Source organism: Hordeum vulgare, chromosome 6H, assembly GCF_904849725.1.
Source record: "Hordeum vulgare subsp. vulgare chromosome 6H, MorexV3_pseudomolecules_assembly, whole genome shotgun sequence".
Classification (NCBI taxonomy): Eukaryota; Viridiplantae; Streptophyta; class Magnoliopsida; order Poales; family Poaceae; genus Hordeum; species Hordeum vulgare.
Genome location: NC_058523.1, coordinates 468,871,854 through 468,943,942, shown reverse-complemented (window position 1 = coordinate 468,943,942; position 72,089 = coordinate 468,871,854). Strand labels below are relative to the sequence as shown.

Genomic DNA, 72,089 nt, shown 5'->3' with positions numbered 1-72,089 from the left:
GGGTAGAATCATCCAGGAATCCAATGGTGGGTTCAGATTCCACTTTGGAACACTTCCTGGGAATGTCATGTTTCTGTTTTGTTCAATGTTTGGAGCTTGGTTCCATGTGATGTGATGAGCCCAAGAGGTTGAATCCTTGTTGTGGAAGTAGAGGGTGAACCCCTCTAGAGCATGTTGGTTTTGTTTCATGATTAGGAGTTCATATGTGCAAGTTGTGCCTAGTCAAAGTAGGCATGTGGCTGAAAATTCCAGTTTAGTGAAAATCTGTGATTTTCACTAAGTCTGAGAAAGTGCTGTTTTTTTCTTCCCTTGTAGTTGTGCTTGTAGAAGTTTATGTGTTGGGAATCAGCCCGTGCAATCAACTGAGAAGTTGTAGCTTTTGTGTTTGTCTAGCTCTCTATCAATTTTCATTCCATTTGGTTTCCTGTAGATATTGTTTTGGGTGCTGTCAAAATGCTTCAGAGCATAAATAGCTAGTGAGAATCTAAGATTTTCACTAATATTTTTGTCCAAGTTAGCAGTTCTAGAACTTCCTGTGTGAAACTCCTTTGTATAATCTTTTTTCTCATGCTTGTAGAGATTTTGAATAGCTTGTGCCACATATCCTATTTGGCACATTTGGGTGGCTGTAGGTGCTTTGCATGTAGCTCCCAAACTTCTATGATGCTGTTTAGGACAGAATGTATAGTTTTGATGTTTTGATGCTTGTGAGTGCATAGTTGATGGTGTGGTGATATTCCTTGCACCACCCTATCCATACTTGTTTGTTTTGTGATATGGCAACCTGGGAATACTAGAAGTATGCCATTGGAGTGTGTTGGATTTGATCCGTAGGACTCCATTTCTTGTTTCGTTGTTTCCGATTGATCCGTAGCTCCGTTCGTAACGTTCTTTATATGTTTTTGCATCGTTTTCACGTGATGCATCTGTTCATATCATCCTCATGCATGTAAAGGTAGCTTAGAGTGCAGTTCTGTCCAGGATCTTGTATTTTCTTCTCAGGCATGTGCAAGTGACTAGAATAGAGATGCATGTTCATTTTCATCTCATGCATCATGTGCTTGTTGCATCTTGTCGTGTTGTTGTTCATTGGATGCTATTTTTATGTTGGGTAGCACCGGGATCAGAGAGCGAGTACGTGGATCCAGGAGAGTACGTGCAGGACGAACAAGAGCAGTTCCAAGCTGAGGACATCACAGGCAAGATGATATGACCTTGATTCCATCTCTAGACTTGTTATGCTAAATTCACGTTTCCTTCGTCGTATGCTCGCTGCCTACCACTGAAATAATTGCCTCCTGACATTGCCATGAAACCCAAACACTTTTCCCCTCCTAGCAAATATTGAATGGCTAAGTAGGCTTTGCTCAGCTTCTAATGTTAGCGTTGCTAGTTGCAGGTGCAATTGTCTCATGTCATAACATGAGTTTGATATCATTATAGTAATTCTGTTATTTAATTAATGCACCTATATACTTGGTAAATAATGGAAGGCCTATCCTTTTGCTGGGTGTTTTGTTCCGTTATTGCCGCCATAATTTCCGGCTACCGGTGTTTGATTCCGTAACTGATCGCTCCTAACACGTTCGGGGTTGTTATGGGGCCCCCCTTGATAAATCGTGTAGTGTTAAGACTTGTCCGGCAGTACCCAACATTGGTGTTAATTTTCTAATCACTTAATAATAATCTGCATAGGGAATAGCTACCCCAAGGAATTAATCAACAACCCGGGCCAGTGCTCCTCATGAGTGTTGGTCGAAACATGAGCACTGTTCGGGGCCAACTCGCGGCAACTTGAGTGATTTCTATCACGCCATCGTGCGCGTAGCTCATCCATCGTGTCCTGAGACTGAGATACGCGGCTCTTATCGGGGTCGTCTACACGACGGGAGGTCCTGCTAGTCTTGTCTTACCTTAGCGATATATCTTGCGTATAGGAATCCCGGTGAAGCTTTGGTTCTCCCCAGGGTTGAGGTTTTCCTCTAAGGAATCCGACGAGATCACGAGATTCGTGATAGAGGATTACTTTGCGGCCTGTGACCGTTTGTGATGGACTAGTTGGAGCACCCCTACAGGGTTTAATCTTTCAGAAAGCCGTGCCCGCGGTTATGTGGCAACTTGGAATATTTGCTAACATCTGGTTATAGATAAATTTAACATAATCTAATAAAATTGCCAACTGTGTGCGTAACCGTGACTTTCCCCTTCAAAGACTTCTTTTCGATCGGGAACACGGTGGGGTTATGATTGACGTAAGTAGGTGATCAGGATCACTTATTGATCAGCTAGTATTCGCCTGCTAGTATAGACCACCTTCAGTAACTTGTTCTACGTAAGTTAGACACCATAAATGCTTAGGATGCTCCAACCTAAACAGTGAACCTTCCTTACCTAATAACTAGACTAGTTCTGGCACCGAGGTCATAGATTGATGAGTCCCCATGGCTCACAGTTTACTTCAACACACCAACAGGTACAGGTACGCCCGACACAGGTGATCCCGATGGCAGGCAGTTGGCGTGGCAGTACGATGAGGAGAACGACCGCTTGTACGTGAACTATCCAGAATACTGAGGCGTGGTCGTGATCGTGGGCAAGCATGCAGGGTAGCATAGACTTTTCTCATGTTATGTAGTCCGTAGCGGAACTACCTTGCCTGAATAAATGTGTGATGTAAACTCTGATATTATTTATGAGATGGCAGATGAATCCCTATTTGTCATTCAATTATTATGTATGTGCTATGTTATCGTGCTTGCGAAACACTTAGATGCGCTTCTTTCCATTTTGGGGCCGCGTTCCCTAAATCGGAAAGGACCGCATCTTAGTCGTTACACAAATGAAACCATTCTATATATCAATCTTCGTTTCCGGACCATTCCAGAAACCCTCGTGATGTTCGTGATCTCATCCGGGACTCCGAACAATATTTGGTAACCACACATATAACTCAACTATAGTAAAACATTGCCGGACCTTAAGTGTGCAGACCCTGCGTGTTCGAGAACTATGCAGACATGACCCGAGGCACTCCTCGGTCAATATCCAATAGCGGGACATGGATGCCCATATTGGATCCTACATATTCTCCGAAGATCTTATCGGTTGAACCTCAGTGTCAAGGATTCATATAATCCCGTATATCATTCCCTTTGTCCTTCAGTATGTTACTTGCCCGAGATTCAATCGTCGGTATCCGCATACCTATTTCAATCTCGTTACCGGCAAGTCTATTTACTCGTTCCATAATACAAGATCCCGTGACTTACGCTTAGTCACATTGCTTGCAAGGCTTGTGTGTGATGTTGTATTACTGAGTGGGCCCCGAGATACCTCTCCGTCACATGGAGTGACAAATCCCAGTCTTGATCCATACTAACTCAACGGACACCTTCGGAGATACCTGTAGAACACCTTTATAGTCAACCAGTTACGTTGCGATGTTTAATGCACACAAGGTATTCCTTCGGTGCTAGTGAGTTATATGATCTCATGGTCATAGGAATAAATACTTGACACGCGGAAAACAATAGCAATAAAACAACACGATCAATATGCTACGTTCATAGTTTGGGTCTAGTCCATCACATGATTCTTCTAATGATGTGATCCAGTTATCAAGCGACAACAGTTGCACATAGTCAGAAAACCTTGACTATCCTTGATCAACTGGCTAGCCAACTAGAGGCTTGCTAGGGACATTGTTTTGTCTATGTATCCACACATGTATCTAAGTTTTCATTCAATACAATTATAGCATGGATAATAAACGATTATCTTTGTAACAGGAAATATAATAATAACTATTTATCATTGCCTCTAGGGCATATTTCCAACACTTAATGCCCAATCATGTCAGAGAAATTGGCCTGTAGTCCCCAACCTTTACCAGAGAAGATTTTTTAGGAACCAATGTAATGAAAGATCTATTAATACTCTCCAGGTTTGCCTTCCCCTCAAAAAATGATTGGGAAGGTTATAGAATTCCTGACATACTATGTGCCAACACTTCTTGAAAAAAACCCATTAAAACCATCTCGGCCTGGGGCTTTATCAATAGGTACGCACTTGACCACCTGATCCATTTCCTCCTGAGTGAAGGGATCAGTCAAACCATCCAACCCCTGAACTGGTGTAATCAGATTGGATAAAACAAAGCCCATAACAATTCCTTTAGCAGTACCCATGCGCCCCTTGAAAGAAGACTATAAAATTCTTTCCATTTGGCTATGTTCAGAAATCATAGTGCCATCATCCAATCCCAAGTTGGCAATATAATTCCTTCTATACCTCTTAGAGGCCATTGCATTAAAGAACTTAGTATTCTCTTCCCCCACCTTAATGTATCTAATGGTACATCTTTTTTCAATATAAATATCGCAGGTGCAACAAGTGTTCCAAATGGGATTTTACAATCTTTCTGAAATTGATTTCCTGTCTGAACAGAGCCCTAAGTTCCCCCACCCTATCAATCCATTCAACCACCTCATTGCATTTATCAATAGCAATTTTCATCTTGGATATTCAAAATTTCCATCTCTTCAGATCGTATCTTAGATTTTTAAGTTTATGGGCCAGAAATGCTGCAGGATTGGACTTGTGAGAAGATTTCTCCCAAGAGTTAGATAAACATTCTAGAAAACCCTCCATTTTAGTCCAAAAGTTTTCAAAACTAAAAATGTAAGATGTAGGAATTGAAGTTGTGATCACTACCACACAAGGGACATGATCAAAAGCAGTCCTAGCCACGGGAAAACTTTTGTAATGGGGTAGCAGGTGACCAAGTTGGTTGATGTAAAAAACCAATCCAGCTGTTCCAACAAAGGATTGTCTTGCATATTAGACCAGGTGTAGGTCCTACCTTTAATTGGAAATTCAACTAAACCCAGATGTCCAATAATCTCATTAAATATGAACATATCATTCACATCTCCACCTCGCAGATTTCTTTTGTCTGGGGATCTTATAAAGTTGAAGCCTCCCAACATAAGCCTAATCTCTTCAAAAGGAATTTGCAGATTGTAAAGCCAATCAACAAAATTGTCTCTCAATTCTGCCTCGCATGGTACATATACATTTACCAACGTCCAAACATCTACACTCATTTTGGAAGTGAATTTGACTACGATACCGAATGATTGCACCTCAATTAAATCACCATGGAGTACATAAGAGTTCCACACTACCAAAAGTCCCCCAGAGGCTCCTACAAAAGGAGCAAAAGAAAAGTTATCATATTGCTTAGGAAAACATGATCTTATCTCCTTGAGTGAATAATTTTAACATTTGGTTTCTGGAAAGCAAGCAACAACACATTGTCTCTCCTCCAATTTTTGTTTGACTGCTCTCTTCCTTGCCGACAAATTCAGACCTCGAACATTCCAGCAAAGAACATTCAATTTTCTATGAGAAATACTAATCATTTAAAACCAAATTAATTAGCATCATATAGCAAGATACGTAGTAACTAGCCAAACATAAAATCATCACGAGATACGATGTAGCAGTACAACCCTGATACGTCTCCAACGTATCTATAACTTTTGATTGTTCCATGCTAATATATTATCATTCTACGATACTATTTCGGCGTTTGTATACCAATTTATAATATTTTTGAGCACTAACCTATTGACCCACTGCCCAGTGCCAGTTCCTATTTTATGCGTGTTTTTTTCTTTGCACGTTTACCCTACCAAACGAAGTTCAAATGCCATGAAACTTTAATATGATTCTTTCTAGACTATATGAAGACCTACAAGCATCGGAAGTGGACGAGAGGCCGCATGAGGGAGGCACAAGCCAACACGGCCCGGCCGAGGGCTTGGCCGCACCCTGATGGCTTGTGCCCCCCTGGATGCCTCCCGACGTCCCTCTCTTGCCTATAAATTCACAAACATTCCGAAAACCCTAGGAGCGCTCCCGAAACACTTTTTCCGTCGCCGCAAGTCTGTGTTCCGACGGGAGGCCATCTAAACCTCTGTTCTGGCGATCTGTCGGAGGGGAGATCAATCACAGAGGGCCTCTACATCAACCTTGCTGCCCTCACCATGATGTGTGAGTAGTTCACCACAAACCTACGGGTTCGTAGGCAGTACCTAGATGGCAATCTCTCTCTTATGATCTTCAATACCATGTTCTTCGCATCTTCGCTTTGATCTATCCGATGTAATCACTATGCATGGTGTGTTTGTTGGGATACGTTGAATTGTGGATTTATGTTTAGATTATTCATGAAAAGTATTTGAGTCACCTCTGATTTTTATGATTCTTAATTGCATGATCATCATAGCTTCCTGATGCTCTGTGATCTATTGAGATAGTTTGGCCAACTAGATTAATATTTCTTCAGTGGGAGTGGTGCATTGTAGCACGTTCAACCTGGCGAATTTCTATATCCCAGTGACATAAGGGGACAAAATGCATCTTTGTGTTGCTGCTGCTAAGGATAAATTGATGGGGTTTATTCATAATAATTGAGTTTACTTTGTCTACACCATGTCATTGTTCTCCAAGCATTAGTCTGTTTTTACTTAATACGTAGAGAGGCAAGTATAGAAGCTCTCTTGAAGTGGAGTAATAGTAATAGGTGCAGGCAGGAGTCGGCCTATTTGCTTATGGACGTGATACCTATATACATATCAATATTGCCGTGAAAATCGCATAATTATTTGTTGTTCTATAAATTGCCCAATAATAATTTGTTTACCCACCATATGCCTTTGCGATGAGAGATGCCACTAGGGAACACTACGGCCCCCTGGTCTATTCACTTATATATTTACAAACGCTACTACTACCTTGCTGCCATTATTTGTGTTTTATTTTATTTTGCAATCAACAATTATCTACACACCTCATTTTCTTGCAAATAACGAGATCAAGGGGATTAACAACCCTCTTGCCCGCGTTGGGTGCAAGTTGTTTCTTTCTTTGTGTGTAGTCGCAGAAGAGGGTTGAGGATTGGTATTCCTATTGGTTTGATAAACCTTGGTTTCATAACTGAGGAAAATACTTACCCGCATTGTGTTGCGATAACCCGTTCTTCTTCACGGAAAACCCAATGCAGATCACAGTCATCAAACCCCGACAGACGTGCTGACAAATCACCAAAATAAAACAGTAGTTCGCACACATTAAGATAAACAGAAAGGTAAAAGAAAACTTATTGGCACGCTAGACCCACTGGTTGACGAAGAGGCTAATCATCAGAGATGTCATCTGGCTTCTTTATGGGAACAGCCATAAGTTGCTCCACTGTAAGCGTGTCTGCCTCAATGCCAAGATCCTCATCAATCATGTGGATCTCCTTTATGGGTGTCGGAGTAGGAATGCCTTCCCCGTCCATACCTTGCTTGGTCGTGCTGCATTCCAGAAGAGGCTTGCTACGCGGTTTCTTCTTCTTCGGCTCTGAAGTTTACTCAAGAAAAACCGGTTTAAACCCATCCCGCCTAACAGAAACCCGAGTGCATCTACGCACCTCAGATTCTACCAGAGGAGTTGGTGCCTTCGACTTTCACCTTTTAGTGCCACCAATGCTGGGAGGAGTATCGAAGCATATGTTGTGTGAAGAAGAATCATCTGAGGTGCGAATTGAACTATCTCACAAATGAGGCTCCATTTACTTGAAGCAATTAGAAGCAGCAGATTCCAGTTCTGGAAGCAGAGGCCTTGCAGTGGGCCTTATGATGCTACTAGAAGAAACCTCCCTCCATAGAATATGTGAGAGAACCTGGACTTCATCAAAAGCCATGGCCCATGTACTTTTGGAGAGGATGACCGGCGCCAAGGGTTTAACAGGAAGTGGCTTTGCCACTTCATATGTCATGTCTCCATCGAGACGCATCTGAAAAGTCATCTTCCAAGCAAGCTCCGGCGGAAAAGGAGGGCCATACACCAATCTAACCGCTCCAACAAAAATTTGCTGAGCATTGATCACTGGAGGCTGGTATGGGACTATTGCCAATTGATTCTCTTGTTGTTGGACTACTTCTTGAATGACATGGTTAGGCTGGTATTGCTGATGGGAGTCATTTTCAGAAACATATCCAGAAGGTTGGTCAATCACCATGGATTCTTGGTCTTGGACAGGTGGATCCTCTTCATGCTGGTGCTCTGGTGCTTCATCACCCCAATGCCCATGCCCGAGTTGTGAGCATCAACATGATCATCCATGGGTGGTGGAACTGGAGGCAGATCATTCCACCCCAAAGCAGGGTATGGGGGTAGAACAAAGTTGTGATGCTCTCGAAATAGTTGTCCTAGGAAAGGATGAGGATTACCATTGATGTGCATGGGGTCTTCATCCTCCGACATCTGTTCAGCAAAGTTCGCCCCCAAAATGTAACATGGGATAGTCCAAGAAACTCTGGCACCCCCTCGATGCGCATAATCATCGAATACCACATCTCTCGGAACAAGTATGTCCTCAGGAAACAAAGCAAAAAACAATACTCCTCACCAGATAAGGATCATCATTGACCGAATGGTAAAACTTTCTGAACGTGTTCACCGCAACACGAGGTGTTCAGAAGTACGCAGATCTAATGGGACCCCAAGAACATAGATAAATCATCACGAAAATCCCGAGCTCCTCAAAAACCCATGCCCTCATCATGCTTCATAAATTTAACAAATCTATCATTACCCAGCGCCAGAGGTGGGAGTTGAAACAGGGTGAAACGTACACCAGCATCACGCAATCCGAATAAACCAATGCCCGCAATCCAAGGTTGTGCAGACATGACCTGATCTCCTCTTTACCTCGGCAATCATAAACTCCTCGCGACGCCGCTGGATAGTAGATGGCGATTGATGTTTGCTGTGTATCCCTTGCAACGGCGCCATAAATAGTTGTGTCGACGGCACCAGGAATCCTTCAGCTCCGGCTACACCTTAAGGGACTTCCTAGGCAATTATGCAAAGGATTTCCCCCGTGGCCTTGGAGCCTTGCGTTGGTGTTCCCTCGAAGCGAAAAGGGTGATGTAGCACAGCGCGGTAAGTATTTCCCTCAGTTTGAGAACCAAGGTATCAATCCGGCGGAAGAGTATCTCAAGATCCTGCACAAACACAAAAGCTTGCACCCAACGCTATGAAGGGGTTGTCAATCCCTTATAGATTGTTTGCCAAGTGAGAACTAAAAGAAACAAAGTAACCAAGCAAAGTAAAAGCAGAGGTGTAAATGATGGACGTGAATAGACCCGGGGCCGTAGTGTTTACTAGTGGGTTCTCTCATGAAAGCAAGTAGACGGTGGGTGAACAAATTACTGTCGAGCAATTGATAGAACCGCGCAAAGTCGTGATGATATCTATGCAATGATTATATCTATAGGCATCACATCCAAAGCAAGTAGACCGATACTTTCTACATCTACTACTATTACTCCACACGTCGACCGCTATCCAGCATGCATCTAGTGTATTAAGTCCATAAGAACAGAGTAACGCCTTAAGCAAGATGACATGATGTAGAGGGATAATCTCAAACTAATGATAAAACCCCCATCTTTTTACCCTTGATGGCAACTACTTGATGTGTGCCTTGCTGCCCCTACTGTCACAGGGAAAGGTCACCACATGATAGAACCCAAAACCAAGCACTTCTCCCATTGCAAGAATCGTAGATCTAGTTGGCCAAGCAAAACCCAAGACTCGGAGAGACTCACAAGGATATCAAATCATGCATATAAGAAATCAGCAAAGACTCAAATATATATCATAGATAATCTGATCACAAATCCACAATTCATCGGAACTCGACAAACACACCGCCAAAGAAGATTACATCGGATAGATCTCCATGAAGATCATAGAGAACTTTGTATTGAAGATCCAAGAGAGAGAAGAAGCCATCTAGCTACTAACTATGGACTCATAGGACTGAAGTGAACTACTCACGAGTCATTGGAGGGGCGATGATGATGACGAAGAAGCCCTCCAACTCCAAAGTCCCCTCCGGTAGGGCGCCGGGAAGGGTCTCCAGATGAGATCTCGCGGAAACAGAAACTTGCGGCGGCGGAAAAGTATTTTTGAGGCTCCCCTGATTTTTTGCGGAATATTTGGCAATTTATAGGCCAAAGACCTCGGTCAGGGGTCGGCCAGGGAGGCCACAAGCCTGCCCACCGCCGCCTCCCCCCTGGTGGCAGAGTGGGGGGCTTGTGGGCTCCCTGGAGCCCACCTGGCTTGGCCCAAAAGCCCGTGGTCTTCTTCCGTTTGGGAAAAAATCATTTCGGGGTTTTTCTTCCGTTTGGACTCCGTTCCAAAATCAGATCTGAAAAGAGTCAAAAACACGGAAAAAACAGGAACTCGCACTTGGCACTGAATTAATAAGTTAGTCCCAAAAAAGATATAAAAGGTCCATAAAACAACCAAAGAAGACAAGATAACAGTGTGAAACCATAAAAAATTATAGATACGTTTGAGACGTATCAAGCATCCCCAAGCTTAACTCCTGCTCGTCCTCGAGTAGGGAAGTGATAAGAATGAATTTTTGATGCTTTCATGCTACCTAGCATATGTGTCCTTTGTAATTCCTCTTATGTGACGTGAATGTTCAGATCCATTAGATTCAAAACAATAGTTTGCTATTGACGTGGAAACAATAATAATTCAAGCAAACTAGCAAAGTAATCATGAACTTTCAAAATAACAAGGCCAAAAGAAAGGTATCCCTACAAAAGCATATAGTCTGGCTATGCTCTATCATCATTGCACAACGAATTTAAATCATGCACAACCCCGGTATTGGCCAAGTAATTGTTTCACACCTTTACTTTCTCAAACCTTTTCAACTCTCACGCAATACATGAGCGTGAGCCATGGTTATAGCACTATAGATGGTGTGGAATGTGCTGGAGGTTGCAAGACAAAAAGGAGAAGATAGTCACATTAACTAGGCATATCAATGAGTTGTGGAGATTCTCATCAATAGATATCAATGTGAATGAGTAGGGATTGCCATACAAATGATGCACTAGAGCTACAAGTATGTGAAAGCTCTTAAAGAAAACTAGTGGGTGTGCATCCAACTTGCTTGCTCACGAAGACCTAAGGCAATTTTGAGGAAGCCTATCATTGGAATATACAAGCCAAGTTATACAATGAAAATTTCCCACTAGCTATATGATGGTGACAAAATGAGAGACTCTCAATCATGAAGATCATGGTGCTTAATATGCACATGTGTGGAAAAAGTGGTAGCATTGTCCCTTCTCTCTTTTTCTCTCATTTTTTTTATTTGGTGGGCTCTTTAGCCTCTTTTTTGTGGGCTTCTTTGGCCTCTTTTATTTCCTCACATGGGACAATGCTCCATTAATTATGATCATCACACTTTCAACTCAAAACTTAGAGTAACGATGACTCTATATGGAATGCCTTCGGTAGTGTACCGTGGCAATGATCTAGCATGGCATAGACATCAATGGAAACATCATGCTAGCTATCTTACGATCGTGCAAAGGCAAAGTAGACGTGGTGGCACATGTCATGGTGGTAGTTGCATGGCAATATATCTCGGAATGACTTTGAAAAAGCCATAATAGGTAGGTATGGTGGCTGTTTTGAGGGAGGCTAATGGTGGGTTTTGTGCACCCGCGAAAGTTGCACGGCACTAAGAAGATAGTGATGGTGGAAGGTGAAAGTGCATCTAAACCATGGACTCAAATTAGTCATGAAGAACTCATATACTTGTTGCAAAAATTTTATTAGTAATCGAAACAAAGCATTCAACGCATACTCCTAGGGGAAGGGTTGGTAGGTATAAACCATCGCGCAATCCCGACCGCCACGCAAAGGATGACAATCAATATACTAATTATGCTCAGATTTCATCACATAGAGGTTCACCATACGTGCATGCTACGGGAATCACTAACTTCAACACAAGTATTTCTAGATCCACAACACCTTACTAGCATGACTTCAATATTACCATAACCACAACTCAAAACTAATTGAGATGAATCAAACTTCTCTAACTATTCAATGCAAATGAAGGTGGAAGTTTTCGTATCCCTTTGGATAACTACCCCTTTTGAGACTACTTTCAAAGCATACATCAACTACCAAGCCACGCACCGCTGCGCTCTAAAAGATATAAGTGAAGCACAAAGAGCAAACGTATCTAGCTCAAAAGATATAAATGAAGTACATGTGAGCTGAATTGTCTACCAAAAGATATAAGTGAAGCTCGACAAAATCACGGTGTGTGCATGTCTCTCTATCTAGGTGTGCAGAAAGGATGATTGTGACACAACAAAAATAAAAGACTCCTACCATACAAGACGCTCCAAGCAAAAACACATAACATGTGGTGAATGAAAATATAGCCCCAAGTAACGTTACCGATGGATTGAAGACGAGAGAGGGGATGCCTTCCCGGGGCATCCCCAAGCTTGGGCTTTTACGACATCCTTGAATCTCTTGGGGTGCCTTGGGAATCCCCAAGCTTGAGCTCTTGCCACTATTTATCTCTTTGTCCATAAGAACTTCACCCAAAACTTGAAAACTTCACAACACGAAACTTAAACACAAACTCGTGATAACATTAGTACAAGAAAGCAAACCACCACTTCCTTAGGTACTGTAGAAAACTTAAATTATACTTGTGATGATGTTGGGTTACTGTATTTTCAATCTTCCATGGCTAATACCCCCTGATACTATCCATAGTTTCATCAAAATAAGCAACCAACACAACAAAAACAGAATCTGTTAACAGCAGACTAGTCTGTAGCAATCTGTATATTCCATATACCTATGGTACTTCAAAAATTCTGAAACATTGCGACAGTCTGAAGAATTTGCGTAGAAATCAGGAGCAAAAAGAATCAACTCAGAATCTATTACAGAAAAAAAAAATGAAAATTCTTTTCGTGAGCAGAAAGTTTCTGTCTTTTCCAGCATGACCAAACGATCATCCCTTGCAACGGCGCCAGAAATAGTTGTGTCGACGGCACCAGGAATCCTTCAGCTGCGGCTAGGACTTAAGGGACTTCCTAGGCAAGTATGCAAAGTATTTCCCCCGTGGCCTTGGAGCCTTGCGTTGGTGTTCCCTCGAAGCGGAAAGGGTGATGTAGCACAGCGACGATAAGTATTTCCCTCAGTTTGAGAACCAAGGTATCAATCCGTTGGAAGAGTATCTCAAGATCCTGCACAAACACAAAAGCTTGCACCCAACACCATGAAGGGTTTGTCAATCCCTTATAGATTGTTTGCCAAGTGAGAACTGAAAGCAACAAAGTAACCAAGCAAAGTAAAAGCGGAGGTGTAAACGATGGATGTGAATAGACCCGGGGACGTAGTGTTTACTAGTAGCTTCTCTCATGAAAGCAAGTAGACGGTGGGTGAACAAATTACTGTCGAGCAATTGATAGAACCGCGCAAAGTCGTGACGATATCTATGCAATGATTATATCTATAGGCATCACGTCCAAAGCAAGTAGACCGATACTTTCTGCATCTACTACTATTACTCCACACGTCGACCGCTATCCAGCATGCATCTAGTGTATTAAGTCCATAAGAACAGAGTAATGCCTTAAGCAAGATGACATGATGTAGAGGGATAATCTCAAACCAATGATAAAAACCCCATCTTTTTACCCTTGATGGCAACTACTTGATGTGTGCCTTGCTGCCCCTACTTTCACTGGGAAAGGTCACCACATGGTAGAACCCTAAACCAAGCACTTCTCCCATTGCAAGAATCGTAGATCTAGTTGGTCAAGCAAAACCCAAGACTCGGAGAGACTTACAAGGATATCAAATCTTGCATATAATAAATCAGCAAAGGCTCAAATATATATCATAGATAATCTGATCACAAATCCACAATTCATCAGATCTCGACAAACACACCGCCAAAGAAGCTTACATCGGATAGATCTGCATGAAGATCATGGAGAACTTTGTATTGAAGATCCAAGAGAGAGAAGAAGCCATCTAGCTACTAACTACAGACCCGTAGGTCTGAAGTGAACTACTCATGAGTCATTGGAGGGGCGACAATGATGATGAAGAAGCCCTCCAACACCAAAGTCCCCTCAGGCAGGGCGCCGGGAAGGGTCTCCAGATGAGATATCGCGGAAACGGAAGTTTGCGGCGGCGGAAAAGTATTTTTGAGGCTCCCCTTATTTTTTGCAGAATATTTGGGAATTTATAGGCCAAAGACCTAGGTCAGGGGGCGGCCAGGGAGGCCACAAGCCTGCCCACCGCCGCCTCCTCCCCTGGTGGCTGAGTGTGGGCTCGTGGGCTCCCTCGAGCCCACCTGGCTTGGCCCAAAAGCCCGCAGGTCTTCTTCCGTTCGGGAAAAAATCATTTCGGGGTTTTTCTTCCGTTTGGACTCAATTCCAAAATCAGATCTGAAAAGAGTCAAAAACACGGAAAAACAGGAACTGGTACTTGGCACTGAATTAATAAGTTAGTCCCAAAAAAGATATAAAAGGTACATAAAACAACCAAAGAAGAGAAGATAACAGCGTGAAACTATCAAAAATTATAGATACGTTTGAGACGTATCAGCGACGTGACGAAAGTCCGGGGAAGATGATGTTCTCCATCATCAATAATCTGATGTCCCGCTGGAACATAGTGCTCGGGGTTGTTATGGAAGTTGGCCATTGGAACTGGATGTTTCTCAGATGACGGAGGAGGTGGGGTTTCCGGCGGAGAGCCAGAGGGTTTTTTTGGTCGGTCGATGATGGGACTAGACGAAATAGGAGTAGCAGGGGAGCATGAAGCGTCAGCCATAGGCGTGGTTGGAGTAAGCACTTCAATGAGGGAAGTGGGTCCCGCAAAATCCGGCTTGGGTAATTTTCCCTCCAAACTAACCCCAGTTCCCTAGCTAGCGCCGCACAATCCTTCCTATGGTGTCCTTCCTTCGAGCATGCTAAGAAGATCATAACTATAGGCCAATTAGTAGCAATGTGTCCCACCTTTGAACAAACCCGACACATCAAAATATCCGTGACCATATCACAAATCAAATTATTAAATGAATTCTTAGCCTCCTCGATCGATGGGATTTAGCTTATATTATCAGGCCCAAGATGGGCCGATATTGGAGACTCCAAAGAGCGCACATGCCCATCACCAAGACTATCCACCAAATGTGGATTTGAAATTCCCACAATCCCGCCGTGAATATCGGGCATTGCAGGTGCCACAATTTTTGCACCTGCCAACACCGGGGATGAGGGGATCTTGGACCTCACGTTGATTGTCGGAAGATCAACCGCCGCCGAAGAAGAAACCGAGGCAAATGCAATATGTGGTCGTGTGACAGTCCAATTAATATCCGAGAGGGAACAAGATGAAGGATGACTCTTTCATGAGCAGAAAAAGAATAATCCATGTCCTTTGAGATAACATCAATCTCACTCTGAGTCGCAGCATATATAGCATATATGTATCCCGGCAAACAGGATAATTGTGAAAAGTAGCAAAAGATTTCTTCACTGAATCAGCACTCTTAAAATATGATCTAGCACGGGGTTTGTGCATAGCCCGTAATCCCAATGCCGCACAGTGCTTAGAAGGTCTTATCAAAACCCATTCAGCGTCACATTCCTTCCTCCAAATTCGGAATTCTCTAATACAATTAGGACCTCCATTCCCCCAGAGGTGAAAAAACATTTGAAATCCATACAGGAGAAAGACCAAAGCTTGACAATAAGAAATGCAACCTGTTTGGAGGAGACATTAAAGGAAAACAACTTTATCTTTGACATGAAGAACACCAAACTCAATGGTCGATCCTCCAACGGCAGCTTCAAGGGCCGCCGCCACTGAATCCTCGGATAGGCCAAAACAATGCATGTTGAAGGAAACAATCATAGTGAATGAACCCACTCCCTCCATAGGATGAACCGAATGGCTAGTAGATCTAAAAATCCCATCCACAAACGCCAAACCCTTGGATAAATCCAAGCCAAGGGTAGGTGATGTTATCTTTGATGAGAACCACTATCCTTTCTCTCATTTTTGCGAGTCACAACCTTCGTCAAATTCTACTCTACCATAACTTGTTTCATCTAACCAATTTGTAGATGTTGCATATTCTTCTATTTTGTTTCCACATCATGGTGCGGGTACCGGACATGGTGCTCGTCTTCAACTTCTAGATGATGAAGCAGCCTCCCCTTATGCACCTTATGTCGATCACCCGACCACGCATGTCCAGGACGACAATTGCTTCCAAGGAGGGGCGAGCCATGCAGTCGCGGCTCCGACTAAGCCGGGGTGATTCGAGCCGACGCCAACTCCTTCCACTGTAGGTGGCTCAGCAATTAAGTCGTCCCTTGACTCGAATGTGTCACACGCCCTCGAGCCGACCTTGTCCACGACTTGTGATGCGCCCGCAACACTCCCGTTAGCATGCCATGCAAATGCTGACCCAGATGCGATATCACGGTGTTGCAGTCTTCTTGCTCGCTATTGCCCGCTCATATTCCATCTTCGGTTCCGCCACAACCTCTAATTGCTCGTCAACATGTGCACACATGTAGCGAGAGTGGTATTTTTTAACCAAAGCAACAAACATATGGTACCATTGTGTGGCTAGCTGCCTGTATGGCGCACAAATTGTTTTATCCGATGTGTGAGCCGACACATTTTCAGACGAAAATGGGCATGCCTATGTGGAGAGCTGCCATGGAACAAGAATTTTTTGCGCTGCAGCAAAATAAGACCTGGACACTTGTGCCTCCTATCTCAGGAGTAAATGTGATTGACTCTAAATGGGTCTTTACGGTGAAGAAACATGCTGATGGATCGGTTGAACGATATAAGGCTCGTATGGTCGCCAAACGTTTTAAGCAACACTATGGTCTTGATCACGGATACACTTTCAGTCCTGTTATCAAGCCTACCACCATTCTTCTTCTTCTTTTGTTGGTAGTTGTTCGTGGTTACTCTCTTCGCCAGTTGGATGTTCAGAATGCACTTCTTCATGGTGTCCTAGAGGAAGAGGTTTACATGCGGCAACCCCCTGGGTTTATTGATCCTGACAGGCCTCATCATCTTTGTCGGCTAGTCAAGGCAATCTATGGTCTCAAACAGGCTCCCCATGCATGGCATGCTCGTCTTGGCTCTGCTCTTCGGTCACATGGCTTTGTTCCATCTACTGCAGACACATCTTTGTTTCTTCTCCAGCATCCTGAGGTCACTATGTATCTATTTCTTTATGTCAATCATACTATTCTCATCACGTCTTCGTCTATTGTTGTTGACCGACTGATAGTAAAACTTTGACATGACTTTGCTCTGAAGGATCTAGGTCCGCTTCACTATTTTTTGGGTCTGGAGGTTGCACACACTGCTGATGGTCTCTCCCTCACTCAGAAAAAATATTCCCTGGATCTCCTTCGATGTGTTGGGTTGCTGAAGTGACCTATCTCTACACCCATGTCTGCGACTGAAAAGCTTTCTCCTAACGATGGTGTGCTCCTTGTTGTTGATGACGCTACTAAGTATCGCAGTATTTTTGGTGGACTACAATATCTCACCAACAGTCGACAAGATATTTCCTTTGCGGTTAATCATGCCTGCCAGTATCTTCATGCACCTCATGATACCCACTGGTGTGCAGTTAAACGCATATTGTGTTATGTTTGTCTCACTCTATCATTTGGTCTACATCTTCGGCATGGATCTTCTGTGATATTGTCCGCTTTCTTTGATGTAGACTGGGCAGGAAGCCCTGATGATAGGCGAACCATGAGGGGATATATTGTATTTTTTGGTCCAAATTTGATCGCCTGGAATGCTTGTTGCGAGCATTGGGTGTTCCTCAAAACATTCCTCTCGTTCTCTGGTGTGACAATATGGGAGACACTTATCTCTCATCTAATCCAGTCTTTCATGAACGGACAAAGCATATTGAAGTTAATTTTCACTTCATGAGGGAGCGTAATGCAAAGAAGCTATTACAAATCATGTTCAACTCTTCTAAGGATCAACTTGCTGATGTCTTTACCAAGCCACTGTCACTTCCCTTATTTGAAGTGTGTCGGCGCAATCTCAATCTTCTTGATATCGGTTAAGATTGAGGGTGGGTGTTAGATTTCGTATTGTATATTACTAGGATTAGACCTCCCATACATATCATGTAATTGTAACATCTCCTTGATATATATAACAAGACCGGTCACACCTTTATGTCCGTACAATTCATCAATACTCTCGATCCTTAAACTCTTACAGATTTGTGTTGTTCGCAGATGACGCACCACCAGCCCTTGCTCCCGAGGGAGACTCAGACTAGGCCGCGTGCCATGGGAGGTGCACCAAGGTGAGCCGAGGGCACAAAACATCACGCTATTGGTTCGGCAGTGGAAGTGGATGGGTAGGGTCCCTTCGGCGAATGTGTCATAGCAGTCGAGGAGGCACGAGGCAACCTCATCCCACACTTGCCCAAGCACTGCGTCAGCCATGCTGGGTGGGCCTGACCACTAGTAGCGGGAGCAGCGGGCATCTCATAGCCACCAGCGGCGCTGGTGGCCACCAACGCTTCCAACAGTAGCGTCACGGTGCCTTCCCTCATGGCACTGGTGCGTGCCATCATCGCGGCAACGAAGTGGGGGTTGCTAGGATTCCCAGGAGTGGGCCTTGTCGTTCGCACTTCACATGGATGCGCCCGGCTTCAGAAGCACCAGCGCGGCAGGCGGCGGATGTAGGAGAGAGGGGGTCGCCGATGGGTGGAGGCGGTGATGCGGCACGATGGGAGGAGGAGAAAAGGGAATTGGGAGGCGATGAGAGAGAGAGAAAGAGATGGTCTAGCTCTGCTCGTGAATTCTTCCCCTATCGACCATCTGTTTGATAAAATTCTTGAAAGAAAGAAAGAAGGAGGAGGAACAAGAAGACCAAGTAAAAATGTCTATGTGGAAGTTTTTTCCGCCAACTCAGCCCGATAAGCGGCTCCGACCAATTAGTGACGTCATCAAAATCTGTAGAATTTCCTGTTAATGTTTTTCGCCACTGCCAATGATAGAGTTCGGTGTGAAATGTCACATTTTGTAAAGTGGTGGTTTTCCGAGAGCTATGATGCTAAAGTGGTGGTTTTGTGCATTTAACTTCACAAACAATGGTGGTCTCTAAAACACACTGATGTCATTGTGAGACCGGGCATGCCAAAAAAATGTGCCAAATCTAAAGATCATGTGATGCAACTTCTTCAATAATGATGGTGGGCTTCTTAACATGATCCAGATATATTTCCCTTGTAAATATTTTTGGTAATTGTTCCAATTCCAATGCATGAAATCAATATATCAAAGCAAACCTGGCCAGCCTTTTTTTTCTGAGATTGCCAAGAACCTCTCGGTGTATGCCACAGTTGGTTCTCTCAGGTCCAATCAACACGACCACGACAGTTGCAAACCTCACCATGTCATCTCCTCATGTGCTCTCATACATCTATAGGTACTAATCCCACTAATCAACGGACGTGCCATATGAGGGAATCCGGTATTAAGGGGTCCTTGGGTAGTCGGCTTACTAAAAAAAGGTCAGTGTGATGGGATGTGCCTATCATGGGCTGGGCTGCGCGATTGTCTCATATTCAAGAAGGAGAACCCTGAAGACTCGCGTGGCGACCAAGTAAAGTAAACTAGGTCGGTTGCATGTAACCCTAGGCCCTCCCGATGACTATATAAACCGGGGGTCCTCTTCCATGTCGACGGATTATTCCACCTAGGGTTTAGTATACACGATCTCGAGGTAGACTCTGTAATCATCATCCACATCAATATAATCAAGCAGGACGTAGGGTTTTACCTCCTCAAGTGGGCCCGAACCTGGGTAAACATCGTCTCCCCTCTTTCCTGCAACCCATTGATCTAAGCTCTACAGTTCGGGACCCCCTACCAAAGATCTGCCGGTTTTGACGCCGACGTTGGTGTTTTCATTGAGAGTTCCACTGATTGGACCGCTGGAAAGATCGATGGCACGCCTAGTCATTAGCGAAGAGATCATTAACAGGGATGTCTTCGTCCCTGGACAAATCTTCGCCTTCGGAAGCATGGTTCTTGATACGTCTCCGTCATATCTACTTTTCCGAACTCTTTTGCCCTTGTTTTGGACTCTAACTTGCATGATTTGAATGGAACTAACGCGAACTAACGCTGTTTTCAGCACAATTGCCATGATGTTGTTTTTGTGCAGAAATAAAAGTTCTCGGAATGTCCTAAAAATTTACAGAGATTTTTTCAAGAATTAATGAAAAATACCTGCGCAAAGATCCACCGGAGGGGGTGTGCCAGTGGGCCACAAGCCCAGGGGCCGCGGCCACCCCACAGGTCACGCCGTGAGGGCTTCTGGGGCCCATGTGGCGCCACCTCCTCCAAACTCAGCTCTATTTATTCCGTCTCGCCCGGAAAAAAATCAGTGAGAAGGATTCATCGCGTTTTAGATACGGAGGCGCCGCCACCCCCTGTTCTTCATCTGGAGGGCAGATCTGGAGTCCGTTTTGGGCTCCGGAGGGGGCAAATCGTCGCCATCGTCATCATCAACCTTCCTCCATCGACAATTCCATGATACTCTTCACCGTTCATGAGTAATCTCATTGTAGGCTTGCTGGACGGTGATGCATTGGATGAGATCTATCATGTAATCGAGTTAGTTTTGACGGGGATTGATCCCTAGTATCCACTATGTTCAGAGATTGATGTTGCTACTACTTTGCCATGCTTAATGCTTGTCACTAGGGCCCGAGTGCCTTGATTTCAGATCTGAACCTATTATGTTGTCGCCAATATATGTGTGTTTTAGATCCTATCTTGCAAGTTGTAGTCACCTACTATGTGTTATGACCCGGCAACCCCGGAGTGACAATAGCCGGAACCACTCCCGGAGATGACCATAGTATGAGGAGTTCATGTATTCACCAAGTGTTAATGCGTTGGTCGGGTTCTTTATTAAAAGGAGGACCTTAATATCATGTAGTTTCCATTAGGACCCCGCTGCCACGGGAGGGATGGACAATAGATGTCATGCAGTTACATGCCTACATTAGATTGACGAACGGGAGCTAGTTACATATCTCTCCGTGTTATAGTTGTTACATTATGAATCACATCCTTCATACTCATCCATCACCGATCCACTGCCTATGAGTCTTTTACTACTGGTCCTTGCTACGTTACTTTGTCGCTACTACTGTTGCTACTGCTGTTACTTGTTGCTGCTGTCACTACTGCTGTTCCTTGCTGCTGCTGTCACTACTGTTGTTACTTGCTACTTTGCTGTTACCTCTTGCAAGACTTTTCTGGATCCGTTACTGGGGATGAATAGTCCCTCGTCAACGTGCTATTTACTGTCACCATTGATACAACAGTTAGGAATATTCTGCCGTCAACAGATCTTTTTCTGGCACCGTTGCTATCATACCACTTTGCTACTGATACTTTGCTTGCAGACACTAATCTTTCAGGTGTGGTTGAAATTGACAAACTCAGCTGCTAATACTTGCGAATATTCTTTCGCTTCCCCTTGTGTCGAATCAATAAATTTGGGTTGAATACTCTACCCTCGAAAATTGTTGCGATCCCCTACACTTGTGGGTTATCAAGACTATTTTCTGGCGCCGTTGCCGGGGAAGCACAGCTATATTCTCTGAGTCACTTGGGATTGACGTCTGCTGGTCACTATGAAGAATCTGAGAGATCCAAGAACTAAAGTATTGCCCTCAACTAAGAGGAAAGGTAAGAAACTGCCATCTAGCTCTGCACTTGATTCACCTTCAGTTATGAGTAAGTTTGCGACATCACCTCCTGCTAGAAATCTTGATATGTCGCATGTGCTTGATGATGCTACTTCTGCTGCCCATGATGCTTATGACGATGCTATGCTTGATACTATGCCTGATGATGCTATGCTTGATACTATGCCTGATGATGCTATGCCTGATACTACTTTGCCACTAGGTGCATTCCTTGATGCACAAATTGCTAGAGTTGCTGCTAGACGTGATGATACTTCTGAAACTGCTGATACTATTGAAGTAGAACCTGCTACTATGCCTGACTTGCCTGATATGCCTGATACGCGTTATGTTATGGAGGGAGAGATAGTTGAGGATTTTCTTGTGTGAAAGGATAGCTATGATGTTGAGAAATTACTACACAAGTGGAAAGAAAAATCTCTGAACGCTAGGATGAAATACGACCCAAAGTTTGCTACTTCGCCTATCTTTGTGACCGATAAGGATTATGAATTCTCTGTCGACCCTGAGTTAATCACTCTGGTCGAATCTGATCCTTTTCATGGTTATGAGTCTGAAACGGTTGTAGCCCATCTTACCAAACTGCACGATATAGCCACCCTATTCACTAGTGAGGAAAGATCCGCCACTACTATATCCTCAAGATGTTTCCTTTCTCGCTAAAGGATGATGCTAAGACCTGGTTCACTTCTCTTGCTCCTGGTTGTGTGCGTAGCCCCCATGATATGTTCTACTACTTCTCTGAAAAATATTTCCCTGCCCATAAGAAGCAAGCTGCCTTGCAGGAAATATACAACTTTGCTCAAGCTGAAGAAGAGAGTCTCCCACACGCTTGGGGGAGGCTCGTCCAGCTACTGAATGCTTTGCCTGATCACCCTCTTGAGAAGAATGAAATACTTGATATCTTCTATAATGGACTTGCCGATGCTTCCAAAGACCACCTAGATAGTTGTGCTGGTTGTGTTTTTAGGGAACGAACCGTAGAACAAGCTGAGATTCTACTGAATAACATCTTGTGCAATGAGAATGCTTGGACTATTCCCGAACCACCTCCTAAGCCAACTCCGAAGAAAAGAGGTATTTTATTCCTCAGTCCTGAAGATATGCAATAAGCCAAGAAATCTATGCGAGATAAAGGCATTAAATCTGAAGATGTCAAAAATCTACCACCTATCGAAGAGATCCATGGTCTCGATAACCCGATACAGGTAGTAGAAGTAAATTCTCTATGTAGGTTTGATGAGAGTGATATTCCTTTTGATAAACCTGCTAGCTTATGCCTGGATGAATTTGATAACTTTGTTGCCAAACAACAGAGTTTCAATGATTATGTTAGCAGACAATTGGAAAAGAATGCTCGTATGCTTAGTCATTTAAGTGCTTGTGTGGACAGAAATGTCAATGATCTTAAGCTTTTGAGTAAACATGCCTCTATGGTTACTACTCAGGTAGAACAAGTACTTAAAGCTCAGAATGACTTGCTCAATGAGTTGAATGATAATTCTGTTAGAGTCGTCACTAGAGGCGGTAGAATGACCCAGGAACCTTTGTATCCTGAGGGTCATCCGAAAAGAATTGAACAAGATTCTCAAGAGTTAGCACTAATGCACCTACTCATCCTAGAAAGAAGAAGAAAGATGATAGGAACCTGCACGCTAGCAACCCTGTTGCTGCTACCCCTGAGAGTCCAAACGATGTCTCTATCTCTGATGCTGAAACACAATCTGGTGATGAACATGAGCCTAATGATAATATCAATAGTGATGTTCATGAAGATGCTCAACCTAGCAATGATAAGGATGTGGAGATTGAACCTGTTGATCTTGATAACCCACAGCCTAAGACTAAGAGATACGATAAGAATGACTTCTCTGCTAGGAAGCATGGTAAAGAAAGGGAACCATGGGTACAGAAACCCATGCCCTTTCCTCCCAAACCATCCAAGAAAAAGGATGATGAGGATTTTGAGCGATTCGTTGAAATGATCAGACTTGTCTTTCTGCAAATGCGTTTGGCAGATATGCTCAAGATGTCTCTGTATGCTAAGTACATGAAAGATATTGTGACTAATAAGAGGAGGATACCTGAGGTTGGGATTTCCACCATGCTTGCTAATTATACCTTCAAGGGTTGAACTCCTAAGAAACTAGGTGATCCCGGTGTGCCCACTATACCTTGCTCCATTAAAGGTAACTACGTTAGAACTGCTTTATGCGACCTTGGAGCCGGTGTTAGTGTTATGCCTCTCTCTCTCTTTATCGTAGACTTGAACTGGATAAGTTGACACCCACTGAAATCTCTCTGCAAATGGCCGACAAATCAACTGCTTTCCCTATCAGCATTTGCGAGGATGTGCCTGTTGTGGTTGCTAATGTCACTAACTTAACAGACTTTGTTATCTTGGATATTCCCGAGGACAATGCCATGGCGTTCATCCTCGGAAGACCCTTTTTAAACACTGCAGGGGCTGTTATAGATTGCAATAAAGGCAATGTCACTTTCCATGTCAACAGTAATGAGCATACGGTGCACTTTCCGAAGAAACAATATCGAGTATATTGCATCAATGCTATCGAAAAAACTTCATCGATTCTTATTGGGAGCTTTGAATGCCCTATTCCTCGTGTCAAGATGAAGTATGACTTGCTTGTTGGGGAAATAGACATCCCCATTGAGGTGACCTAGTGACTATTCGAAAATTCTCCGTTCTCTTTTGCGATTCCAAAAGGCTTGTCAAAGAGGCTTGATCAACCTCACTCACGGATTTCTTTCGATGACCATGAGATGGATGAATCAAGGAGTCACAAACCTCAGTTCCAAGCTTTCACTTTAGGTTGCTTAGAATAAAAATGATAGATTTAGTTTAGTTTTCCTTGTTTTCTGTTTTAGCGTCCGGTAGAAAAGTACCCCGAAAATAAAAGTTCTTCGAACGTCGTGAAAATCAAGTATGATTTTTCTGCATTTTTTGAAAAATACTGAGACGAAGAGCTTGTCTGGAGGCTGCACCAACGGGCCACAAGCCCTGATGGCGCGGGCACCCCCCTGGCCGCGCCATCCAGGCTTGTGGGGCCCACAGGTACTGATACATCTCCAACGTATCTATAATTTTTTATGGTTCCATGGTATTATCTTGTCAACTTTGGATGTTTTATATGCATGAATATACTATTTTATATCTTTTTGGGGACTAACCTATTAACTCAGTGCCAAGTGCCAGTTTCTGTTTTTTCCATGTTTTTGGCCCATTTTCAGACGGAGTCCAAATGGAATGAAACTTCACTATAATTTTTTTGGACCAAAAGAGACCCCCCGAAGCTTTGGAAGAATGCTAGAAGAGCCACGAGGGAGTCACAAGCCCTGACGCCGCCACCACCCCCCTAGGTGGCGCAGGGCAGGCTTGTGACCTCCTCGTGGGCCCAACCGACGTAATTCCACCGTCATAAATTCCTATAAATTCATAAACCTCCAGAAAGAAACCTAGATCGGGAGTTCCGCCACCGCAAGCCTCTGTAGCCACCAAAAACCAATCTGGAGCCCATTCCGGCACCCTGCCGGAGGGGAAATCCATCTCCAATGGCCATCTTCATCATCCCGGCGATCTCCATGACGAGGAGGGAGTAGTTCTCCCTCGGGGCTGAGGGTATGTACCAGTAGCTATGTGTTTGATCTCTCTCTCTCGTGTTCTTGAGATGTCTTGATCTCGATGTACCATGGGCTTCGCTACTATAGTTGGATCTTATGATGTTCTTCCCCCTCTCCTTATTGTAATGAATTAAGTTTCCCCTTTGGAGTTATCTTATCGGATTGAGTCTTTGAGAACACTTGATGTATGTCTTGCACGTGTCTATCTGTTGTGATCAACTTGCGGGTTTGTGACAATTGGGAACCTATGCATATGGGTTGGCACACGTGGATTCATGTGAGTACTTGATGTATGTTTTGGTGATCACTTGCGGGTTCGTGACATTGGGAACCTATGCACAGGGGTTGGCACACGTTTGACTCTCTGGTAGAAACTTTGGGGCACTCTTTGAAGTTCTATGTGTTGGTTGAATAGATGATTCTGAGATTATGTGATGCATATCGTATAATCATGTCCACGGATACTTGAGGTGACAACGGAGTATCTAGGTGACATTAGGGTCTTGGTTGATATGTATCTTAAGGTGTTATTCTAGTACTAACTCTATGATGGATCGAACGAAAAGAATAGCTTCGTGTTATTTTACTACGGACTCTTGAATAGATCAATCAGAAAGAATAACTTTGTGGTGGTTTTGTAACCGACAATAATCTCTTCGTTTGTTCCCCGCTATTAGCGACTTTGGAGTGACTCTTTGTTGCATGTTGAGGTCTAGTTATATGATCCAATTATGTTATCATTGTTGAGAGAACTTCACTAGTGAAAGTATGAACCATGGGCCTTGTTTCCACGATTTGCAATACCGTTCGTGCTCACTTTTGTTACTTGTTACCTTGCTGTTTTTGTGATTTCAGATTAGAAAAACCTTTATCTACCATCCATATTGCACTTGTTTCACCTTCTCTTCGCCGAACTAGTGCACCTATACAATTTACCATTGTATTGGGTGTGTTGGGGACACAAGAGACTCTTTGTTATTTGGTTGCAGGGTTGCTTGAGAGAGACCATCTTCATCCTACGCCTCCCACGGATTGATAAACCTTAGGTCACCCACTTGAGGGAAAATTGCTACTGTCCTACAAACCTCTGCACTTGGAGGCCCAACAAGCTCTACAAGGAGAAGGTTGCGTAGTAGACATCAAGCTCTTTTCTGGCGCCGTTGCCGGGGAGGTTAGCGATTGAAGGTATATCTTCAGATCTTGCAATCGAATCTTTTTGTTTCTTGTTCTTTCGCTAGAAAACAACAACAAAATGGAATTGAGGATGCCTCATATGCTCCATCTTTTCAATGTATTTCGTGAGCATGATGGGAAGGAAAATTGTGCTCAAGTGCTGAAAGAAGAATTACATAGAATGCTTGGCATGGAATATGTGAATGATGAGCATGATTGCAATGTCCTTAGCTTGAATTCTTTGAATACCCATGATGCTAATGATATGCAAAGCCACAAGCTTGGGGATGCTATATTTGATAAAGATGATCTTTTTAGTTCTTCCCCTTCGAATGATCAAAATCATTTTGATGAAAGCATGCCCCCTATCTATGATGATTATTGTGAGGATACTTACGCTTTAAAGAAGAGAGATGATAAAACTTGTCATGCTCTCAAGAACACTTTTGCTAAACCTTGCTTTTTCATTGTGGACACAATTTGTAGTGCTCAAGTCTTTTACGATACTCCCACTACTATTCTTGAGAATAGATTTCCTTATGTGGAGAGTAGTAAAATTTCTTTGCTTGTAGATCATGAAAAGAATGCCTTAGGTGCTGGTTGTATTGTTGAATTCATTCATGATGCTACTGAAAATTACTATGAGAGAGGATCATATGCTTCTACTTATTGCAATAGTAGCAAGCTTCCTCTCCATATGTTGAAATTTTGAAGCTATGCTTGTTTTGCCTTCCTATGCTAGTTGATTCTTGCTCCAATAAATTGTTTGATCACAAAATCCCTATGCATAGGAAGTGGGTTAGACTTAAACGTGCTAGCCATTTGCTCCATGATGCTCTCGTTGTGTTTCAATCCTTACCTTTTATGTGAGCATCATTGAAATCAATGCCTAGCTAAGGGCATTAAACGATAGCGCTTGTTGGGCGGCAACCCAATGAATAAATTTTTCTTTGATTTTTGCTTCCTGTTTTGTTTTCTCCACACCATCATAATTCTGTTATGATTGTGTCTTTTGTGTTTCTTTTTGTGTTTGTGCCAAGCAAAACCGTTATGATTAATCTTGGTGATGATTGTTTGATCATGCTGGAAAAAGACAGAAACTTTATGCTCACGGAAACAATTTTCATTTCTATTCTGTAAGAGCTTTTGAGTTGATTATTTTTGCTTCTGATTTCTATGCAATATCTTCAGACTGTCGTAATTTTTCTGATTTTTTGAAGTAACAGAAGTATACGAAGTATACAGATTGCTACAGACTGGTCTGCTGTTAACAGATTCTGTTTTTGTTGAGTTGGTTGCTTATTTTGATGAAATTATGGATAGTACCGGAGGGTACTAGCCATGGAAAAGTGAAAATACAGCAACCCAACACCAACATAAGTAGAATTTAAGTTTGCTACAGTACCTAAGGAAGTAGTGAATTGCTTTCTTATACTAATGATATCACGAGTTTCTGTTTAAGTTTCGTGTTGTGAAGTTTTGAAGTTTTGGGTGAAGTTCTTATGGACAAAGAGATAGAGAGTGGCAAGAGCTCAAGCTTGGGGATGCCCAAGGCACCCCAAGTTGATGCAAGGATGCCGTAAAAGCCTAAGCTTGGGGATGCCCCGGGAAGGCATCCCCTCTTTCGTATTTGATCCATCGGTAACGTTACTTGGGGCTATATTTTTATCCACCACATGATATGTGTTTTGCTTGGAGCATCTTGTATCGTAGGAGTCTTTTATTTTTGTTGTGTCACAATCTTCCTTGCTGCACACCTAGAGAGAGAGACATGCACTCACCGTGATTTTGTCGAGCTTTACTTATATCCTTTGAGTTAGGCAATTCAGCTCACATGTGTTTCACTTATATCTTTAGAGCTAGTTGATTTTGCTCTATGTGCTTCACTTATATTTTTTAGAGCACAGTGGTGCGTGGCTTGGTAGTTGGCTTATTCTATGAAAGTAGTCTCAAAAGGGGTAGTTATCCAAAGGGATACGAAAACTTCCACCTTCATGTGCATTGAATAGTTAGAGAAGTTTGATTCATCTCAATTAGTTTTGAGTTGTGGTTTTGGTAATATTGAAGTCATGCTAGTAAGGTGTTGTGGATCTAGAAATACTTGTGTTGAAGTTAGTGATTCCCGTAGCATGCACGTATGGTGAACTGCTATGTGATGAAGTCTGAGCATGATTAGTCTTTTGATTGTCATCCTTTGCGTGGCGGTCGGGATCGCGCGATGGTTTATACCTACCAACCCTTCCCCTATGAGTATGCGTTGAATGCTTTGTTTCGATTACTAATAAAACTTTGGCAACAAGTATATGAGTTCGTCATGACTAATGTTGAGTCCATGGTTTAGATGCACTTTCACCTTCCACCATCATTATCTTCTTAGTGTCGTGCAACTTTCGCCGGTGCACAAAACCCACCATTAGCCTCCCTCAAAACAGCCACCATACCTACCTACTATGACATTTTCAAAGCCATTCCGAGATATATTGCCATGCAACTACCACCCTCACATGTGCCACCAGTTCTACATTGCCATTGCATGATCACAAGATAGCTAGCATGATGTTTCCATTCATGTTTATGCCATGCTAGATCTTTGTCACGGTACACTACCGAAGGCATTCCATATAGAGTCATCATTGCTCTAAGTTTTGAGTTGTAAGTGTGATGATCATCATTGATGGAGCATTCTTCCATGTGAGGAAATAAAAGAGGCCAAAGATGCCCACCAAAAAAAAGAGGCCAAAGAGCCCACCAAAAAAATGAGAGAAAAAGAGAGAAGGGATATTGCTACTATCCTTCCACACTTGTGCTTATTAAGCACCACGATCTTCATGATTGAGAGTCTCTCGTTTTGTCACCACCATATAGCTAGTGGAAAATTTTCATTATATAACTTGGCTTGTATATTCCAATGATAGGCCTCCTCAAAACTGCCTTAGGTCTTCGTGAGCAAGCAAGTTGGATGCACACCCACTAGTTTTATTTAAGAGCTTTCACGTACTCTTAGCTCTAGTGCATCATATGTATGGCAATCCCTACTCATTCACATTGATATCTATTGATGAGCATCTCCACAGCTTATTGATATGCCTAGTTAATGTGATCATCTTCACCTTTTTTGTCTTGCAACCTCCACCACACTCCACACCACTTATAGTGCTAAAACCATGGCTCACGCTCATGGATTGCGTGAGAGTTGAAAAGATTTGAGAAAGTAAAGGTCTGAAACAATTACTTGGCCAATACCGGGGTTGTGCATGATTTAAATTTGTTGTGCAATGATGATAGAGCATAGCCAGACTATATGCTTTTGTAGGGATAACTTTCTTTTGGCCTTGTTATTTTGAAAGTTCACGATTACCTTGCTAGTTTGCTTGAATTATTATTGTTTCCACGTCAATAGCAAACTATTGTTTTGAATCTAATGGATCTGAACATTCACGTCACATAAGAGGAGTTACAAAGGACATCTATGCTAGGTATCATGAAAGCATCAAAAATTCATTCTTTATCACTTCCCTACTCGAGGACGAGCAGGAGTTAAGCTTGGGAATGCTTGATACGTCTCCAACGTATCTATAATTTTTGATGGTTCCATGCTATTATCTTGTCAACTTTGGATGTTTTATATGCATGAATATGCTATTTTATATCTTTTTTCGGACTAACCTATTAACTCAGTGCCAAGTGCCTGTTTCTGTTTTTTCCTTGTTTTTGGCCCATTTTCAGACGGAGTCCAAATGGAATGAAACTTTACGATGATTTTTTTGGACCAAAAGAGACCCCCGAAGCTTTGGCAGAAGCCCAGAAGAGCCACAAGGGAGTCACAAGCCCTAACACCGCCACCACTCCCCTAGGTGGCGCAGGGCAGGCTTGTGACCTCCTCGTGGGCCCAACCGACGTAATTCCACCGCCATAAATTCCTATAAATTCAGAAACCTCCAGAAAGAAACCTAGATCAGGAGTTCCGCCGCCGCAAGCCTCTGTAGCCACCAAAAACAAATCTGGAGCCCGTTCCGGCACCCTGCCGGAGGGGGAATCCATCTTCGATGGCCATCTTCATCATCCCGGCAATCTCCATGACGAGGAGGGAGTAGTTCTCCCTCGGGGCTGAGGGTATGTACCAGTAGCTATGTGTTTGATCTCTCTCTCTCTCTCGTGTTCTTGAGATGTCTTGATCTCGATGTACCATGGGCTTTGCTACTATAGTTGGATCTTATGATGTTCTTCCCGCTCTCCTTCTTGTAATGAATTGAGTTTCCCCTTTGGAGTTATCTTATCGGATTGAGTCTTTGAGAACACTTGATGTATGTCTTGCACGTGTCTATCTGCTGTGATCAACTTGCGGGTTTGTGACAATTGGGAACCTATGCATATGGGTTGGCACACGTGGATTCATGTGAGTACCTGATGTATGTTTTGGTGATCAACTTGCGGGTTCGTGACATTGGGAACCTATGCACAGGGGTTGGCACACGTTTTGACTCTCTGGTAGAAATTTTGGGGCACTCTTTGAAGTTCTATGTGTTGGTTGAATAGATGATTCTGAGATTATGTGATGCATATCGTATAATCATGCCCACGGATACTTGAGGTGACAATGGAGTATCTAGGTGACATTAGGGTCTTGGTTGATATGTATCTTAAGGTGTTCTTCTAGTACGAACTCTATGATGGATCGAACGGAAAGAATAGCTTCGTGTTATTTTACTACGGACTCTTGAATAGATCGATCAGAAAGAATAACTTTGTGGTGGTTTCGTACCCGACAATAATCTCTTCGTTTGTTCCCCGCTATTAGTGACTTTGGAGTGACTCTTTGTTGCATGTTGAGGGCTAGTTATATGATCCAATTATGTTATCATTGTTGAGAGAATTTCACTAGTGAAAGTATAAACCCTAGGCCTTGTTTCCACGCTTTGCAATACCGTTCGTGCTCACTTTTGTTACTTGTTACCTTGCTGTTTTTGTAATTTCAGATTACAAAAACCTATATCTACCATCCATATTGCACTTGTTTCACCTTCTCTTCGCCGAACTAGTGCACCTATACAATTTACCATTGTATTGGGTGTGTTGGGGACACAAGAGACTCTTTGTTATTTGGTTGCAGGGTTGCTTGAGAGAGACCAGCTTCATCCTATGCCTCCCAGGGATTGATAAATCTTAGGTCACCCACTTGAGGGAGAATTGCTACTATCCTACAAACCTCTGCACTTGGAGGCCCAACAACGTCTACAAGGAGAAGGTTGCGTAGTAGACATCAGGTAGCCCCTCCACTAATTCTTGCTCTCATCTGGTTCTCCTACCTCCAGAAAAAATCGTTTCGCAGCTCAAACCCGTGTTCTTGCTCCTCTTGCTGGGATTTTCGACCACTTTGCTCAAATCACCATTCTCCGAACTGTTTTGGGGAAATTACTCCTTGAAAAGGAAGATGTTCTGGAGAAACTTTCATGGTGATTCCTCAAGCAAGAGAGGTCCCCGTCTTGCGATTCGGGAGCCTGGTCATTACCAACCAAGGGACACGCAGGTACAACCATGTGAATGGCCTTGTGATGAATTTATGATTGAGGTAGGTTTCACAGATGAATTTGAAGCACTTGCTCACAACGTCGGACTCGAAGAATTCATCTCCGATAAATGTGAACAGTATGTTGCTCTCACCGCCTCTTTTGTTCATTGATTCAAATTTTCAGCTGGCCGTGAGACATCGGTACTGTTTGATCTCTATGATAAATCGTATACCATGGATTTAGAGGATTTCAATAGAATTTACAAAATACCTATTTGGGGTAGCCTCAATGATCTTCCTAAATCTTCCGTTAGAGATTTTTGCTCTGGTATTACTGTTGGAGAAACTAGAGACATTACGCAAGCTACCATGGGGAGTATTCATTTTCCTGCCTTGCATTACTTTGCCCTATTCATAGGTAGATGCATTAATGGAAAGATTGAGCATTGTCACCTCTGCGCACCCGGCCTTAGTATCCTTAAGAGCGCAGTGATGGGTGAGAAAAGTTTCAACATGGGAGCTATAATAGCAAGGAGGCTGAATAAGAACGCTAATGAAGGGGATTTCTTTGGTGGGATCTATGCCACTCACATAGCAAATTTTCTTGGAGTACCTATCCGCGAAGGAGATCCCCCGCTCCATACAGCTTTCCTTGACCGCGTCGCTTTGACACGCTACCAGTTCCTTGAGAGGGATGACGAATCCCTCCTATACCGTTTGATATTTAACCGGCAGCGTGTTTTCCATATTACCCTTCCCGCTCCTGCCTTCTTTGACTTTCAGGTAAAACGGAGATATTACATAACCAGAGGAGAGGCAGTGGAGTATGACAGGGAGTCAAAGGCTGCTCGTCTCCGTGAGGCAGCTATTCAGGCAGTGGATACAGCGCTCCCGTATAACCCCCATTATGATTTTGGGTTTCGCCAGGACCATCCTTGGGAGTAGACCAACTTAGGCCAAAAGCCTAAGCTTGGGGGAGTACGTGTTCTCACCGACTTTACATTCTTGCTTATGCTTTCACTTTGTTAGCCGATGTTCACACTTTGCCAATGTATCATCCATGCTATTTTATTTTCTTTTTCTCATTTTCGTTTAGTGTGTATGTCTAGTTTGATAAAACCCCAAAAAAAATCTTTTCTTCTTTTGCTTGTTGGGAGCTTTCCCGTGTAAATAGTTTTCTTTTTCTTTGGGTCAAGGTAGAAGATATTGGTTACAATGTTTAGTGGCTCTTGCATGCATACCTGTTTAGCTTTCAAAGAGCCATATTACTTTGTCTTCTCCTTTGTGTTTGCCTGCAGATTCCAGCCTTAGTCCAATGCACGAGCACTCTTATTATTGTTCACATCGTTCGGTCGTGCAAGTGAAACGCAATAATGACGATATATGATGAAGTGAGTGAGCCTGGAAAAGCTGGTATGAACTCGATCTATTTTGTTTTTGTAAATATGACTAGCTCATCATGCCTGATTCAGTTTTGTTGTGAGAGAAACATGTTTGCAATGACAACTTAGAGATCATAGTTGCTTATGCCATGCTTACTTAGCTAGGAGCTTATAATGGTTTGTCTTGGATGCGCACATGAATGTTGAGATGACTGTGTTGTAGTATGATAGGATGGTATCCTCCTTTGAACGATTCAAGTGGCTTGACTTGGTGCATGTTCACGCATGTAGTTGAAACAAAATCAACATAGCCTCTATGATGTTCATGTTCATGGTGATTTATGTCCTACTCATGCTTGCACTCAATGTTAGTTAATCTAAATGCATTTTGATGATTGTTGTCACTCTCTAGTTGGTCGCTTCCCAGTCTTTTGCTAGCCTTCACTTGTACTAAGCGGGAACACTGCTTGTGCATCCACCTCCATAAACCCAAAGTTGTTCCACATGAGTCCACCATACCTACCTATGTGCGGTATCTACCTTCCGTTCCAAGTAAATTTGCATGTGTCACTCTCTGTTTTGCATGCCCGAACCGCTCATGTGGTGACAGGGGGCTATTGGTATCTTCCATGCTAGGCGTGTTATCCTCGATATGTGTTTATTCACTATCATTCATGAGAAAGGGGCTGGTAATTGGAATTCCCAGTTCCATGCTCAAATCGAAAAGATAATTGCAATCAAAACTCCCCCATGATTGATGTTGGTATGGACGGTACCCGAGGATTCGGCTAGCCGTGGAGTGTGATTGATTGGTGGTGGTGGAGTCAAAACTTTACTTTTCTGTTTGGGAACCGCCTATAGCATGTGTAGCGTGGAAGATGTTGAGAACTCTTAGTCATTGCGTTGACAATGAAAGCATGCCACCCAAAATTATTATCTCGGTTTTAAAAAGCTTGAGCTCTGGCACCTCTCCAAATCAATGCTTCCCTCTGCGAAGGGCCGGTCTATTTATGTTCCTGTCGAGTCATCCTCCTCTTACAAAAGCACCAATTAGAGAGCACCTCTGTCATTTTTATGCTTTGCTTTTAACTGTGTTGAGTATGACTGTGAGTGGATCTTCTTTGCCATCAATTACAATGTTTAGTCAGCCCTTGGTCTTTGAAGGTGCTCTGCATTTATGTTTTGCGGTCTCAGAAAGAGCTAGCGAGATACCATCTATTCGTACTGCTTCATGTTGTTTTGATTGAAGTGTTGACATCTGAGGCTTATTATTATTTGCTCGCTAGTTGATTATGCCATTGATATGAGTTTACCGTGAGACCTAGATGTCATTTGCTTTTGTGGTTTGTTTGTGATCTTGCTAAACTTCTGGTTATGAGTTAGACATAGTTGCAACAACAAGATCAAACAGAGTTCGTCAAAGTTTTTCTTTAGTCTTTTTCAGTTTGTCAACTGAATTGCTTGAGGACAAGCAAGGCTTTAAGCTTGGGGGAGTTGATACGTCTATGTCGTATCTACTTTTCCGACCTCTTTTGCCCTTGTTTTGGACTCTAACTTGCATGATTTGAATGGAACTAACCCGGACTAACGCTGTTTTCAGCAGAATTGCCATGGTGTTGTTTTTGTGTAGAAATAAAAGTTCTCGGAATGTCCTGAAAATTTACGGAGAATTTTTCTGGAATTAATGAAAAATACCTACGCAAAGATCCACCAGAGGGGGTGTGCCAGTGGGCCACAAGCCCAGGGGTCGCGGCCACCCCCCAGGTCGCGCCGTGAGGGCTTGTGGGGCCCACGTGGCTCCACCGCTTCCAAACTCAGCTCTATTTATTCCATCTCGCCCGGACAAAAATCAGAGAGAAGGATTCATCGCGTTTTACTACTTTGACAAAAATCAGAGAGAAGGATTCCATGTTCTGAGATTGATGTTGCTACTACTTTGCCATGCTTAGTGCTTGTCACTAGGGCTCGAGTGTCATGATTTCAGATCTAAACCTATTATATTGTCGCCAATATATGTGTGTTTTAGATCCTATCTTGCAAGTTGTAGTCACCTACTATGTGTTATGACCCGGCAACCCCGGAGTGACAATAGCCGGAACCACTCCCGAAGATGACCATAGTATGAGGAGTTCATGTATTCACCAAGTGTTAATGCGTTGATCCGGTTCTTTATTAAAAGTAGAACCTTAATATCCCGTAGTTTCCATTAAGACCCCGCTGCCACGGGAGGGATGGACAATAGATGTCATGCAAGTTCTTTTCCCGAAGCACGTATGACTACATACGGAATACATGCCTACATTAGATTGACGAACGGGAGCTAGTTACATATCTCTCTGTGTTATAGCTGTTACATGATGAATCACATCCTTCATACTCATCCATCTCCGATCCACTACCTACGAGTCTTTTACTACTAGTCCTTGCTACGTTACTTTGTCGCTACTACTGTTGCTACTGCTGTTACTTGTTGTTGCTGTCAGTACTGCTATTCCTTGTTGCTGCTGTCACTGCTGCTGTTACTTGCTACTTTGTTTTTACTTGTTGCAAGACTTTTCTGGAGCCGTTACCGGAGAAGAATAGTCCCTCGTCAACATGCTATTTACTGGCGCCTTTGATACAACAGTTAGGAATAGTCTGCCATCAACAGATCTTTTTCCGGCACTGTTGCTATCATACCACTTTGCTACTGATACTTTGCGTGCAGACACTAATCTTTCAGGTGTGGTTGAAATTGACAAACTCAGCTGCTAATACTTGAGAATATTCTTTCGCTTCCCCTTGTGTTGAATCAATAAATTTGGGTTCAATACTCTACCCTCGAAAACTGTTGCAATCCCCTACACTTGTGGGTTATCAATTCTGCACGGCAATCCGGCCGGCCACCTCGGCCTGGTCGAGAACTTTCCCCGCGGTCAGGAAGTCTGGTTCGGGAACCTAGAGTTAACCACTGACCCCTAGGGAGATCTTGCATTAACAAAACTCTTAGATACTCTCGAGGAACTTGCAGCCCCCGACACTTCAACATCGGAAGCCGCAAACCTCATCACCGGGGCGATCTTCGTCCCTACCTCGGCCTTAGAGCTCGACGCGCTGAACAGGACGAAGCGTGGCTCGACCGAGAACACTCTGGGAGCGACCTCGAGCGCCACCAGGGGACCGGCGACATGGGTTGAACCCGAACAACCAATCGGCGCGAGCCCCACTGAAATCCCCATGCTACAAAAGCTACTTGATCAGATACAGGTCATTAGGATGACGAACGACCAGGTTACAGTCTACGACCAGATCGGGTTTAGACCCGACGATAGGGGAATCCACATCCCACCTGTTACACACGTGACCAAGATCGAGTGCCCGGGTACGGGCTCCCTGCACCAATCACTTGAGTTAAAGACAGTTTATGTACCAATCAACGATCTTCCGAACTCACCCAACAGTTTGGAAAATCTATTTCGTCGTGACAACGCGTCGGGGCTAGCGGTAGGCCCAGCGTGTGACCTAGTTGGGAACACGACCATCGAGATCCCATGCCTGCAAATCAAGGGAATCCAAAATATTTCCCCACCCACCACCCATACCAAGCATAAGATGAAAGAGAACGACTCCTCGGCTGCGTATGAAGTCACGTAGAATCCAGGGGAATCAGTACACCACTTTTGGGCCAGATTTTGCTTTTCAACAGGACTGGAGGCTGCAACGAGCGAGGGCTTATTCATGCTTTTCAGCAGCATTGCCACGATGAGTGTATCCTCAATGCCCTCTCCCATCGCCGGATTCAATCCTTCACAGAGTTGTCGAGCATAGTGCTTAAATAGTGCGCCAGGGAAAGTACTTTGCAAATTCAGCAAATGTGCAACGACCTTAGCCTTGCCACACCAATCCACACAAGATGCACACCATCAGTTACAAGGTCGGTTAGAACCGGAAACTCGACAAAAAGAACTCATACGTGGGCTAAATCGGTCCTTGACATAATACTCGACGAGCCATGTCCCATACATTCCGCCACGCGTGAATGAAGCTGCACCCATAGCCTTTGAGCATGTTGGGTCCTCAGGCACGTCGCAAAAAGCAGAGAAAATATCCTCAATGCAACACCCTTGGAGCGTCATCCAATGGCACCGCCGGATACAAATAAAGAGATCTTAACGATCTACAACATGTTCACCTAAAAAATCAGAGAAAGAGAGCCTTTCGGGAGCTCCATCAAATCCATCATGCAGATGCGGCAAACCCATGGTCGAACACACTTATCACGTTTGACCAGGGCGACAACCCGATGGCCAGTACAGGACGGGTACCTGCCACCCTAGTCTTGAACCCCATAGTCAACGGCTTCAGACTCAACAAGGTACATATGGACGGGGGCACCGGCCTCAACCTCATTTATGAGGACACGCTTGAAAAAATGCAGTTCGGTCGATCTAGAAAAGAGCCGAGCACAACCACCTTCCAGGGTATTATCCCCGGGGGAGAGGCCCGCTACGCAGGACGAGTAGCACTCAACATGGTATTCGGTACACCCGATAATTATCGATCCGAACAACTACTCTTTCATACCGTCCCCTTCCACAGTGGTTACCACGCACTGTTGGGACCAAAGCCTTCATACGATTCCAGGCCATACCGCAGTACGGGTACATGAAACTCAAAAGGCCAAGGCCAAACGGAGTGATCACGGTGAGCAGTGATCCCAAAAGAGCCCTCCGAGCCGAAAACAAAACAACATCCCTCGCCCTGGAAGTGCTGGCACAGACCCTTGCCACAGAAGAACCTTATGGCACTATGTGTCGTGGTAGACAAAAATGACGTCATCCTCAGCAAGCGGCCCAAGTCCACATCCTTCAAACTGGCTGACGAAATTGTCAAATTCCAGGTACACCTGACACATCCCAATAAAACAACATCAATCGGGGCACAACTGGAGCCCGAAATCGACGAAGCACTATGCGCTTTTCTATGTGAAAATTGGGACATATTTTCCTGGCACCCATCACACATGCCAGGAATCCCTCGGGGACTGGCAGAGCACAGCCTGAACATAATCGGTGGTTTCAACCCTGTCAAACAGGCGTTGCGCCAATTTTTCGAACCTAAACGCCAAGCTCCGGGCAAAGATCTCGCCAAGCTACTGGAAGCCGGTTTCATTAGGAACATTAAACACCCCGACTGGTTGGCAAACTTGGTCATGGTACCAAAGAAGGATAAATCATGGCGGCTATGTGTCGATTTTAAAGACCAAAACAAAGCCTGTCCCAAGGATCCCTTTTTGTTGCCCCGAATAGATCAGATTATCGACACGACAGCCGGCCATGATTGCCTATGCTTCCTCGATGCCTACTCCAGATACCATCACATCAAAATGAAGGAATCCGATCAGGCAGCAACCGTATTTATAACACCGTACATGCCATTCTATTTTAACACAATGTCGTTCTGGCTAAAAAACGCGAGAGCCACTTACCAGCGCATGATTCAGACTTGCTTGGGGAAACAAATTGGAAAAACAGTAGAGGCATATGTAGACGATGTGGTCATCAAGACCAGACATGTCAACTAGCTGGTGGACGACCTCACGGGGACCTTTGACAATTTACGGGCATACCATATTCGGCTTAATCCAGATAAATGCGTCTTCGGAGTCCCCGACGGCAAACTCATCGAATTTGTCGTATCTCAAAGAGGAATCAAAGCCAATCCGGCCACATTATGAGCATTGTCACAGCTCACGATACCAATAGAGCTACAACACGTCCAAAAGCTGGCAGGTTGCATGGCGGCCCTAAGCCGATTTATATTGCGTCTAGGTGAGAAGGCCCTGTGATACGTCTCCAACGTATCTATAATTTTTTATGCTTTCATGCTATTATCTTGTCAAACTTTGGATGTTTTGTATGCCTTTTATATATTTTTTGGGACTAACTTATTAACTCAGTGCCAAGTGCCAGTTCTTGTTTTTTCATGTTTTTTGACCCCTTTCAGAGGAGGATTTTAAACGGAGTCCAAACGGAATAAAACTTCCGAAAATATTTTTTCCGAAACAGAAGACGATCGGGAGACTTGAGAACCAAGGCAGAGGGCCACCAAGGACCCCACAAGCCCCCTAGCCGCGGCAAGGGGGCCCGCGCCTCCCGGGCTTGTGGGCTCCCTGGGCCTCCTCTGCCCTAGGTCTTTCGCCTATATATTCCCTAAAATCCCAGAAAAAATCACGAGATCCACGAAAATATTTTTCTGCCGCCGCAAGCTTCTGTCTCCGCAAGATCCCATCTGGGGCACGTTCTGGTGCCCTGCCGGAGAGGGATTCAGATACGGAGGGCTTCTTCATCAACACCATGACCTCTCCGAAGATGCGTGAGTAGTTCACCATAGACCTACGGGTCCATAGCTAGTAGCTAGATGGCTTCTTCTCTCTCTTGGATCTTCAATACAAAGTTCTCCATGATCTTCATGGAGATCTATCTGATGTAATCTTCTTTTGCAGTGTGTTTGTCGAGATCCGATGAATTGTGGATTTATGATCAGATTATCTATGAATCTTATTTGAGTTTCTTCTGATCTCTTATATGCATGATTTCATATCCTTGTAATTCTCTTCTAGTTGTGGGTTTTGTTTGGCCAGCTTGATCTATGATTCTTGCAATGGGAGAAGTGCTTGGTTTTGGGTTCATACCGTGTGGTGACCTCACCCAGTGACAGAAGGGGTAGCGAGGCACGCATCGTGTTGTTGCCATCAAGGGTAAAAAGATGGGGTTTACATCATTGGTTTGAGTTTATCCCTCTACATCATGTCATCTTGCTTAAGGCGTTACTCTGTTCGTCATGAACTCAATCACTAGATGCATGCTGGATAGCGATCGATGTGTGGAGTAATCTCTACTATTAAAGGAGGATCTGCCGTCGTGATGGTTCGACCAGAGCGATGGTTCGACCTCTCATCCCACCCATCGATCGCATGCAGTAAAAAAATTGCAAGATCCCGCCGCAAGAGAGAACGAGTCCACCTTTCCCACCCCTTGTCGCTAGAAAAAAACTGCCACTTTCCCACCCCACCTCTCCCCACCCCTCGTTCCCGATCTCGTCTCTCTCCTTCCAAAAATCATCCCACCAGAGAGAGGAAGAAGCACAGTAAAGGCACCGAGGAGGAGTCCTCCTCCTCCCCCTACCCCCTCCCCGGCTCCCCCCTTCTCCTCCTCCCCTCGCCGCATGGATCCGCAGGGATCCATCGGCGGAGGGGTCTCTAGCGCGGCGGCGGCTCAACTTCGAGGGGATCTGCTTTGAGCGGGGTCAACGGCCGGGGAGTCGCGCCGGACGATGCGTGACGGCGGGCGTTCGCTGCGGCGGGCGTGAGCGAGGCGAGGGACGGCGGTGCCGGTACCAGGGAAGGACGGGGGACGTAACGGCCGGGGAGTCGCACCGGACGACATGTCACGGCGGGCGTTCGCTGCGGCGGGCGTGAGCGAGGCGAGGGACGGCGGTGCCGGTACCAGGGAAGGACGGGGGACGTCGGCGCGTCACGACGGTCGTTCATTGTGGAGGCGCACATGGAGTGGAGGTTTGCGCAACCAGCCAACTCGGAGGTTGCGGTCGCGTCGCCTCTTCCTCCTCCTCGCCCAACACGCAGCGTCGAGACCCCGACTCCTTCGCCCAAGCGTCGTCCTGCGAGGGCTGCGCGACCATCTTCGCCCCTTCGCCCCATCGGGATTCGAAGGATGTGAAGCCATGGCTCCTCCGCGCAAGCCCAAGTACTCCGTCCCCCCTAATTGGCATCGCACCGCGTACAGACTCCACAACCACGTCGTCAGGGATACCAGCTACCGCAAGCCCACGCCCAGTCGCTACGACAACAGGTAATCTATTCTCTCCACACCCACGACGCAATCACTTCCCTACTTATATAATCTCCCTACTGTGTTGCTTGCTTTGGATTGATTTCATTGATCAATGTATGTATTGTATATACTGAACTGAATCTCCCTAATGTGCTGCATGCATGTTGTGATTAATTTGGTCGATGGATAGTACTGAACCAAGCCCATTGTCCGTGATGCTACAGCGTTTCTGTGAAGTTTGGTCACATTGAATTTGCTACTATGCTCACCACATGAGCCAAGCATCAGAGATCACACCCCGTGCCCTTGTCGTTAGCTTTGTTGAACAGACCAGCAGTAGCATTTAGAAGATACATTTTCAGAAATCACTACAACAGAATACAATGGCCCTGAAAAACAGAATAGAATGTCGATATATGAGTGACATACTCCTTAGCATGATGGCCAAAAGGGCGAAGTGTGAACATATTACAGCAATAGACCATGCACCTAAAACATCATTTATTATCTAGGTTAAATAAACAAACAACAAACAAAATAAGTTTTCCTTGCCATTGTTTTTCTTCTTAACATTAACTTCTGATAGCGTGCAGTCTCACATGAAACATACTTCTTATATTATCTCAGAGCAAGAAATATATTGTTACCTATAGGTAGAATAGAATGATATTCATGTCAAAAGGAAGCTCACGAATGTTTCAGCCGTGTAGACTTCTATAACAGACGATTCTCAAAACGAAATCCTACTTAATACTTAGTATTTGTGTGCATCAGCTCGGCAATGTATCATCTCATACCATTAGAAGAATCCTTCTTCCAGTAATATCCATGAGGATGGTTATAAAGAATGCAATTTACAATCTGAAATGCCCATGGTTACAGATAAAATCTTAGTGCTCAACAAAATTTACGAAAAGTAGTGTATCACAAACCTGAATAATACCAAGTTGTGTAGACCTGTATAACAAAAAAAATCTCAAAGCGAAATCCTACTTAATAACAAAAACCTGAATAATTACATTGCATTGGTAGATGATACATAATTGTGAATGAAGAGCAAAAGCTTAGTGGGGTTAACATTGTGTGTGTTAGCTTCAGGAAAAAATAAAGTAATGTCTCCTTCAATTGATGTGACTTCTTGATGCCTCTCTTCAATCTTCAGTGTTGAGATGTTTGATTACTTGTTTTACACACACATTATCTATGTACATCCGTAAAACAGAAGCATTAGGTTGAAAAAAAATACGGAAATCAGATTATTAGGTGGACCACAACGAAATCAATCTCTAACCTTTTCAACGATGAAGTATAGCATTGTGTACACGTGTTAGATACTTTTATCCTAAATTTTAACTCTTGTTGCACTTGATGATGGAACTTCTTTGGGAAAAGCTGATGTATCATTTTAAAACCAAAACCAAATTTTTGAAGATCCTCAACCAGATCGTCTCTAAAATAAAATAAGTGATATCATGGCTTGAAAAAATTGATACAGGAAAGGTACTAATGTAACTAAGGTTGTATTTTTTCCAGTGAAAATCGATATATTCTTACAAAGCACCAAGCCACAGTCGTCAAACCGATCTCCAAAAAAATATTTAACAAAAATAGTGTGAAGAGTATATAAGTGTAGATACCTTTTTATGGGGAACTCAAAACTGATTTTGCAGATAATTTTTTTTGAAGTGACAACTTCAGATTTTGAATTCTGGCATAGAGCATACTTCAGTATAGATTCGCATGCAAACAGTTAGGTCTGATTGCAAACCAATCTTATTGCATCATTGCTGAAAAAATAGACAGCAAACTTTGATCATTCATAAGTAAAAAGACAAAAAACAATAGTTCATATTACGAATGGTTCTCTGTATGTAAGTTAGTTGTGGGGACTTTACAAAATCATCCATATTATTCAGGGCATACAAAACAAATGAGAAGAGCAACTTCAGCACCTCAAAGAACAAACTAACTTCATAGCCAAGCACTAACAGGACGGAGCCGACGCAGAGGTACGGCAAGTTAGATACGGCAGTGAGGTGAGTTGACGTCCATCTATTGGAGCGTTCTCGTGCCACCCATGGCATCGTCCATGTTAAATTTTCTGCTGCAAGGCACGGCGCTACACACAGGTTACTGGAAATTCATCAGGATTGGTTCGTACACATAGTTTGTTGTACAATAATAGGAACATCATGTAGCAGTATGTACATTTTATATCCCTTTGTACAATATATATCTGTTGGTTGTACAAACTAACTGATGCATGGTAAATAGATATCATAAATTTCAGAATAGCCATAAGCCATTAATATGTATTGAGTTTTTAGTAGCAATCGACCTTCTATCATCTAAAGGGTACTTTAAATCAATCAGATGTCACTGAAGATTACTCAGAACATAGAGCAAAAGCATTGGAGGGACTGTAAATCAGTAGATCACCACATAATTTTACTGTCATGTATAAACAAAAATATCATACATCCTTAGAGATCGGTCAAATATCACCTGGTCATGCATAGGGGTAAAGGAGTCCATGTGGAGGTGGAGACTGTCAGCCTGCGGCATTTCTTACCGTCCAGAAGTTGGAGGAGGTGAAGCCGATGGTGGTAATGGAGGAGCATCAGCAAAGAGTGAGTCAGCCGGCAGCCGGCGAATCATGGGCGTTGAGGACATGGAGCCTATGCCACCTAGGAGGGAATGTAAAGGAGAACGTGGTCCGGGAGCTCGCACACCGCCGGCTACGGGTCCGGTTCTGGTGAGCTGCAGATCGAGGTTCGGGAACACCGGGCCGCTAGGGTCCGTGTCCAACGGAGGAGATGTCGGAGAGATGTCGTGCTACCAGGAGATACTCGGAGGAAGAGAGGTCAGAGGAGAGGGCGATGCCGCTTCGGCTGCTCCACTGAGAAACAGAAATGGAAAGAAGGATTTTTTAGTGGAGAGAGTAAGGGCACGACACATGGAGGGAGGAGAAGGTGGTTGTGCAGCTTCCGGAAATGTCGGACTAAGCGGTGAGAGATATAAAAAATCTGTCCAACGCCCTTATCTATCCATCCCATGTAAATCTTCAGGAAATAGTAAAAAAATGTCAAAAAACAGGAAAAATCAAAAGCTTGCCGGTTTAGTATTGTTACTGATTTCAACTATGATTGGGATTTACTGGCAAATGACAACTGACATGTCATCCCAACCGAGGCTGCTGCGACATATACAGAGCATGGTAATGCTGGAAGTGGAAGGGCCTCCCCTCCAAGCAGGTTATTACTGTTCTATTAAGAGCTCAGCATGACAACTTCCCTATCTTTTTATAGTCATCTCTATCCGTATCATCTGTAATTCATACTCCCCTTTTGCTGACCTATCTATGTTTTATGATCACATTTTGTTAGTTTTGTATTTTTCAACTACAGAGCATGGCAAAGCTGGTTGTCTTACTGGGTCTGTCTTCTCGTGTTTATGCAGCAACCAAATTACCAAGGATGTTTCACCACAAGGAACTGAGCGTGATTCTCGTGCTGTACGATTTAGCTCTGAATTCGAGGATCAAAACCCATCATTCACAGACCTTGTTAGGAGTGACACATTAGAAAACCTGGAGGGAGCTGAAACCCAAGCTTCACAAGAACCTCCTGCACAGTGGGGTCCTGAAGGCGGACCTAGCTTGGCATCTGGCCCTGACGATGGCAACTTGCCTTACCCTTATCTTCCTACTATCCTTGAGGAGCCTAGCACATCTTTTTCTAAAGGTGTTAGATAATTTTGATTTATGCAATTTCATTCTCCTTATTTTTTCTGTCCTGATGGTAAACATCGTTTTTCATGAATATGCAGTTGCAGAGGATGATCCACTGCCAGCCATAGATGGGCTAAGAATTACAGGTGAAGCTTTTCCTGGAAAAGAACTTCAAGCAAGTGGGTATTCCATCAACGGGACCACGAGTTGTAATTTTGAGGTGCGGTTTATAGTTGTGATTCAACATGCTCTGATATTCTATCAAATTCCTTTTTTAGCATGTTATTAGTTCACTGCAATTTAAATGTTTGCGAAAATAATTGTGCATGCAGTGGGTACGCCATTTGGAAGATGGATCGGTGAATTACATAGAAGGTATTATGTTTTCACCTACTGCAAGGAAGCTGTTGTTGTATTTTACTTTTGTGTACTATGACAAAAGGGAAACAAAAATTACCGTTGCCTGGTGTAGGTGCAAAACATCCCACATATTTAGTTACTGCTGATGATGTGGACTCTTTACTAGCCATAGAGGTCCAGCCTCTAGATGACCGGAAAAGAAAGGTAAATCCTCTTGTCTGATATTCATAAGTGGAGAACCAATAGCTTGGTCTGGTTTTGTTCATAGAGCAGATTCTATAGTTTGAGAATCATATACTATATGCCCTCGGTTAGGATTCGTCTCAGTATCCGTTGCTAAATTAGTAAGGCACCCAGACATAGTTGTTTGTTTGGAAACTATGGAAGTGTTGATCGTCGTAACTTTCCGTAGGACACTCGTAATATATAACTATATCTGAAGCATTTCTTCATCTCTTTTGTTTTGTAGGGGGAGATTGTGAAGGTTTATGCTAATGAGGAGAGAAAAATTACATGTGGTGAGTTTGTTGAGAAGATATTTGTATCTTTGGTAAATGGCAAAAACTTTTGCATGCCTGTTATGTTGTTGTTGATGAAGTAGATGAGCTTAGTGCCCCCCTAAGAAATCCTAAAATAATGTTGGTTCTGTGCTGGTTCTTCTTAAGTAGAACAAGTCAACAACAGAAAATATTAGAAGAACCATATTGCTGAGTACAGAATCATTATTCGTGCAGATCCAGAAATGAAGGAGCTCATCAAGAAAATTCTTTCCGTTGGGCATGTGTCGTATGAAGTTCTACTACCTGTATGCCTTCGTTTCTCTATTACAGGCTTGCCAAAACTCGCTACACCTTTTTTTATGTCATGTAACCATCAAAAAACTTGAGTCTGCAGGTTAGATTTATAGATATGTGGGAACCTGCGGTATTGGCCATAAAGAGGGAAGGCTATAGAATCAAGTCTAATGGACAATGTGGTGTTGTTATCACAGAGAAGTTCCAGCAAGCTACAGCTGTATGTTTCCAAAAAACCATTTCCCTTAAAATTACTCTCTAGCCTCTGGTTATATTGTGCTACAGCTGCAAGATAACCAAGTATTTGCATTGTCTGCATGGAATTTAAATCATCATACTATTCCACAGAAAGTACTTTGGTAAGATTCCATGTGTTTAGTAGGTTTCCTGAATGTAACAAGAGTGACTGGTCAGATTAGGAGGTCAGGCCGCACTAAACCAAACACTTCCTTGTGTGTGGTTGGGGATAGTAATTATTTCCTAGCTTTCCTTATACATGACCATACTTGTGGTTGTGGGTTCTCGAATGATTAACTTAAAGTTTAGAATGTGTTGCCTTTTCAGTATACAGATCTGAGAAGCATTTTCGGTATACAGATCTGAGAAGTAATGGTGTACTGCATTTATTTGCAGATCAATATCCCTTATGGCCATCCTACCGAGTTTTCGATACAGTCTGCTGACGGTGCCGAGTACAATCTCAAGCCTAGAGATAACTCCCTGTGAGTTTGAGTTTCGATACCAAGTCAACACTCTCTTATATGTTATACGCGTGTGTTAATGGTCAAGTGATGAGAGAGACAATCTGCAGGTCACGGGATAGCATCGTGATGATACTGCGACTCTTCAGAATGAAGGTGCGTGCCATTTTTCGTGTCATGAACCGTGCTTTGATTTGTGTGTGCATGTGGTACGTTGAGTCGATGCACTTGGGAGTTAATGTGACATGTTTTTGGTGTGTGCACGCTGTTGAGAAGAGCAAAGGAAGGAAGAAAGGCATCTTCTTCAAGTAGAGTGGAGTCGATGAGAGTGTTGTTTGCTTGCTTGTAGCTGGGTATTTAATCATTTGGCCGTGGTCGTACCGCGATTATTATTGGTTGTAGACAGGAAAATCAAGGAGGATTAGGTGGTAAGTAGGTAGCTAACTAGCAATTTCTAGCTTCTCATTCATGTGATGTATTATATTTATTGTTACGGACTTACAGTTTATATTGTATCTATCATCTCTCTGATTGTTACTCTTCCATGTGTGTAAAGGAAGTAAGAAATATGCATATGGATGAATTACTCAATTTCGTGTTGTTGTCTGGGTTTTGTATAACCAATGCAGTATAGATAGAACTCAAAGCAAAGATTCTAAGCAAAGCAAATTTAAATTTTTATTTCTTTGAATCACGAAATAGCTAAGGATCGAACTAAGATAGATAGTAATGGTAAAGGTGATGGTGATACGATACCAGGCACCTCCCCCAAGCTTGGAACAATCTAAGGGTGGTGCCCATACCCATGTACTTAGGTGTCCCTCTTGGTTGATGGTGGTGATGATGCAGGGTCATTCTTCTTCTTCAGCTTATGTTTGAGGATAAATTTTTTCTCTCTCAAGTCATCGTTTTCTTGCTCAAGCTTCAATATCTTTTTGCATAGTGCCTCCTTGCTTTCCTGCAAAAAAGGGACGGTATAAATTGGATCTTGGATTTGTTTACTCCATTTGGGAGGCTTTGACTTCTTGAATTTTATGTGCATATCTTCAGGTTGAGGCAGTGGAACTTCATTTTCATCTGAACCGGCATCTTTTGTTTCCTCCCAGTCAATATCCTCTTCCTCATCTACGGACCATAGGTAGGGATAGATGTTCCCAAAGATATTTGGATCTACAACATAGTGGGACACATAGCTCTCTTCATCTGAATCATGTGTCGACATATTTTCAGATCTGCCAAAAAATAGCACAAAACAAGAAGAGGGGAGAAACTCACGACGTGGTGGTCAAAACATACAATAATATATATAATGAATTTTTCAAGGTCAGAATACGTGCTCGGAAAGAAAACCGGAGTCCGGAAGGCACAAGAGGGCCCACAAACCATCAGGACGCGTCGAGGGGGTGGCCGCGTCATGTTGGCTTGTGCCTCCCTCATGGGTCCCACAGACTCCTTTTTATTTTTGGATTTTTTTCTAAAATACCAAAATCAACAGAATATATTTTTTGAAATTTTTGGAGACGGTGTTCTTACCGTTTTATACGTCTCCAACGCATCTATAATTTTTTATTGTTTCATGTTATTATGTTATCATTTTTGAACACTTTTTAGGCACTTATCTACCGATTTATATTATTTTTGAGCACTAACCTATTGACCCAGTGCCCAATGCCAGTTGCTGCTTTGTGCATGTTTTTCCACTTTGTAAGGTTTGTGTACCGACCTGAAACTTTTTGTGAAATTTTTCTAAACCAAAAGAAGACCCTAGAGGTATTCATGATAACATACTCTTGTGATCTAACCACATGCTCTAAGTTCTAATGAGAGTCGTCAAATCACGGAAAGATAGTGAGACAACCCCAAAGTCTTGTCTTCATGTAGTGTTGGAGTCACGACCGGTCCTGAGATTTCGGGGGCAGTGGGCGAGTTTGAAAATGGGGCCCTTAATATGCCCACTAGGGTACAAGTGTAAAGAGCAACCAAATGTTTGTCCAGTTGATGAAGAAACAGTGGCATGACAAGCTTTCACGAACTTCTAAATAGCACAAAAAACTACTAATAAAATAATTCAAGAATGTTCAACAGAGCAGTGTTAACAGGAAACTAGAATTATGAGATTCTCAATTACCACAATTATTTTCTAATTATATTTTGTTATCACGTGGCAACGCACGGGCACTTAACTAGTAGTAGTAGATGCAGAAAGTATCAGTCTACTTGTCTCAGACGTGATGCCTATATGTATGATCATTGCCTTAGATATCATCATGACCTTGCGCGGTTCTATCAACTGCTCGAGAGTAATTTGTTCACCCACCTTAGTATTTTTTATTTTGAGAGAAGCCACTAGTGAACACTATGGCCCCCGGGTCTACTTCACATCATATTTTCAGCCTTACACTTTTACTTCGTTGCACTTTCTGCCTTCAGTTCTCACTTTGCAATCAATCTTGATGGGATTGACAACCCCTTTATAGCGTTGGGTGCAAGCTCTTTTGTGTTTGTGCAGGTACTCTGGACTTGACGCGATTCTCCTACTGGATTGATGTGACAGCCCGATGCCGACGTTCCAGAAGATTTCCCTTTTCTTTCTGTTTTCGTCATGTGGTTATTTTAATTTGTTGCATCATCATCGCATCATGCGCATCATCAGCATTGCATCGGCATCCCGTTGCCGCCAGTTTTCAAAACTTGCATCCGTTAGTAGTTGCCGGTTCTCGTCGTTGTTTGTTCCGAGTCCGAGCGCACACGCACGCCCCCGCGGCACCGCAGTAACCCTGTTTTTAAAGTGCGTTTAAAACTCTCTCTGATCGAGGTGAAACTTGGCACGCGGTCGCTATTAGTTTTAGCTAGGCCGCCTGTCGAGTTTCGTCGCGATCGGAGACCGTCTGGTACCCGAACGGTCGACCGTAGCGGCACCGTCTTCGGTTATTCGTCGGACGTGTGTCGGTGTTTTAAAAGTCGATGCCGCGCCGCACCACTTCCCTCTCATCTTAGCCAACGCCACTCTACACACCTAACCCTAACCCGCCTCTCCGATCGGACCGCACGAACGCGACCGGAGGGTCGAAAAACCCCCAGATACCCTACACCCTAGCCCCTTTCCCTATTTAAGCACCCCTCCCTGCCTATTTTGGGCGCCCCCCTAATCCTCCTCGGGATCCGCGCCCTAAACCTAACCCTAGCCGCACCGCCCCACCTCTCTCTCCCCTGCCAGCGCCGCCGGGCCCAGATAAGCCGCCGCCGCTCGCGTGCGCCCCCGAGCTCCCTGTTATAATGGTCGCGCCCCCTCGCGACCTCGCCTGCGCGCCGCCGGCGGTCCCGAGCGCCTCCTGCCCGCTGCGCCCTGCCGTCCCCGTCCGGCGCCGCCGCCTGCGTGTGCCTCTCCGCCACCTGCCGCCGCGTGCGAGCCATCCCTCGCCTCGGCAGCTTCGCAGCCGCCGGTAACCTCCAGTTCAAGCCGGCGCCGCCGCGCAGTTCTCGCCTCCCCGCGACCCCGCTCGCCTATACCCGCCGGATCCGGGTTCCCTGCGCCCCACGCCGGCCACCGGAGATGCCGGACCGAAGCTCCGCCCCGCCGTCGAGCGAGATGCGCCGCCGCCGGTCCCCGCTCCTCGATCTAGTCGGGATCGGGAGAGCGTCGGCCGACCGTGTGAGCGCCCGCCCTGGGCCGCGCCCCGCGCTGGGCCAGCACCTCGTGTCAGCGCCTCCTGGCCCAAGGACCTCCCCAGCCCATCTCCGGCCGGCCCAAGAGCCCCCCCCAAGATGAGCCCCCTATAGTCTAATCCCTCGCCCCCAGCGCCGCATAGTTAATTTGCGCCATGTACGGCCCGTTAGTATTTTAGGTTGTTTTTTTCGGATTTGTTTATATTCCAGAAATTAGGTATATCTTAGAACGTTCGTAGTTTCTAAACCGTAAGTCGGTACGACGCGTGTTATATATCGTTTTGGGGTAGCTTCGCGAGTAGAACACGATTATCCAACATGCATATTTGTTTAGCGTTGTTTAGAGTGCCTAATGCCTCGGTTTACGTGCTGTTTAACTAGGATCCGTTCTGTAGTTAATTCTCGTGCGTGTCCGGACTGCCCGTATGCCATAGATTTAATGTCCATGTTTTAGGGACCATATTTCTATGTATTTTAGATCGGTCACTCGTATTTTTCCGTGTAGGGTTTTGCCGGTAGTTTATTTTCCCGTTTGGAGGTATTATCTCGCATTAAAGTGTGGCTTTATTTTGTGTTGCAAACCCCACTTATTTTATATGTTTCCGGGGTAGAAAAATCCCAGGGATTTTTCTGTGCAATTAGTTCTAGCTTTTGAGGAAGTTAGTTGGCGAGATATTTTGCCGTGATGCCCTTTTGTTTAATTCGTAGGATTAATTTCGTGCCTCGTTTGAATTAGTTGTCAACTAGGGAGTTGATCTTGGATGTTTTGTTTAGCCCCTGGTATTTTTGGTTGCAATAGAAATGCATGTTTAGGTGTTGTTTGACTGCCCTCAAGTTGCTTGAATAGTGCTGTTTTAGAGGAGCTGAAATATTTCTAAGTCTGGAATCTGTTATTATTTTGTTGCTGTCTTGTCTTGCTTGCATCTTGTGATCTGTAGCCCTTTTGAGGTTGGTCCAATGGAGTTAATTGTACCCCTTATGTTTCTCTAGCATGCTGTTAAGTTTCATGCCATTTGGAGTCCTGTAGCTATAGGTTTTGCTGCTGTCAATATGCCTTCATGCTGAAAACTGCACTTTCAGGAGGTGTTATTTTCACTAAGTCTGAAATAGCGTGTGAGATGCCCTTTTAGTGTCTTCTTTTCCTAGTGCTCCTTGCTTCCATGCTAGTAGTTGTTAGTTGTTTGTAGTAGTGCGTCTTGCCCTCTTTCATGCCATGCCTTGCTTGAGCTCATCGGAGTTGTGTAGCCGAAGTTGTGAGGCGTAGAAAGTGCTATGTGGCTGTTTTTGGCAAATTGTAGGGATTTCTTGTTTTGCTCGTAGTTTTCGAACCGTGGCTCCGTTTTGATCGTGCCCTACTTGAAACTTGCTTAGAATCTCATGTAGTTTCATTTTCTCTTGCTGTTTGTTTGATTTGAAGTGCTCGTAGCTGTCGTCGGACACATATTGCATTCATGCCATCATATCTTGCGGTGCTCGTAGCTTTTGATCCATAGCTCCGTTGGAGATGATCTCTACGTGTAGATTGCTTGCCTTGACGCGTAGAATCACGTGAACCTATTTGTTTTGCTGTTTAACAACTAATTAAAGGTGTTAATTCAGATCTGGACAGAATTGTAAATTAACATGTGAGGTCGTCTCGGAAATGCTATATGTCATTTCCGACCTCATTTAAAATGCCTAGATAGGTAGTTTAATTTTCGCTCCACCTATTGCATGTTTGACAACATTAATATTTCCGGTAGATAACTGGGAGTGAACTAAATAATTAACGTGGAGTTTCGTCAATATGCAACTCGTTGCATATTGAACTTCACTTAATGTGTAGTGTTTGGTTGTGTGATTTGCCATGCCGTGACTTGCATGTATTCAGTAGCTCATGCATCATATGTGTTGTGCATCATGTGGTGAATTTCGTGTGTTGATTTGTGTTTCCGGTTTGCTTCGTCTCGATAGAGTTCCGCAACGTGTCGGATGAGAGGACCCGTTCGACTACGTCAGTCCGTCTGCTTCACGGAGGCATTCTTCTTCCAAGCGGGATCTCAGGCAAGATGACCATTTCCCCAGATACCATTACTATCATTTCCATGCTAGTTTTACCGTTTCTATCGATTATGTCTCGTTGCCTACCACCTGTTAAATATTAGCCTCTCAACAATGCCATGATCACCTTCAACCTGTTCGACCTAGCAAACCACTGATTGGCTATGTTACTGCTTGCTTAACCCTGTTGATAGCGTTGCTAGTTGCAGGTGTAGATGCTTCCATGTGATAACATGGGTTCCTTGTCATATCACCATATATTAATGCTATTTAATTTAATGCACCTATATACTTGGTAAAAGGTGGGAGGCTCGGCCTTTCTAGCCTGGTGTTTTGTTCCACCTTTGCCCCCTTAGTTTCGACTACCGGTGTTATGTTCCATAATTGAGTGCTCCTAACACGATCGGGGTTCTTATGGGGACCCCCTTGATAATTCGTTTTAGATTAAAGCTGGTCTGGCAAGGCCCAACTTTGGTGTTACATTTTCCCAACATAATAATTCTGTTAAATTGAAATGCATAGGGAGTTAGCGCTACTCGAGGAGTAATTTCACATAAACAGGGGGGCCAGTGCTGATGGTGTTGGTCCCAAACGGTCTGCCTGCGGGGCCACCGCGAGGAAACACGAGGTTTGGCACCTGTAGCTAGTTCCATCCGTCGTGTCCTGAGAACGAGATACGCGGCTCCTATCGGGTACGTCGACACGTCGGGCGGCCTTGCTGGATTAGTTTTACCTTTGACGAGATATCTTGTGCATCGGGATTCCAGTGATGCTTTGGGTAATCTCAGAGTTGAGGTTTTCCACTAGGGAATTCGACGAGATCGCGAGCTTCGTGATTGAGGATTTCTATGCGGCTTGTGGTAATCTGTGATGGACTAGTTGGAGCACCCCTGCAGGGTTAAATCTTTCGGAAAGACGTGCCCGCGGTTATGTGGCAACGTGGAAACTTTGTTTAACACTGGTTCTAGATAACTTAATCAAAAAATATGTCAACTGTGTGCGTAACCGTGACTGTCTCTTTCGTGAGTTCCTTCTCCGATCGAGGACACGGTGGGGTTATGACTGACGTAGGTAGGTGTTCAGGATCATTCATTTGATCATCTGTAGATCACGTCCGCTATGCGTAGATCTTCCCCCTCTTATTTCTGGTACTCGTAAGTTTAGCCACCAAATATATGCTTAGCCGCTGCTGCAACCTCACCACTTAACCATGCCTCACCCATTAAGCTTTGCTAGTCTTGATACCTTTGGAAATGAGATTGCTGAGTCCCCTGTGGCTCACAGATTACTACATCACCAGTTGCAGGTGCAGGTAAAGGTCATTTGACGCGAGCGCGTTGATTGTTCATTTGGAGTTGCTTCTTCTTCTTCTTCTTATTCATCGATCTAGGATGGGTTCCAGGCCGGCAGCCTGGGATAGCAAGGATGGGCGTCGTTCTTCTTTTGTCGTTTGTTTCCGTCCGTAGTCGGACCCTGCTCTTACTCTTGATGACTATGTAATGTACTGATGTGACTCTGATGTAGCTTGTGGCGAGTGTAAGCCAACTCTTTATATATCTTTTCTTTTCAGTACATGTACTTGTAACGATATCCATTCTTGCGACACGACGAGATGCGCTTCTATCCCTGACGAGGTCCTCGTGCCAAATTGAGGATAGGGTCGCATCTTGGGCGTGACAATTGATACCTTGGTTCTCAAACTAAGGGAAATACTTACTGCTCCTGTGTTGCATCGCCTTTTCCTCTTCAAGGAAAAACCAACGCAAGCTCAAGAGACGACAGAAGATTTCTGTCGCCGTAGCAGAAGAATCTCTTGCGCCGTTGCCAGGGAGGATCAAGTCAAGAACTCATCCAAGTAAGTGTCGCAAACTCATCTCTTGCATTTACTTTTTGCCTCTCGTTTTCCTCTCCCCCACTTCTAAAAACAAAAATTTACAAAAATATTTGCCTTTTTCGTTCGCCCTTTTCTTTCTCTTGCTTTCTGTTTCCTTGTGTTGCCATGTGCCTTCAATATGCTTGCATCTTCGCTTGCTGAAAATCTAGGGATATGGATCCTCACCCACTAGCTAATCTCTTTAAGAGATCCAATTATGTTGAACCATTTGCTAGTGAGTTGAGTGCACTTGGCTTTCACTATGGAGTTTTGCTTGAGATGCGTGAATCTGAAAATCGTGATGAAGAAATTTATGAAGTGATTCACGAGGGCTCCTTGAATGAAAAGCATGATTGCAATGATTTCATTATAAATTCTATTAATGACAATCATGCTAAAAATATGCAAAACCCTAAGCTTGGGGATGCTAGTTTTGCTATGTCCTCTACTTGTTGCAATGATCATGAATGGGGTGATGATTTTTCTTATGATCTTGAAAATTTGTTTAAACCTCATGATGAATATGATATTTGCAATATTATTGAAAGTGGGTTTGGAGAAGTCATGACTTTACTTGACGATAATCCCACTATTTTTTAAGAGCGTCAACTTTGCATGCATGTGGATCATGAAAAGAATATCCTATGGGATAGCTATATTGTTGAATTTGAATATGATCCCACATGTAATTTTTATGAGAGAGTAAAATATTGTGGTAGAAACTTTCATGTTACCAAATCACCTCTCGTTATGTTGAGATTGATATTGTCTCTTTCTTCTTCCTGGCATATGGTAACTATTGGTTGTCTTGACAATCTGTTTTCCTATAAAATGCCTATGCATAGGAAGTATGTTAGACTTAGATGTGATTTTCACATGCTTTATGATGCTCTCATTGTGCTTCAATTCTTCTCTTTTATGTGAGCATCATTGAATTATCAATGCCTAGCTAAGGGCGTTAAACAATAGCGCTTGTTGGGAGGCAACCCAATCAATTTATCTTTTCTTTTTTGCTTTCTATTTTGTTGCGTCAACACTATCATAATTCTTTTATGATAGTGTCTTTTGTGTTTGAGCCAAGCAAAACCTTTATGACTAGTCTTGGTGATGGTTGTTTGATCCTGCTGGAAAAAGACAGAAACTTTTCGCTCACGAGATTATTTTTCATTTTTATACAGAAAGAGATTTTGAGTTGATTCTTTTTTCTGTTCGTTGATATGCCTTTTTCCCAGGAAGTTGTAATTTTTTAGATTTTTTGAGGTAGCAGAAGTATACGAAGTATACAGATTTCTACAGACTGGTCTATTTTTGACAGATTCTGTTTTGTTGAGTTGGTTGCTTGTTCTGATGAAACTATGGATAGTATAGGGGGTACTAGCCATGGAAAAGTGAGAATACAGTAATATAACACCAATATGAATAGAAATCAAGATTGCTACAGTACCTAAAGAGGTGGTAGTTTGTTTTCTTGTGCTAATGATATCACGAGTTTCCGTTTAAGTTTTGTGTTGTGAAGTTTTCAAGTTTTGGGTGATGTTCTCATGGACAAAGGGATAAAGAGTGGAAAGAGCTCAAGCTTGGGGATGACCAAGGCACCCCAAGCCAAATTCAAGGACACCAAAAAGCCTAAGCTTGGGGATGCCCCGGGAAGGCATCCCCTCTTTCGTCTTCAATCCATCGGTAACATTACTTGGAGCTATATTTTTATTCACCACATGATATGTGTTTTGCTTGGAGCATCTTGTATCGTTGGAGTCTTTTCTTTTTGTTGTGTCACAATCATCCTTGCTGCACACCTTTTGAGAGAGACATGCACTCATCGTGATTTTGCTAGAATGCTCATCGTGCTTCACTTATATCTTTTGAGCTAGATAATTTTGCTCTATGTGCTTCACTTAGATCTTTTAGAGCACGGCGGTGCATGACTTGGTAGTTGGCTTGTGCTATGAAAGTAGTCCCAAAGGTTATAGGTACCCAAAGAGGATACAAAAATCTCAATCTTCATGTGCATTGAGTAGAAAGAGAAGTTTTGATTCCTCTCAATTAGTTTTGAGACGTGGATTTGGTAATATTAAGAGTTATGTTAGTAGGGTGTTGTGAATCTAGAAATACTTGTGTTGAAGTTAGTGATTCCCGTAGCATGCACGTATGGTGAACCACTATGTTAGGAAGTCGGAGCATAATTGATCTTTTGATTGTCATCCTTTGTGTTGAGGTCGGGACCGCGCGATGGTTAACACCTACCAACCCTTCCCCTAGGAGTATGCGTTTAGCACTTTGTTTCGATTACTAATAAAAACTTTCGCAACAAGTATGTGAGTTCTTCATGACTAATGTGAGTCCATGGTATAGATGCACTTTCACCTTCCACCATTGCTAGCCTCTCTAGTGTCGCGCAACTTTTGCCGGTGCACAAACCCACCATATGCCTTCCTCAAAACAGCCACCATACCTACCTACTATGGCATTTTCATATCCATTACGAGATATATTTCCATGCAACTCCCACCGTTCCGTCTCATGACTTGTGTTGTCACTCTCATATTGCCATTGCATGATCGTAAGATAGCTAGCGAGATGTTTCAACGTCATACGCCAAGCTAGATCATTGCACATCCCGGTACACTGCCGGAGGCATTTCCTATAGAGTCATCATCGTTTTGAGCTTTGAGTTGTGAGTAAATAAAAGTGTGATGATCATCATTATTAGAGCATTCTCCCATGTGAGGAAATAAAAAAAAGAGGCCAAAGTTTCCCACATAAAAAAAAGAGGCCAAAGAGCCCAAATAAAAAAAGAGAGAAAAAGAGAGAAGGGACAATGCTACTATCTTTTTCCACACTTGTGCTTCATAATAGCACCATGCTCTTCATGATTGAGAGCCTCTCATTTCGTCACCACCATATACTAGTGGGAATCTTTATTATATAACTTGGCTTGTATATTCCAATGATGGGCTTCCTCAAATTGCCCTAGGTCTTTGTGAGCAAGCAAGTTGGATGCACACCCACTAGTTCTCCTTTTGAGCTTTCACATACTTATAGCTCTAGTGCATCCTTTGTATGGCAATGCCTACTCATTCACATTGATATCTATTAATGGGCATCTCCATAACCCTTTGATACGCTGAGTCAATGTGACCATCTCCTCCTTTTTTGTCTCACAACAACCACCACACTCTATTCCACCTATAGTACTATATCCATGGCTCACGCTCATGTATTGCGTGATAGTTGAAAAAGGTTTGAGAAAGTAAGAGTGCGAAAACAATTACTTGGCCAATATCGGGGTTGTGCATGATTTAAATTAGTTGTGTGGGGATGATGGAGCATAGCCAGACTATATGATTTTGTAGGGATAACTTTCTTTGCCTTGTTATTTCGAAAGTTCATGATTACCTTGCTAGTTTGCTTTAAGTATTATTGTTTTCATGTCAATAGCAAACTATTGTTTTGAATCTTACGGATCTGAACATTCATGTCACATGAAAGTAGTTACAAAGGACAACTATGCTAGGTAACATTCCACATCAAAAATTCAGTCTTTATCACTTCCCTACTCGACGACGAGCAGGAGTTAAGCTTGGGGATGCTTGATACGTCTCCAACGTATCTATAATTTTTTATGGTTTCATGCTATTATCTTGTCAAACTTTGGATGTTTTGTATGCCTTTTATATCTTTTTCGGGACTAACTTATTAACTCAGTGCCAAGTGACAGTCCTGTTTTTTCGTGTTTTTTGACCCCTTTCATATGAGGATTTTAAACGGAGTCCAAACGGAATAAAACTTCCGAAAAGATTTTTTCCGAAACAGAAGACGATCGGGAGACTTGAGAACCAAGGCAGAGGGCCACCACGGACCGCACAAGCCCCCTAGCTGCGGTCAGGGGGCCCGCGCCTCCGAGTCTTGTGGGCTCCCTGGGCCTCCTCTGCCCAAGGTCTTTCGCCTATATATTCCCTAAAATCCCAGAAAAAATCAGGAGATCCACGAAAATACTTTTCCGCCGCCGCAAGCTTCTGTCTCCGCAAGATCCCGTCTGGGGCATGTTCTGGTGCCCTGCCGGAGGGGGGATTCGGATACGGAGGGCTTCTTCATCAACACCATGACCTCTCCGATGATGATTGAGTAGTTCACCATAGACCTACGGATCCATAGCTAGTAGCTAGATGGCTTCTTCTCTCTCTTGGATCTTCAATACAAAGTTCTTCGTGGTCTTCATGGAGATCTATCCGATGTAATCTTCTTTTGCGGTGTGTTTGTCGAGATCCAATGAATTGTGGATTTATGATCAGAGTATCTATGGATCTTATTTGAGTTTCTTCTGATCTCTTATATGCATGATTTCATATCCTTGTAATTCTCTTCTAGTTGTGGGTTTTGTTTGGCCAGCTTGATCTATGATTCTTGCAATGGGAGAAGTGCTTGGTTTTGGGTTCATACCGTGCGGTGACCTCACCCAGTGATAGAAGGGGTAGCGAGGCACGCATCGTGTTGTTGCCATCAAGGGTAAAAAGATGGGGTTTACATCATTTGTTTGAGTTTATCCCTCTACATCATGTCATCTTGCTTAAGGCGTTACTCTGTTCGTCATGAACTCAATACACTAGATGCATGCTAGATAGCAGTCGATGTGTGGAGTAATAGTAGTAGATGCAGAAAGTATCGGTCTACTTGTCTCGGACGTGATGCCTATATGTATGATCATTGCCTTAGATATCGTCATGACTTTGCGCGGTTCTATCAATTGCTCGACACTAATTTGTTCACCCACCGTAATATTTGCTATTTTCACAGAAGCCTCTAGTGAACACTATGGCCCCCGGGTCTACTTCACATCATATTTTCAGCCTTACACTTTTACTTCGTTGCACTTTCTGCCTTCAGTTCTCACTTTGCAATCAATCTTGAAGGGATTGACAACCCCTTTATAGCGTTGGGTGCAAGCTCTTTTGTGTTTGTGCAGGTACTCTGGACTTGACACGATTCTCCTACTAGATTGATACCTTGGTTCTCAAACTGAGGGAAATACTTATTGCTCCTGTGCTGCATCGCCCTTTCCTCTTCAAGGGAAAAACCAACGCAAGCTCAAGAGACGACAGAAGATTTCTGTCGCCGTAGCACCCTGCCACTGTATCGGTTGTTGAAGAAAACTAAAGACTTCAAGTGGATCGACGAGGCCACAACGGCTCTGGAGGACATCAATGCGATATTAGCTAGCAACCCCATACTAGCAGCACCCTTCACAGGAGAGCTGATGTTGCTATACGTCTCGGCCACCAATCAGGTCATCAGCACGGTACTCGTCGTAGAACGAGAAGCTGAGAGCCAACAACTAAAGATTCAAAGTCCGATCCACTACGTATCTGAAGTTCCCACCCCATGCAAAACCAGGTACCCACATTACCGAAAGATCACCTACACAGTGTTTATGGCATCACGGAAGCTTCAACACTATTTCCAGGAGTGCGCGGTCAATGTGACTTCGGAAGTTCCGCTGAACGATATTATCAACAATAAGGATGCCGCTCGCCGAATAGAAAAATGGGCCATCGAGCTCCTGCCTTTTGAGATCACCTACAAACCACGACGGGCCATCAAACCTCACGTCCTGGCCGACTTCGTAGCTGAATAGACCGAGGTTTAGCTCTCTAGAGAGTATAGCGCTTATGCTCATTGGACCATGTATTTTGACGGTTCCAAAACTCTCATCAGACTAGGGGCCAGAGTGATTCTCACATCCCCCACCGGAAATAATGTTTGGTACGTGCTACAAATCATGTACACCAATTCAAACAACATAGCTGAATACGAAGCCCTGTTACACGGTCTTCGGATGGCAGCTTCAATGGGAATTCAGCGGCTCGAGGTACGAGGAGACTCTAATCTCCCCATTTCACAAATCAATGACGAATTTGATGCAAAGAATACAAAAATGGCGGCTTATAGGAACGTCATCCTCAAAATATCATCAGGATTTGAAGGATTAGAGTTCCACAATGTCTCAAGAGACAACAACCAAGCATCGGACGTTCTCGCCCAATTAGGTGCAAAGCGTGACCCCGTCCCTAGCAACATATTTCTAGAGGGGTTGTTCAAGCCATCCATAGTATGGCAAGACAAGATGGTCCACACAGGGGCTGACGACGAAGAGCGGGTGGTACCCCTAGCAACCGAGCATGATGATCAAGTCATCGGCGGGTCTTCAATTGAAGAAACACCCTCGACCCATGAGGTCATGGCCATAATTGCGCCATGGACCAAACCATTCCTTGCTTATCTATTACGCAATGAGATGGTTGATGACCAAACCGAGGCACGATGCATCATCTACCGATCAAAGGCTTATAAGGTACACAAGGGCGAGCTATATAAGAAGAGCACCACAGTAGTACTCCAGAGGTGCATATCCTAGGAGGAAGGAAGGCAGCTTTTGGCCGAGGTACACGCCGGTATGGGCCGTAACCACGCAGCAGCACGGTCCTTGGTCAGTAAGGCTTTTCGAGTTGGCTTCTTCTGGCCGACAGCGCGAGAGGATGCCCATGCATTCATTCAACGTGGTACGGGGTGTCAACTCTTTGCAAACCAAAGCCACATGCCCCCAACAACTCTTTGAACAATTTCGATCACTTGGACCTTCATGGTGTGGGGTCTGGATATGGTCGGCCCACTTAAAAGGGATCAAGAAAAAGAAATACCTCCTCGTTATGGTTGACAAATTTACCAAATGGATCGAAGCAAAGTCGGTCAACTCGGCCAAGGCAAAGCCAGTAATCGAATTTATCTCCAGTGTCGTACACCGTTATGGTGTTCCACATAGCATAGTAACAAACAACGGATCCAATTTCATCGCCCAGGAGGTAAAAGACTGGTGCGCAAACTTGGGCCTAAAGCTCGATTATGCTTCCATATAGCACCCACAGACCAACGGACAAGTTGAAAGAGCCAACGGGCTCATTATGAGCGGTATTAAACCTAGGTTTGTCTGCTCCCTTCAATACTTTGATTGCCAATGGGTGGAGGAGCTCGACTCCGTGCTACGGGGCTTGCGCACCATCCCGAATCGATCCACGGGGTACACCCCCTTCTTGATGGCGTACGGGGCTGAAGCAGTCCTCCTGTGTGACATTATACACGACGCACCTTGGGTGCGTATGTACGAGGAAAAAGAAGCCGAGTTAGATCGGCAAGATAACTTACATGCATTGGAAGGTGAGCGTGACATAGCTCTGGCCCGATCCGCTTTCTATCAATAGCAAGCTCAGCACTATCAGAGTAGGGAAGTTCGGGCAAAGGTATATAACGTGGGAGAACTCGTCCTACGCCTCCTCGAGAAGCAGAAGCATAAACTTCACCCAAAGTGGGATGACCCTTTTATAATCGATGAAATCTTAACAGTAGCATACTATCGCCTACGCAATTCCGAAGACAGCCGCCTCAAGCCGAACCCGTGGAATGCAGCTCGCCTTTGGCGTTTTTTTACGGCTAGACCACTATCATCCTCCGTTTTCCGTCACTTTCTTTTTCCCGTATCGCCCACATTTTTTATATTTTCCTGCATGGATAATTAGCTGTTCTCGAGGCATGTTTGGCTTAACCAAACATCCTTGGACATTTACTAAATTATCTGTGTTAAGCAAAATGATCAAGTAACACCTGGGGGCTTCCTAAAGAAGTTGTTCAATATATTTGGCATACCTACTTGTTCATGTATACATCTTGAAATGAAAACATCGATTCTCGCCAATTTATGCATCAATTGGAATTAAGATTTTAGCAGTGTTGGGTTGCCTTGCTCATGTGCTTACTCTCTACGTTCCTGATGTATTCGGCTAGAGGGTAAAGGGAGCACAGTTGCGATTGTTATGACCGGTTCACCCGGGCACGTACCTGAGACGGGTAAAGCCAAAAGCAAGCACTTCTTGAGACACAACTTGATCAGCTAGGACGATGCCCACCTACTCGGCAATTTCGCATCATAAAACCGTTGGCTGTGTTGAGCAGATAAACAGACATACCGACTACAAAACATGTAGCAACCCGGAAAAAGGAACCCATTAAGGAACTATTTTTTTCCGAAAGATGTTTTTTATGCCTCGTCGTAATATAGCATAATTCGCCCGTATAACTTTTGTGTGTTAGTACCACATGGCCGGATTGCCTAGTTATCAAAAATTTAGTTCCTACCTTTGTAGGATACAAAGTATGAAACACTACCCAGTTTATAACAGGGGAGGTAGAAGCCAATGGCCGGTTGAAGACAAAATTTTCAAAATATGGAGGGAAGTACCTTAACACACATATATCATTACATGTGATTACACGCTTGGTGATTTATCTAGTTGATCTATTATTGCATCTAGCGTGCAGTCCTCCTGCGACAAGCGTGCGACGGGCATCACTTGATCGTACACCAGATGTAGAGGAATCTCCTTCCCATCTGGTCCCACTGGTCCAACTCGGGCCATGTTCTCGGGATCTAGGCGAGTAAAGTGGGTCTTCACCATAGACCATGCCTCCCGATCTCCTTCTCGGCAGGCCGAGGTCTTCCACAATTCGAAGCGACTGCGGGCTCTTGTAAATCGCTTGGCAAGATCGGACATCCCTTGTGGAGGGTTTTGGTTCGGCCACAAAGCTCGGACCATACTCCGGATAGCCTTCCGCGCACGCTCATGCACAATGTACAGTTCCTTCAACCCCCCCCCCCCAAAGGAAGTGGCCTCTTCTTCAGGATGCCCAGTCAGAAGACCTAATCCAAAGGAGGAACAAATTTTCATGATCAACACAATAAAAATGGGATCAGTTCAAAGTCAAAGCTTTACTTACACAACATGCCGCCTTTCAATTTATGGTTCTCTTCTCGAGTTTGTGCCAATTGAGTTTTCAAACTCTCAACTTCCTTGGTTTGTTTTTTATTCTCTTCCTTGAGATTGTTGTTTTCTTCGCGACATCGCTTCAGTACGCGCTGACTGGCTTCAATTGTGATTCGGCATATTGCTGAGCTTCTCGAGAGGCATCCAGATCTTTTTGCATTTGGCCTATTGATTCACATGCTATAGCAATTTTTTGGCTATTAATATATATTTTAAGCAAATTCAGCGTATCACAAATTAACTCCCTTACCATGTGCTTCTCTAGTAAAAAAATTCACACCTTCCAGCTCGGCCCTACTGGCCTCTAAGTCGGCCTGGCTATGATGGAGATCTTTGGATAAACTCTCGTTTTCCTGCTTCAAAGCTTGTAGATTGAAACAGTACTTGTTGTCGACCCTTAATTCAGCCGTCCCGACCAATTAAGGTTCGGGGGCTACTAGGTACGAACTTTTGTTCGGATATTATAATGTCGATAACTTACCTGTAGGTGGGCAAACACTTGCCCGACCACTTCTTTAAGGCCGACTCGTGCGGCTTCGAGGTACACATTGGCCGAATTGAGATCATTAAACTCTTGTTCAGAGAATATAGGATGGCGTATGGCCTCCTTCCGTTGCCGATGATTTATTGTACTCTCCTATTCGGAGTTGGTTACCAACAGTCCGTCCGAACACTCTGGCAGCGGTGCCGTGTTCGGTACTCTGGCTTCCGCCGGCGCTCTAGAATTTGGTTGACTACCCAATACCTCGACACTGTCCTCGGGCAGGGAGGGTTGCGCACATCTCCTACAATGGTTGGTCGAGGGTCTTGAAAGTATAGAAGGACATATATCATCGTAAGGAATATTATTCGGTCCATATGCTTTTTTGCCGAAGGAGCGGCACATGAGTTTTCTCCCGCCACCTTTTGTTCGGGAATCTTGTCCTCGTTTGATAGAACCCCAACCGGTATTGTCCAGGGAGTGGTCCGGCGGGTGCTCTGACGACCCCTAGGCACGGATCCTCATCGGGTCGTCGTCTTTCTCTTACTCCCCGAAGAGGGAAGGGAACTGGGGTTGTCGGCTATAAGGGCTACCTTCTGTTCATCAACTCCATCCTGGTAAAACACCCCATCCTTGGAAATAATCGAAAGCTCCGGGTCTTCATGAAACCGAGGATCGTCGTCACGGGCAAAGTCCTTGGGTTGAGGCACGGGACATTCTACCATCTCGATCCAACGCTTCCAGGACTGCAAGGAAGGGGTAGAAATTATAGATCAAACAATAAAAGGCGTGAACGCCCAAAACATTTAACATTATCACACTTACCCATTCGACAGGGTTGTATCCCGAATAGTCGTCCTTGGTGATAAGGCGGGTAAAATCTTCTTTTTCCCCTTTGAAGAGATCGGACAAGATGGCCGCTCAGGCTTTCTGGTCATTCGGTCCTTGCATTTTGGATCAGGTGGAATCGCTCGTCCTGCTGTAACACCATGAAGGATGTGTACACTGTTAGAGCGGCTGGATGCACCGGGTAATCACCGCGGCCATTACATCAATGATGGTTAGTCCGCAATAAGTACGCATCTTGACCTTAGCGGATAGATGTTTCACTTCAAAACTCTCCTCTTGGGAGAGACTCTTCGGCCTCCACCTAAATCGCTTCTTTAAAGGATCCGCGGAGTATTCGAGAAGGCCCCTCCGAACTGGATCAAATAGGGGAACATCCTTGATAAAAAACCACTTCGAGGGCCACTCATCGAGTTCCTTCTACAGTGTCCCAATCGGGTATCCTCTGGTGGCTATACGCAACACTTCGGCTCCGCCCACTTCCAGGATTGTTGTTCCTCTGGTTCAGGGAACGATGCAGAAATACCTTCTCTAGAGATCAAAGTGGGGTTCACAACCCAAGAACATCTCGCATAAGGCTACGAAGCCTGAGATATGGAGGATGGAACCGGGAGTGAGATTATGGAGCTGCAGCCCGTAAAATTCATGTAAGCCCCTTAGGAAGGGGTGAGTGGGGAATCCCATCCGTCGCAGTAGGAAGGGAATGAAGCTAACCCCCCCCCCTTGCGGGAAGGGAAGTTCTCCGCAAAGGCCTTCCCATCAATGGAGGTCAGACCAGCGCAAGTAGGTGCAAGATCCGATTGGGGAAGATATCCATGCGTTTCAAGCTCACGCAGGCGAAGGAGAGAGACAGAGCAACTGGCCCAATCCCCCGGAAAGGGGCCGAGGGGCGCGAAGAAGAACCATCCATGACTCCATGGGTGCTAAGAGCTCTAGGGTTTCTTGGCGAGGCTGAGATGCTCTGGGCCTCAAGACACATTTTGATTTGTTTATAAAGGGTGCTACCCCCGCTTGCTATAAGGAACGGTTTCGTCAAGGATTGCCAGAGGTGTTTTCCTCTACAAAGGCACGCGAGAATCGAGAAATATTGCTAATATTTATGCAGAAATAAAAGTTGTCGGCCCTGCGACGCTTCAGTAATCGTGAACCGGTCAAAGACCAAGATCATCATTTCTTGCTCAGAAGGGATGAAGAAACTCGCCTTGCAAGCCAAACACCTAGGGTGTAATCATCCAAAGACCCTACACATCGGCATTGAAGGCTAGTTCGGGGGCTACTAAGGGAGTCCGGGATTAAGGGGTCCTGAGGTAGTCGGCTTACTACAAAGAGGTCGACCTGATGGGTTGTGCCTATCATGGGCTGGGCTGCACGATTGTCTCATATTCAAGAAGGAGAACCCCGAAGACTGGAGTGGCGACCAAGTAAAGTAAACTAGGTAGGTTGCATGTAACCCTAGGCCCTCCCGGTGACTATATAAACCGGGGGTCCTCTTCCATGTAGACGAATTATTCCACCTAGGGTTTAGTATACACGATTTCGAGGTAGACTCTGTAATCATCATCCACATCAATATAATCAAGCATGATGTAGGGTTTTACCTCCTCAAGAGGGTCCGAACCTGGGTAAACATCGTCTCCCCCTCTTTCCTGCAACCCATCGATCTAAGATCCATAGTTAGGGACCCCCTAACCGAGATCTTCCGGTTTCAACATCGACACCATATGCAAGCATACGCAGTGCGACCGTGCACTTCTGGTAAGCACAGAACCCAATCCTTCCCACGTCGCCCTTCTTCAAGATGAAGTAGTCATCATAGGACCGAGCACCATGGTACAAAAGATCGAAGACAATCTTTCCCATCCGAAACACCAACGAAAAAGGTCAAAGAAGAATGCATCAAGGGAAAAGTAGTGGTCCATCCGTGTCAAATTGTTGTGCACCCTGTTGCGATTAAGCACTCGACGACCCTTGATGGAACCTTTGAAATTGGAAACATGCTCCTCCGCATGCTCCGCGTCTTCAAGGACTGCCTACACCATCATTATCTCATCCGTGTACTCCTTGTGTACGTACTTCAAATCCATATCCGGTGCTTGAAAGAGAGAGGGGACAACTTTTTTAGCTTCCACAGTCCACCAAACAATTGTAGAGCATGGTGAGTATAGCAATAGCAGATGGTACCTAGCGGGAAGGTCGGAGGAGAGTGGTGGAACAAGGACGGAGGAGAGGTGGGGTGGAGCCCGGGTGGAACACAGGAGGTGACGGAGACGTAGAGTATCGACAGGGGTGTGGCGCGGTGGTTGAGGGGTGGCAAAGGCAAGAGAGAAAGAAGGACAGAGAAAAAAAAATGGGAGGATGGAAGCGTGGGGTCCGAGAAGGGTTTTGGGTGAGCCTAGGGTGTCGGAGGCCTACGTGGTTTCTATCCAGACTACCGCAAAGCCCCCCCCCCCCCACACACACACATACATTTGTCTCGGGTTTCACGAAAATAGTATGCCCAGACCGCTCCACACACCAATATAGGTCCACTTGAATGGAAAACCACGTCCGCACAATTCCGAATGGTTTCGGGGTCTGCATTGGATATGCCCTAAAAACATCTAGTCATCTACAAACGGGCACCCCAAACCGTCCCCGAATGCCCAAGTGGACGTCCCGGTCACTAACTGGTCACAAAAAACGACCCAAACGGGCGCCTTAAACCGGCCTCAAACGCCCGGGTTGTCCGGCATCCCACATATCCAGCCCAAATATAGGGCGGATATGAGGCGGTCCGGGCGCGCCCATCACGCCAGCTTGTCCTAGCCGAGCCACCCCGTGCCCCACAAATATCCCCATCTAGAATACCCTAGATACCGACCAACCCACACTCCACTTCACTCCCCTCTCCGTCTACTCCACTTTCGACCCTCCCCCCTCTGATCCCCTCTGATCCGATACAATGGCCGATGATGGAAGCAACTCTCGCTCTGGTGGAGAATCCGACGACTTGACCATCGATGTGGAGGAGGTCGGGCTCCGCATTGTGTTGAGGCGGTCACTACTCGAGAAAGGCGACACTAACATATCATATTACGTAATGCTCGATCCTTGTTGAGGCAGCGTCGGCGACGTCGCCATCCTGTCCCGTCCCACGCGCAGCTTCGTCGGCTTCGCTCTCATCCTTCACGTATGCCGCCCACCACCACCCACTACTCTAGAAGTGGTACCCGACCAATGTTGGGTCCTCGTGCCCGCATAGACGATGACACGCATAAGGACACCCGAGTCCAAGGCACCAGCAGCCCGCCACAAGCGGCAACGGGCGAGGAAGAGGGCGGTGGTGGAGGAGGAGTTGATCGCGCACGCGTAGTCACGCGTGAGCCCATTAGCTTATCTCGATGTCGCGCTCCTCGTGTTGGTCCTCCACCACCCTCTCATGATAGCGAAGATGAATGCGTGACACCTTCGCTGCAAGAACGCCAAGGCGCTCCGACTCGGCATCAGGTTGTTAGAGCGAGAGGCAAACAAGGACGCGGAAGCAAAGGTGGACCGCCTGCTCCGCATGATGTCGGAAAAACCAGCAGCTCGGACTCCGACCTGATGGATGACTCCACCTCCAGTTCTAACGACCACGCACCACCGCACGAAGACACCTACATGGAGGAGGAGCACAACCGCATTGAAGACTAGAAAGGGAAGAAGCCCACGAGGAAATTATGATTTCCTCCGCCCTTCCCCGCTTCATTTATGTTGTATCTATGGCTTATGTAGTCTGTAGTATGGATTGGCATTGTCCGTCGATAAACTCCAATGAAGTGTGCTCCTTTTGTCCGATAATAAAGTGATGATCTTGTTTATAGGTAGCATTGCATGGATCGCATGATTTGAGGTTTCGGATATGAGATACGCGAATGTGAAGAAAGAAATTGGTGGCGTGTTGTCTACGAACACGTCTAGACGCGTCTGCACACGTTTGACGGGCCTAATTTGTCAAGTCCGATTATAGATGTTAAGTCCAATGGTTTTCATTTTAGAGTTTGAGACCGATACTCAAAAAGCATGACCAAACTGAAGTCATCCACTAGCTACATGCGGTGGTACAGTTTTGACATCAGATGTCACACAAGTGAATATACGCGATGTTTGCTTCGGCAAATATGAATGTGTAATTTTAGGTCTAATCAGGGATGCATCTCTGTCGGCCGGCCCTCTTCTTTCCGCCTCTCCTAGCTCACAGTGATCCTCGTCTGGTATAGCTCCGCCAATGGTGTATAAGCTATTCAAGTCTTCCTTGGGTTCATTTTATTTTATTATAAACAGAAAAAACAGAAGGATGGCTTGGCTTTATCGTGGCAAAGTGTGGTAAGAAAACAAAGTCCCTTATGCGACCAAGAATCAGATCAAGTGCATGCTCATTGGTTCTGGATCATTCTATGCCTTTTCCAACCCCTATTGTGGCCAAACTACAGTTGAAATAAGCACCAATTATTTGTTGCGGCGCAGCCAACAGTTCTAGCAGGTGCCTTTTCCAGCCCTACCGGGGGGCAGATTCTTGATAGAAAAGGCAAAACAACTGTTGGTGGACTTGGTTGTGCCTCCGATCCCCGTGCAAACAAACCATCTCCTGACACTGTTACTCCTGTATTTATTGCAGTAATCAGTGCTTAATGCGGAACTTTTGTTTATGGGAAATTCTTAAGCTAATCATAAGCTGGACTGTCGGCAAGTAAATATATTAGTAGTTCCACTTACGTGCAACTAAGAAGGAGCATTGATGATTGATGGTGTAACCTCTTTTAGCCGAGTACAAACGCTGCCCAAAGATTGATAGTAGGAGGCAACTAACTGACTGTAGTGTTATGCGGAAGAAGCAGTAATAAACAAGTGCATGCACTGCGATATTTGTAGGCTTAAAAGTGAAATTTATGGCCACGGCTTAAAAAAGGTAAATCGGATAAGTGGTGTTAGGGCATCTACAACGCTGACTTCCAAACCACACACCGTATCCATCTACGGTACTGATATGGAAACCGGTTATCTAATCATAACCGCATACATTTTTAAATGAATTTTAACATACCAGACAAAATTCGTACAAACACAACGAAATTCATAAAAGTTCTGATATAATTTATAGAAAATAGCCCGCGTATACAAAAAGTACAATTCCTCCACGCAAATATCTCTAGTACAACGATAGTTCAAATTCAACGAGATAACTAGATGGTCAACAAGTTTTTCGAAATCATTATTCCAAATTCAATGATACTGAGCCAGAATCGACATATCTCGTCCTACACAAACTGCCTCTGAAGCTTCATCCAGCAATGTATATGTGTGAATGATCTTCCTTCAGTCCTGTAGTATCCCGTGACAGCATGTGTAGGCTATGCAACATGTAAGTAAAGTTGGGTGAATGAAAAAAAATCAACATGTAGAATAACAAAAAGACACACGTACAATCTTGATGGCGGACACGGCCAATGTCACCTTGTTTCCACTTGATGAGTCATGCCATAAAACTTCGTGACGGAGTTGTAGATGGTGTACCACCAATGTGATAGTGATCTCATATTGTGTGCATGGATGACATATATGTCGTAGGTCGCTAATTTCTTTTGCTCATGAAATAAAACATGCAAGCTTTGCCAATGATTGGGCCCTTGTTCATGTTGTAGTGCAAGCATCATGTTGGTTGTATGTCTCACGTTTACATTATTAGGGTCACACTCTATATTCCGTAAAGTCTACATCTGCTAATAAGTAAAGTAAACATTATAGCTGTCATGACTCATCCCTCTCCCTCTAGGTCCATTTCGATCATTTTAGTGCACAATCCTCGAAATTGACCTTAGAGCTCGCTTGTCGAGTCTTGGGGCTCTATGCCTTCCCCTCTCGAGTCCATTTAAGTTGGAGATCAAATGACTAGGTATCTTTGACAAATTGTGAATGAGGATGGTGCATACCTCATAGTGGAGTTTCCCGCTCATTATCCACCATTTGGGCATCTTTTCACTAGGCCTTCTTGATCTTTGATGTTGGTAGTTTGGACATTTGACTGCTGACTTAGACAATTCACCATGTGGATGCTAGGGGGCGCTGATATGTGTCGGTTTCAGAGAGCGCTAAGCGAGGCCATGCTCGCGTGCGTACCTCTCCGCGCCAATGATCGGTCTCCTATATGAGCGAGTGAAACATGTCAGCGCCCATATAAAGCTAGCACATTTTATTATGTTTTTTCTATATCGGTGAGATTTTATTTTCATTTCAAAATGTTCACAAAATTGGGGGAAAATGTGAACTCTAAAAGGATAATGATTTTAAAAAAAATCATGTGTTCAAAAAGTATTCATGAGTTTGAAAACAAATCACAAATACAAATAAATATTCATTATTCAGAAAATTCTCATGATTTACAAAAAAAGTTTATGACTTTGCAAAAAAACTATGAATGTGAAAAAATAGAAAATTTGAAAAAAAACAATCTTGAATTCAAAAAGTATTCATGAATTCAAAGAATTTTAGTAAATTTTAAAAAGTTAATAAATTATAAAGTCGTGAGTCTTTTCTTATTTGATGGTGAATTTTGAATAATGTTATATGCTGGTGAATTAAGAATACGTTCACATATTTGGAAAACATGTTCATGAATTCAACAAGAGAAAATTCATGGCTTTGACAAAATGTTAGCTCGAAAATTATTCGTGAATTAAATAAGTATAAAAAATTTGTGATTTTTTTCTCAAATTCAAATATGTTCCTGAATTTCGAAAAATAGTCACAAAGTAAATTTTGTTCAGAAATTTGGAAAAAATAAATGTTTGAGAATACTAGAAAATATTATGGAATTGGAAAATGTATTAAATTAGTAAAGTGATCACAGATACAAAATGTTAAGGAAAATGCTTAACTTTAGCCAATGTTAAGGAAAATGATTAAATTAGTAAAGTGATCACAGATACTCTATGTAACGCGTGTAAGCGCGTTTGCATTTCTGTTTCACTGACATCACGTGTGTTGCAAAATTGCCGCCACAACAACAGTCATGATGCAAAAAAATAAAGACAAAAAATGCAAATATTTACCGCCATATTGTCTATATTGCATTGTATTTCCGTAACAACACCCATGTTGAAATAAAAATGAAAAATACAAAAACTACCACATCACCTACGTTGCAAAAGATTTTCGCAACATAATATTTGTTGCAAAATATTTAACAACACTACCCTTGATGCAATGACGAGAATAATGTTGGATGCTGGATAACCGTACATCTGACGTTTGTTGAGGCGGTGTATCTTTCAGAAAAATCCGCTGGTCGACGTGTAGCGCGGCCCATAGGTTAATTGGACTTTGAAAAATTATTCATGAATTTTAAAAGGTTCATACACTTTTTTAGTAATAGAAAAATATAAGAAATAAAAATGCAAAGTAACAAAAAGAAAAACTGGTCAAAAACTAGAAATTCGGACAGAGAATCACAAAAA

At 44.0% G+C, this 72,089-nt stretch overlaps 1 protein-coding gene and 1 pseudogene across 1 annotated transcript; one reads left to right on the top strand and one right to left on the bottom strand.

The window, feature by feature from the left end:
- The first annotated feature begins 45,053 nt into the window (after positions 1-45,053).
- Positions 45,054-46,656, top strand: LOC123405616. The gene is made up of 6 exons (XM_045099243.1): positions 45,054-45,206; positions 45,319-45,361; positions 45,459-45,550; positions 45,816-45,864; positions 46,081-46,151; positions 46,241-46,656. Exons 1-6 carry the CDS (start codon positions 45,054-45,056, stop codon positions 46,400-46,402), a joined length of 570 nt encoding a protein of 189 aa, XP_044955178.1. The 3' UTR covers positions 46,403-46,656.
- Positions 46,657-46,763: 107 nt separating this feature from the next.
- On the bottom strand, positions 46,764-47,489 carry LOC123405615 (annotated as a pseudogene).
- Positions 47,490-72,089: the final 24,600 nt, after the last annotated feature.

Bases quoted from the DNA above. Each gene is read 5' to 3' on its own strand.
- LOC123405616 (XM_045099243.1), top strand. From the start codon at position 45,054: ATGGTAAACATCGTTTTTCATGAATATGCAGTTGCAGAGGATGATCCA. The intron at 45,207-45,318 runs GTGCGGTTTATA...TTGTGCATGCAG, and splicing joins CCACGAGTTGTAATTTTGAG to TGGGTACGCCATTTGGAAGA. The intron at 46,152-46,240 runs GTATGCCTTCGT...TTGAGTCTGCAG, and splicing joins CGTATGAAGTTCTACTACCT to GTTAGATTTATAGATATGTG.